The following is a 64117-nucleotide window of genomic DNA, read 5'->3' as shown; positions in this document are numbered from 1 at the left end:
TACCCTTCTCACCTTGATTGGGTAGATTGAAGCATATGTGGCCCGCAATTAGCTTTCTTGAAGAAAAATGTTTTTTTAAAGATTTTTTTTTTTTTTTGTTCCTTAAATTTGGAGTTTGATTTTGGTCCTTCAAATTTTAAAAGTTCAATTTCAATCTATATTAAAAAAAAAAAAAAAAAAAAAAAAAAAAGAGTCAAAATTTCAACTTTGTCTCTAGGGGAATTTGATTATAGTCCCCGAAATATGGGGTTGATTTGATTTTGGTCTCTTAAATATACGATTGGTTTGATTTGCAGTCCGTTTTGATATAACTTATTTTTGTTGAAAATTGAAAATTAGAAACACTGTAGCAAAATAATTTTTAAATGTATGAATAATGTTATGGGACCAATTTTTAATGAAAAAGTTGCTGAAAAGTGAAGTTTGTGAGTTCCATAAACAATGCATGGGTACACTATTCATGGGAGAATAGTCAACAACTGCGGCTAAAAAAAAAAAAAGAGAGAGAAAACGCACAAGAAGAAAATGCGCTGTGGATCCAAACACTCACTTGGTCCCTAAAATAATGTGTTGCAACATCCCCGTGACACATGTGAAGGTAAAATTTTGGTTGTGAGAAACTTTGGGCTCTTTGATAGCTCCTTGCTTTACTCCTTTGCAAAACCCTGGTTGCTTGTTGATGACGTTGAAAATTGTCACCAATAGGTCACACCGTACTCGCGACTCAAAGCGAACCTGCACAACAAGAACGATCGAAAGAAAACCTTTAGAGAGCACTGGTGTGGTGCCGGCCAAACACTCTCCGAAGGTCAAGTCAGAATTTGTCTCTTCACTCTAGAGCGCTAGAGAGGGTCAATTAATCGTACCTTGATTTGCGAAAGTGTTAGTCCTTTTATAGTGGTGGAGAGTTGGCTTTTCTTCTTGATCTCCAAATCTTTCCAATGTGGGACTCTAATACAAATTCTCCAAAGCGTGGTGAGCAAGGATTTCCCTTTTTTGATCTTAGGGCTTTTCTAGGCGATAGAGATTTCGGATCATGGGCCCTCACTATGTCTGTCAGCGATGGGCCTTCAAAGCGCGTGGGACTATCTTTACACAGGCCCAACAGTTCCAATCCGTCACACCCATTAAGGTAGGCCCATCAGGCTCTATATTTTATCATCTTCAGTTGCCCCCTTCACCCCAATGGTCCGTCCGCTTTTGGGTCAAAGGATCAATGGGGTGACGATCCTAACGTAGGGGTATGACAGGTATTTTTATGACGGAATGGGATCCGTGAGACAAAAAGAAGGTTTAAACTGATTAACGGATTCATGCAAGATAGGATGACGGTTCCAGATGGATCAACCGTCAGGAGAAGATTCATCAAGTTGACGGTTACATGAAGGGTACAATCTGTTGATGCGTACTGACAGGTTGTCAACATTTATTGAGCATGCCACGTGTCAATCTCTGAATGGCCGTTGTATAGGATCGAAGCGTCGCTTCATCTTCCGTGCATCTCCTATATATATATAAGGCGCCTCACTCTCCCATTTTCACAATTTTCAACCAGAAATCGTCTATCAGAGCGAAGCCGTCAACCTTGTCAGAGCACTCCGTCGAGGACGAGGATCTACCGATTACAACAACCGTCACCCATCCTCCACTAAGTGTGGTAAGTATTTACTTTAATACCATAACCAAGTTACATTTCCGTCCTTGCATTGTTGTTAGGCTTACTATACCCGTCAATGCTTTCAAACCCGTCAGTCTTAGGTTTCATCATCAATTGTAGGAAATGTCTAGTGCGTCAAGTAACCAGTCGGTGGTTCGTGACGGGACGGAATACGAGAATGTATACCCGTCCGGTCATAAAGACCAAGAGAGTCCTGGCGAAGATAGGAATCCGTCTGCATCCTCTTCGTCCTCAACAAATGAGGATGTGGAGATAGTTGAGATAGAGGGTCCTGCTGACGACGGGAATCAAGCACTGGAGCCCGTTGTAGGTGTTGATGGACTAAGGCAGTTCATCATGTTACCAGAGTGGACAGTGCATAGGTTCACATCCGTCATCAGGGAGAGACATTTCAGTACTTTTAGAACCAACTTCCAGATTCCGGATTACATTCCCATCCGTCTACCCTATGTGACGGAGAAGTGTTACTATGAAGGGGTAGAAGGCGTTGGAGTATACGAGCAGGTGTTGAAGGCAGGACTTCGGTTCCCGCTCTCTACACTTCATAGGGAACTCTTGCACTATCTGGGGCTGTCCGTCACCCAGATTTCTCCGAACGCCTGGAAGGTCTTCATAGCAATGGAGATTCTTTATGGTGCAATGTCAAACGGAGAAAGGAGATTGACGATCCGTGAGTTTCTTCACTGTTACCGTCCTAACAAGATTGATAAATCAAGGGGGATGTATCGTTTTGCTAGTCGAAGTCCCTTGTTGAAGATTATCTTTAAGACCTCAGACTTAAATAGAGACTGGAAGAGTCGCTACTTCTTCCTGGAGGGTGACAGATGGATGAATCGTCCAGGAGAGACAGAGTACATGCCTGTTGATACAACCTAGGGAGTAATAAACCAATCGTGTATGCACCCGTCCCGTTTTTTTTTTTTTTTAATACTTTTTCATACCCGTCCACTTTTATGTGCATATTTTGATCGTCTTTCTCTGTAGGTAGACGGCGCCCGCAAGTTAGCCTTGAGGAATTCAGTTTCCTTGAAAAGATTTGCAGAAAAACTAAGCCGGAAGAAAGGACCTGGGCCAAGTTAGTGAATCCAAAAACAATACACTGGTATTGTGACGGTCCAGAACCTACCCGCGAGGCCATTGTATACGACGATAGAATACAAAAACGTGAGTCCGTCAACTTTTACTCTTGAAATTAGCCTTCAATTTGAGAAAACATCTTCATCCGTCCTGTATTGCAGAAATGGACAACGCAAAGAGAAGGGCAATGATAAAATCGCTAGCCGTCGAGCAAAAGAAGACGGGTGAGATTGTGGTTCCCAAGGTGCCGGGGTCATCGGCTAAGAGGAAGCAGCCGCCAAAGTCTGACCGTCCACACAAGCAGCCGAAGGTTTCATTGGAACCCATTGTGGGCTTGATGGCTGAGGGTGCTAAGACCATCACTCCAGCTAAACATGGATCCGGTAAGGGCTTAATGCATGCCCCACCCGTCAGCGAGGAGAAGCCCCCTCCCCTTCTCCGTGACGACTCGAAGTTTGCTTTGGAGAAGCTTTCGTCGATAATTTCCGCAGAGGATTACGAGGATCTGGGGAATCATTCGACGGAGGCAATGGGGGAGACGGGGTTATTCGCCGTTGCACAGGTAACCTTTTTTATCCGTCATTGTATGTCCATCCACTCTTCTTAGTTTTCTATTTAACACCCTTTTAATTTTGTTTATTTCAGTCCTTGGTTATGATGAAGGGCTTGATGGACCGCTGCCTCAACCGTGAAGCGGCTCTGGAACGTGTACGGTCAAAAACTGAGCAGACGGAGGAGGAGCTTAGCCAACTGCATAAGTGGAAGTCCACAATGGAGAAGAAGTTTGAACTGTCTGAGAAGACCAGGAAAGAGTTTGAACAGATGACGGAGAAAGCTGGGAAGGCCTTGAAGGGTAAAGAAGACGAGGTAAAGGATTTGAAGAAGAAACTTCGTCAGGCCAGGGAGGATGCCGTCAATGAGTATCGCGACTCTGAGGCTTTGTTGAAGGAGTTGGGGGGATCGTTCCTTCAAGGCTTTGACGACGCACTCCGTGAGATAAAAAAGGTCTACCCAGATCTGGACGTGTCCATGATAACCGTTAGTGATCAAGATCAGACATCTGCTCTGCCCGTCGCTTCAGAAAATACGGACGACCTTTTTGGTGAAGATGCTGTTCAGGGCGACGGAGAGTCTGTTCCGTCGAAGGATGTCCAAGTTGCTGAGCCAAAGAAAGTAGATTAATTTTCATGTAACTTACATTTAGGATGATCCGTCCCCTTTTGGCTTATTTATTTATTTTGAGAACAATCCGTCCTCTTTTTATTGTATTAAACGTTTGCCTTCTCAGCTTTTTGTTAGCTTATTAATGCTATGCTTTCTATTGTCATATGGAACCCGTCCACATTGCAGATTTATTATTTTTAGTGTTTGATTGATCTGTTCAATTGGATGATATATTATCCGACCACGTGGATGGTCCGTCAACATTTAAACATCCCGTTATCTGCCCATTTTTTGGACTTACGATCTTTGTTTGCCATTTTGGGAGATCCGTCCATTTTATGGATAGATTTCCTATCAGCTTTATCGACCCGTCACCTTTGAGGCACGTTTTTACTAACTTAATGATCCGTCTATTTTGTGGACTTTGGATTTCGTTTACTTCTTTTTTGATCCGTCTACTGTGTGGACAGGTTCATATCTTGTCAATGATCCGTCCACTTTGTGGACGGCTAATCGCGTTCCTCTTTTTGATGGTTCGTTCACTTTGCTAAGGAAATTTTAACATCGTTTAAGTGATCCGTCCACTTTGTGGACTGTTCTTTCACGCTGTTGGTGATCCGTCCACTTTGTGGACTGTTCTTTCACGATGTTGGTGATCCGTCCATTTTGGATTTCAAATTGTCATCCGTGTGGGATGGCTCGTCTGATCGGACTATATTCGTCACCCCTGGGGGGCGATTCGTCCAACCTACGGACTTATTTCATCCGTCCATTTTGGACTGCATTCGTCACCTTTGTAGGGCGAGCTGTCCACTTTGTGGACTTACTTTTGTTTGTCCCGTGGGACTTCGAGTGGTCAGCCTTGTAGGATAACCATCCACCTAGTGGACTTTAAGCCGTCACCCTTTGGGTGATCCATCCACCTTGTGGACTTAAAGATGATCGTCCATTTCGTGGACTTTAAGCCATCACCCTTTGGGTGATCCGTCCACCTTATGGACTCCACTTTGTATCCGTCCATGTTGTGGACTTAAAGATGATCGTCCACCTCGTGGACTTTAAGCCGTCACACTTTGTGGGTGATCCGTCCATTTTGTGGACTTTATTTTGTATTCGCCCATCTTGTGGACTTTAAAGTGAACATCCTTGTAGGATAACCGTCCACCTCGAGGACTTTAAGCCGTCACCCTTTGTGGGTGATCTTAAGCCGTCACCTTTTGGGTGATCCGTCCACCTTGTGGACTCCACTTTGTGGACTTAAAGTGAACATCCTTGTAGGAGGTTATCATCCCTGTGGGATGCTCCGTCCATCTTGTGGACTTCATTTTGTATTCGTCCGTCTCGTGGACTTTTATCTAGCTTTCGTTAACTTTGTGGACAATTGTAATGACATCCAAGTAGAAGATCATAATTGTATCTGATTATAGAGATGCGTAAAGGAAAAGTGCCTGCCCCCTTGGGCTTAAAAAAAGGCACGACAAGATTGTAGCAAAAGAAAAACAGTTAAAAGAAAAACTTATAAAAAACTTAAAAAGCCAAAAAGAAAATTGGTTGCCGTTCGCCGCGTTACTATCACTGGTAGTATTTTCTCAAATGCTCGGCATTCCATGGATGCAGTAGCTTCTCTCCATCTGTTGTCTCCAGGTGGTATGTTCCTTTCCTTTTCCATGCCGTGACTCTATAAGGTCCTTCCCAGTTGGGGCCGAGTTTTCCCTGTGTAGGGTCTCTAGTTGCACCTATGACCCTTCTGAGTACGAGGTCTCCTACTTGGAAGTTTCTGTGTCGGACCCGGGAGTTGTAATGTCTGGCCATGCGATCCTGGTATCTAGCGATCCTTTGCTCCGCCACCGACCTTACCTCATCTATCAGGTCCAGCTGTAGCCTCATAGATTCGTCGTTCCTGCTTTCGTCATGGTTGTGAACCCTATAACTTGTGAGCCCAACTTCTGCTGGAATGACCGTCTCGCTCCCGTATGTCAGTCGGAATGGCGTCTTTCCTGTTGGAGTCCTCGCCGTTGTCCTGTATGCCCACAGTATGCTCGGCAATTCTTCGGGCCATATGCTCTTTGCCCCCTCGAGCCGAGTCTTGATAATCTTTAACAGGGATCGGTTCGTGACTTCAACCTGGCCATTAGCCTGAGGATGGGCGGGTGATGAGTAGTGATTTTTTATTCCTAGCTGTGTGCAGAAATCTCGGAAGTGGCCGTTGTCGAACTGCCTCCCGTTATCTGAGACAAGGACTCTAGGAATACCAAACCTGCATACGATGCACCGCCAGACAAAACTTCTAATGTTCTTTTCTGTAATGGTGGCCAAGGCTTCCGCTTCTACCCATTTTGTGAAGTAGTCAATACCCACTACCAAGAACTTTAGCTGCCTTACCGCCGTTGGGAAAGGTCCCATGATATCTAGTCCCCACTAAGCGAACGGCCATGGAGCCATTATAGGGGTCAGCTCCTCAGCTGGCTGTCCGATAAAATTGCTGAACCTCTGGCATTTGTCGCAGCTTTTAACGTAAGATTCGGCATCCTTCTGCATAGTTGGCCAGTAATACCCAGCTCGTACCAGTTTGTGCACCAACGACCGCGATCCAGAATGGTTCCCGCATATCCCTTCGTGTACTTCCCTCATTACGTAGTCTGCCTCTTCAACCCCGAGGCATCTTAGATAAGGGCGGGAGAAACCTCTCTTGTAAAGAATGTCTTTTATCAAGATGAACCTTGCCGCTTAGACTTTTAGCTTTCTCACTGCCTCCTTCTCTTCTGGCAGTAACCCGTCCTTTAAGTATGAAGTTATCTGTGTAGTCCAGTTTCTTTCAGAGCGTATCTCCTGCATGTTGTCGGGGTCTATTAGTGGAAAGAGTTGAACAAAGGAAAGTACATTACCCGGTGTCATCATATGTTCTGCTGAAGCGGCTTTGGCTAGCCGATCGGCGAGCTCATTTTCTCCCCTGGGGATTTGGACGACCATCGCTTTTAGCCCGTTGGCTCTCGCCCTTACTTGATCAAGATATCTCTTCAACCTTTCCCCCTTGCATTCATAATCTCCTTTTACTTGATTGGTCACGACTTGAGAGTCGCAATAAACGACCACACTTTCAGCTCCGGCGGCTTTGACTAGGTCTAGTCTTGCCGCCACCACTTCGTATTCTGCCTCATTGTTGGTAATGGGGAAGTCGAGACGGACTATACATTCGATCTTGTCTCCTTCAGGTGACAGCAATACTATGCCGGCCCCTCCAATTCGCCGATTGGATGATCCGTCGGTGTAGATGCTCCACTGGGGGGGTTCTTCTGCCCCCTTGTCCTCGTCACGCGTAAACTCTGCTATAAAGTCGGCTACAGCTTGTCCTTTAATGGCCACACGTGGACGGTACTTGATATCAAACTCACTCAACTCTATTGCCCACAGCGTCAGTCGACCTGCGGCTTCAGGATTACTCAGTGCCCTTCGCAAGGGCTTGTCAGTCATTACGTTCACGGTATAGGCTTGAAAGTAGGGTTTGAGCTTGCGAGCCGTCGTGACCAATGCGAAAGCGAGTTTCTCCATAGGTTGGTATCTTTCTTCGGCACCGCAGAGCGCCCGGCTGGCGTAGTATACAGGCTTCTGTGCATTATCCTCTTCTCTAATTAAGGCCGCGCTGACGGCGACAGAGGAGACAGCCAAGTAGAGGAAAAGTTCTTCACCAGGTTGCAAGGGACTCAGTAGGGGTGGTGAAGATAGGTATGCCTTTAATTCCTCGAACGCTCGCTGACACTCGTCCGTCCACTCGAAGGATTTCTTTAATGTGCGAAAGAAGGGCAAGCACTTGTCCGTGGCTCTCGACACGAATCTATTTAATGCCGCTATCTTGCTGTTAAGGCTTTGTATCTCCTTCACATTTCGCGGGGGGGCCATCTCCACTATGGCTCGGATTTTGTCTGGGTTAGCCTCAATCCCCCTCTAGGATACCATGAACCCTAGGAATTTGCCTGCCGTTACACCGAATGCGCACTTTCCCGAATCGAGTTTCATGTTGTAGGATCGAAGCGTACCGAATGTTTCCTTAAGATCTTCCAGGTGGTCTTCCTCCTTCCGGCTCTTCACCAACATGTCGTCGACATAGACTTGGACATTCCTCCCGATTTGCTGCGCGAACATCTTGTTCATTAGCCTTTGGTATGTTGCCCCCGCGTTCTTCAGGCCGAATGGCATTACTTTGTAACAGAATAGTCCTTGGCTGGTTACGAACGAAGTCTTCTCCTGATTGGCCTCGTGCATCCGGATCTGGTTATAACCCGAGAAAGCGTCCATGAAACTTAGTAATTGGTGTTGAGCCATCGAGTCTACTAGGACGTCGACCTTTGGAAGGGGATAGCTATCTTTAGGGCACGCTTTGTTAAGATCGGTGAAATCCACGCACATCCGCCACTTGCCACTCGCTTTCTTCACCATTACTACATTCGCCAGCCAATCGGGATAGTAGACTTCCCTGATGAAGCTTGCCTCTTGGAGTTTGCGGACCTCTTCCGCTATTGCTTCGTCTCGTTCCGGTGCGAACACTCTCTTCTTTTGTCGGACGGGTGGAAATGAGGGCAATACATTCAATTTGTGTACCATGACCGACGAATCGATTCCCGGCATATCGTCATGGCTCCAGGCGAACACATCCTTATTACTCCTCAAGAAAGCTACGAGCTCTTGACGGATTGCGGGTTTGGCAAGCGTTCCGATCTTGGTTGTTCTGTCCGAATTGGAACTGTTAAGAGTTATCTCCTCCAGCTTCTCTATGGGTTCTGCCATCGTTCGGTGCTCTTTTATGTTCAAGGCCTGGATTTGGTCTTGCATCTCCATCATAGCTACGTAGCATTCTCGTGCGGCAACTTGACTTCCGCGTAGCTCTCCTACCCCATACTCCGTTGGGAACTTGATCATTAGGTGGTAACTTGATGTTACCGCCTTCCACGAGTTGAGCGTAGGTCGTCCAAGAATAGCATTGTAGGCAGACGAACAATCGACCACCAAGAATGTCACGTCTGGTGATTTGTTGGGGGTAATCTCCTACTGTCACCGGTAACGTTACCGCGCCCAAAGGGAATACCCTACTCCCTCCGAAACCAACGAGCGGGGTGTTTGTCGGTATTAGCTGCTCCCTGTCAATCCTCATTTGCTGGAATGCCGGATAGTACAAGATATCGGCCGAGCTGCCGTTGTCGATCAACACTCGGTGCATGTTGTAGTCTCCTGTCCGCATGCTGACGATGAGGGCATCGTCGTGTGGATGGTGTAGGCGCCGTGCATCCTCTTCCGAGAACCCAACAACAGGGCTTTCTCTTTTTGCTATCTTTGGCACTGTGCCCGCCAACTGGACATTCTGTACCATCCGAAGGTATGTTTTGCGAGCCTTTTTTGACGATCCGGCCGCAGCAGTTCCTCCGATTATCATTCTTATGTCCCCTAATGGGGGTCTTGGTCGCTCGTTTTCTCAGCGGGGGTGTTGTTCTTGTGGGGGTTGATCCGTTCTCCCCTTGTTGACGAACTTCTGCAGCTTCCCTTGTCGGATAAGGGCTTCGATTTGTTGCTTCAAGTCGTGGCCGTGGTCACGATGGAAGCGGCAATATTTGTCTCTGGACCTTTTGCTGGGATCACTCTTCAGCTTTCCTGGGAACGTCAGGGACCCTTCGTCCTTAATCTGCATTAGGACTTGGTCTATCGGCGCGGTTAATGGGGTGAAACTTGTGAACCTTCCGCCCGTGGGTTTTGGACGTCTGTCCTCCCTTCGGTCTCCCATCCTTCCTTTCTTCTGCCCCTGGTCCTGTCGGGGATCCTCTTGTCTGTCTCTTTTCTTGGGTCTATCTTCTCGGGCTAATAGCGCGTCTTCAGCGTTCATATATTTGGTGGCCCTGTAAACCACCTCCGACATGGTCTTGGGGTCGTTTTTGTATAAGGAGAACAAAAACTTACCCCCCTTCAGCCCATTCGTGAATGCTGCTACCAATATCTTGTCGTCGGCTTCATCGATCGAGAGCGCTTCCTTATTGAAGCGTGATATGTAGGCCCGCAACGTCTCCTCCTTTCGCTGCTTAATATTCATTAAACAAGCCGTGGATTTTCTATACCGATGTCCTCCGATGAAGTGCGTAGTAAATTGAGCACTTAGTTCCTTGAAAGTGCTGATAGAGTTGGGTGCTAGCTGGCTGAACCAAATCCTTGCTGCGCCTTTTAGGGTTGTAGGAAAGGCCCTGCACATAATCGCGTCTGCCACTCCCTGAAGGTGCATCAGGGTCTTGAAGGTCTCTAGGTGATCTAGAGGGTCCTTGACTCCGTCATAACTATCCATATTTGGCATGCAGAACTTATTCGGCAGGGGGAAGGAGTTGACGGTTGTCGTGAATGGCGAGTCCGCCCGGTTGACAAGGTCGTCAAGATCACTTGACACTCGCCCCTTGAGAGCGTTCATCATTACTTCCATCTGTTCCTTAATCGCCTGCATGTCCGCGATGATGGATTGTGGAGCCGTATCCGTCAGGGAAGGGATGTTAATGTCCCGTCGCATTGGTCTGCTCGGGGCGTTACTCTCCTGTGATCCGTCCTGATTTCTCCTTTCAGCGCTGGTCCCTTCTTGATCCGCTCCTTGGTTATTGACCGCCGCATTCTTTTGGTTCAGCTGCTCTTCTAGGTCGTGGTTTTGTTTGGTGAGGCGCTCCACAGCTGTGGCGAGCGTCCTGACCTGTTTCTCAAGGGCAGTCGTAGGGGCTTCTTCTTCTTGAACGTCATACGTGGTTGCCATTAAGCGAGTGAGTACCATGTAACTCTTTTGTCTAGGAAGCGATGAAGTGCTACACGTTTCCCACAGACGGCGCCAATTGATGACATTGAAAATTGTCACCAATAGGTCACACCGTACTCGCGACTCAAAGCGAACCTGCACAACAAGAACGATCGAAAGAAAACCTTTAGAGAGTACCGGTGTGGTGCCGGCCAAACACTCTCCGAAGGTCAAGTCAGAATTTGTCTCTTCACTCTAGAGCGCTAGAGAAGGTCAATTAATCGTACCTTGATTTGCGAAAGTGTTAGTCCTTTTATAGTGGTGGAGAGTTGGCTTTTCTTCTTGATCTCCAAATCTTTCCAATGTGGGACTCTAATACAAATTCTCCAAAGCGTGGTGAGCAAGGATTTCCCTTTTTTGATCTTAGGGCTTTTCTAGGCGATAGAGATTTCGGATCATGGGCCCTCACTATGTCTGTCAGCGATGGGCCTTCAAAGCGCGTGGGACTATCTTTACACAGGCCCAACAGTTCCAATCCGTCAGGCCCACTAAGGTAGGCCCATCAGGCTCTATATTTTATCATCTTCACTTGTCACCTAGATTTTTTTTTTTTTTTTTTTAAATGAACTTTGTCATCTAGTTATTATCTATATATATCAGGTGAAAGAATATTATCTAGTGTATTCATGCATGCCGTTATAGGGTTGGAGAACCTTAGGACTTGGGTTGCCACTAATGCAAGAGTAGTCTGCGAATGCTTTTTTTTTTTTTTTTAAGGGTTCTCTACGTTGCGCAGATAGATAGATCGAACCTCATAGTGGAAGTACAAATTAATAAAGCCCTCTTGCATTAAAAAAATAAAAAAATAAAACTTAATCCCTCCAATGTTCTATCTTAAGTTTGGATGTTCTCTCGGTTCTAACATAATCTTCTATGAGAGAGTCTGTCTATGGAGGCTATACTATATGAGACATGGTCATAGACTAGTTTTCCAATTAATCTATGTTAATCCGATCATGTGCCAACTAAGAATTCATGTGACCTCAAATAAAATCCAGGGACCGTGGTTAGCATTATCGAGGGTGATTATGCAGTGACGTGTGTTTGTCTGCAGTGACTGACATGTGTTTGTGTTACTTTGCTAATGGTGTGCGTGTGTATATATATATATATATATATATATATATATATATTCTTTTGATAGGCTAATCAGGAGCTGTATTAATTGGTATACCATCGAGTCTATTTAAGTAGGTTTTTATTGTAGCTTTCCAATTATATATATATATATATATATATCGACTGTGACTCAGCACGATTTGTTTTGTAGATGCAATGGCTGTTAAAGTAGGTAGCTTTAATAGTTTAATTATCGTCCCTTTCACTGGCTAATGCAAAAAGTTTACATGCTCATGAAAGCATCTTGCATTTGCATACTGCAATAATGAAGAGGAGGATATTAGTTTTTTTTTTTTTTCCCAATATGGCAACTAACTTGTCTAGCTATCCATAAAACGTGTGAAGCATGATGCATTTGACTTTGAGTGACGCCAAATTAATGCCTTTAGCTGGCTAGTACAACAAATTCAGTGCAAAATCAGTTAGAAGGTTTTAGATTCATAATTGGAGAAAGCAGCAAATTATTACGCATATCCGCTAGTTCAAAACACTTCATATCAATTAGTTTCCAAGTGCACAAAACATATATGATTCTTTTCTCCTTCATCACACTAATCCCATTATCCTTTATTCCAAAACTAATACTACAATTTATCTAAGTTTTGTGAGCTAACCGTAGTATTCGCTCTTATTTCACTCAATTGGGAGCCTCTGTCTGTATTTTTAGGTCCAAATTTTATGACTACGTAAGATAACACACAAGATTTGTGTATTTGTACCTTTTAGATGTGTTAGAGTAATGATTAAGTCACATTGAGTTGACATAGAGCCGAGTACAAGCTTTGCTTTGAGATGGTGTGAGCAGAGAATTACGAGTCCAATCAAAGCAACTTTGATACCATGTAAGAATAGCCAATAATACCACGTAAGAAAAGCCCAAATACATAGAAAATTTAAAATAAAATAACATAAAATACAAGTTTTTAATGGTTCGGCGCTAGGCCTACCTACATCCACTGTTTTACATTTCTCCCTAATTTGTAGTATAATGCTATGTTACATAGCTTTGTTTATATACAAATCTGTGGGGAACATAATCCCTACGTTTGTTCAATTTGAATTTATTAAAATATATATATATATATATATATATTGCCTTTCTTTTCCCTTTTCTCTTCCTCGTCACATGGGTTAGAATTTTTATTTGAGAAGTGTTACCATGTTATGTATAACATTTTCATAAAAAATCATAAGTAGTAAATTGTTATTAATTCTAATTTAAAATTACCATTAAAATTACTTTATTGTCTACTAATTACAATCTATAACAATTTGCCATTTATGATTTGTTATAAAATTATTGTGAAAATATTGTAGATATAGCATTTCTCCCTTCCTTTAATTTGGTCTGTGCAGTTTTTAATTTAAAAAGGAAAAAAGAATTTGATCAGATCTAGAACTTATCTATAATGTTGGTAAAGTTAAATCTAATGAACAGAATTATATTATATTTGAAAAAAATACTCTTAGCAATTAAAATAGCAATAAAAAGTTTTCATATTTATGTTGCAGTGGAAGACTATATTATTAGAAACATAAAATAAAACTGTCAAAATATTATTTGACAAATGAAAGAAATATCATTGAAGAAAGAAGACTGAAATGGTAAGCCATCATTGAAAATTATACTTTTGAAGAGAAGTTGCGACAACAATTTATTGCCCTTCGTCTATGCGCAGACTCATTCTAATAGTTTGCACAATCAAGTTTTTTCCAAAATCTAATTTCCAATTAGTTAGGCTAATTACCTTTCAAATGGTGAAATTTAGGAATGTTTTTCAAAATTAACAAGGTACCATTTTAGCATAAAAGTTGTAGCTGAGTTGCTGAAAAATTGATGGAAAATGAAAGACTGTAGTGTTTTTGATAGTTAAGGGATTTAGAGTAGCTGGTTGACTCTCTTTGTTGGAAAGCGAAATGTGTGTTGGGTGAAGTGTTTATGTTCAACAGGTTTTTTGTTCTTCCATGAGTGTTTATGAGCTGCACATCGCATCTAGTATGGATTCATTATTCTCACCAGTGTTCCAAGCTTAATGGGTAACTGTTTAGGGAGCCCATATCAATGCAAAATAACTCTTTTTCCCTTCAATCCACATCTTTTAATTATCATTTTGTTGGGTTCTTCTTTCCACATGCGAGCTTAGTCGGCATAGCTAATAGGAATACAAACAATAAGTTGGACTGAAAATTCATTATTAATTGGTGTTAGACTTTTTTTTTTTTAAGGAACAAAATAAGGGATTCGTGTGTGTAATCATCACCCCACATCCCAAAGTACAGGTTAGGTAAACCCAAGGATATCAACAGTGCACAACAAGGCATATCACTATTGACGTCCATGTTTTATTCCGCCGAGTCAACTTGGGCCAAATGTTGAAGCAGCCCACAACATAAAGTTGCAAGAGCTGAGACTCAAACCTTTGAGCCAATGGAGCTTTTGAGGGTTTCCTGCCATTAAACCACACTCGCTGATGATTGGTGTTGGACCTTATGAGCTTGGTCTATAAGTATTTTTATAAGCTCTAGTTGTGGAAAAAATGCCCTCGACAAATTACAAACAACTTAAAAGTATTTTGATCATTCAAATACACAACACGCTTTTATTAATCAAATACATATTACATAAGACTTACAAATCAGTGTTCAAACTAAACTGCATAGCAAACAATTTTTAACAAACAGCATACTCGGATGAGGATGACATATTCTGAAATAGATCAGGTCATTTTCTTACCCAACTAAATAAACAAATTAAGATATAAGAAATTCTGACCATCTGGCCCATCCTAAAGTTCGTTCTCATTAGGAATTGCCACTAAAAGGTTCACTCCATTAGTAGCCTTATTAGGAGGTGGCATTGCCATGACAAGACCATCAAGAACTGACCTGATCCAATATGAAACATTTATAGGCTTATTCCCTTCACGAAATGCTACCTCTTTGGCCCCTAAACATTCATCCCAACCTGCACAAGTGATTGAGTCTTGAAACTCAATTGTGGCTTAACATGTTTATGTTTGGGATACTTTTCTATCTCAATAATATCCTTAGAGTTTTCTTTCACAAACAAATAAAACTCTGAATCCATTTTGCTACCAAGTTGGCTCTCTATCTCCTCAACACGATGCAATGCAAGTGACTTGCATGTTTCACCATCCAAATTTGCATTTTCAGCAGTGACCTTGAAATGCATGGTTTTGACACAATCTTTTCTTAGAGTTGAGCTAGTTATGCTAGGAGGAGAAGAACCATTCCTTTTAAGATTAGGGAGGTAAAATAAGGGTTTTTGGAGTTCATTATTACTAGAAAGTATATTATTGTGTATGTTTGCCCAAATAGTGAGGAATTTCTCTTTCACCAAAAGGTCTGCTAGAAGAATGCTGCAGCTAATCCCAATCGAGTATCCACCACACTGGAAGTTTGTCACCTGTAGGAATATTTGGAAAGTTAGACAAATAAATGGGAAAAAAAATGCCCCAATTTAATTCACACCTCTATTCTCTAGCTCGCTTTGGAATTTGTATAATACCATATCATATAACATAAAATAACTTCAAGAATAGTTAAGAAATTTATACTTTTTTTTTCCTGGATATGTAAGCTTAGTTACCTGAACATAAAATAATGGAGAGAACTGAGGATTATGTTCGTCAATATCATTCCAAAAAACAAGTTGAGCTTCTGCTTCTTCCTTTTCTTTCATTTCAAGAAACCCAGATAAAGTTACAGCGACCTGTGTCTCGATGAGTCTAACACCACTATCATTGGAGACAATTTCTAACTCTCCATCACCATCCTTGCCACGCCACAACCTTCCACTTAGCATTGGCTGTTCGGAAATTGCTTTTCCTAGTGTCTCCTTAGCCCAACCTGCAAAAATCCACCCTGAATCCTCCTCACTGACATTCTTGTAGTAAAGAACTAGTGAAGACACCTTTTGAATATCCCCGAAGCAATAGGATCCATGGCCAATACCCGGCATGATCGTCACTGATCAGTCACCTTATAGGGTGCGACTGTCTGCACAGCTTCCATGGTTAACTTAGGGACGTTGGTGATACCAAAGGGACTTGCCATTTTTAGAGAACTGGTGGATAACTTCATGCTTGGTAAGGCATTTATAGGGCATATTTTAAAAGGTATACAATTAGGAGCCATTGTTAGTTACATTAATCTTGGTCTAGACGCTTCCTAATCTATTAACCAATTGGGTTACTTTCCTTTTCCTCTTTCATTTTTTACTTGCTTTGTTACTTCACTAATTGCATGTAGTTTATCAGGGCCTGTACACTGTACAGGATTGGATTAGTATACCAGCAAGTCTGTTTTAATTATTAAGGCCTTTGTAGTTTTCCAATCAAGTAAACACTGATTGTGACTCAACACATTTTGGGAATGTCGTGGCTATTAAATTAAAGTAGGTAGTTTAGTTATTGTCCCTTTCAAATGGATCAAGGGTACTTGGAAATCACTCATTCTTCTGTTGGAACTGTTGGAAGACAAAAACAGATCAAATCTATATTGGGTCATGCTAACAGATCCCTAATGGTTAACAATCTATCTTATGAAAGTTTTGACACCACTTTTATAAAAAACAAAAAAAACTGTCAAAACATTAATTGATTTTTTTTTTCTTATAAAAACTTCATTTAAATGAATTATTAACTATTCATCTAAGGGAATCCATTAACATTTCTTATCTATAATAAGATCTGCAAAAAAGACAATGCAAAAAATAGTCACATATTCCTTATTACACACTGTTACACATGAACTATTCGTGTGTTTAAAATTACACTGTACAGGATTAGTATACCAACAGGTCTATTTTAATTATTAAGGCCTTTGTAGTTTTCCAATCAATTAAACACTGATTGTGACTCAACATGTTTTGGGGATGCCGTGGCTGTTAAAGTAGGTAGCTTTAATTATCGTCCCTTTCAAATGGATCAAGGGTACTTGGAAATCACTCATTCTTCTGTTGGAACTATTGGAAGACAAAAACAGATCAAATCTATAATGGGTCATGCTAACAGTTCCCTAATGGTTAACAATCTATCTTATAAAAGTTTTGACACCACTTTTATAACAATTAGAAAAAGCTTGTCAAAACATTAATTGTTTTTCTTTTTCTTTTCCTATAAAAGTTTCCTTTAAATGAATTATTAACTACTCATCTAAAGGAATCCGTTAACATTTCTCATCTATAATAAGATCTGTAAAAAAGACAATGCAAAAAATAGTCACATATTCCTTATTACACACTGTTACACATGAACTATTCGTGCGTTTAAAACACAATTTTAAAGAGAGCATGTGTACAATAACAAATGCGTAGTAAGAATTTCGATCCGCTGTTTTTTACATTGCTTAAGAGGAGGATATTGATTGGTTTTTGCAATGTGACATGCAACTAACTTATTGTCCGGCTAACCAGAGAAAATAGCATTTGAGGCTTGTTGCAATTAATTGAGTGAGACCAAATTAATGCCTTTAGTTAGTAGAGAAATTAATTCAATGCTAAATCATTTAACAAGGTTCTTGATTCATAATTGTAGAAGGCAGCAAATTGTTACGCATACACGCTTTATTGTAGCGGATCGATGAGGTCGGACTGAAGCGTGTGAAATGAAAATTTAATCCTTGAAGAACTTAAAAACTTTGGTGCATGATAGTCATAGATGACTGACATACCACTGGTATTGTTCAAGGCGAAAGATATTGTGGTAGATGGTTTTGCACTCTTTCGTATCAATACGTTTCTTATTAAAAACTGTCAATTAGTGCAATCCCAATCTCAAGGTCTGTTAATTATTAGATTTAGGACCCTTTGTAATGTTTTTTGTTCGTGGTCATGTATCAGCCTAGTATGGAGGGTTAATCTTGCTAGAGCCACATGTTTGTTTTGTAAATTCAAGCTCCCACCGAACCAAAGTAGATTGATGGCTACTGGTGCATTTTCTATTCCTACAAAAGAATTAGTAAGCTCAAAATGTAAGAAAGAGACAACACAAGTACAATAAAGGAACATTGACTTATATCTATCAAATTTTCTCATTAAAAAAATAATAAATAAAAACTCTTATACCTAAGGATAAAGTAAATAGCAGAATAGCATAGTTCCGGCACTATGCACTAAAATGAAAATAGAACAAAGATTGACTGTTGGTAAGTTAAAACTTAAAACAGAATAATGTACGTCCAAGGGTGAGATAAAATAAAATAATATGTTTAGTAGTAAAATATCAATAAAGTGCATGGACCCTGTATATTAGCTTAAATAACAGGTTTTATAGTATTTTTTTAAACTTTTTTTTATTGCATGGCCAAAACACTTTTTTAAACTTTTAGTTGATACGTACATTTCAAATTTTCAAAGGAGTACTGGTACCTATTTAATAGCCACTACGTCTAGTATGGTACAATATTGACTCTTGTGCCAGGGGTGGCGCTACACTATTCTCAGGGGGTTCAAATGAACCCTCTGACTTAAAAATATATATATATATATATATAATATTTTTTTTGTTAGTTTAATACTATAATTTTTTCTTAAAAATATTTTTACACCCCTTGAATTAAATTTTGCACATCTTTATTATAAGTATTTCCAACTCTAAGAATAAAGAGTAAGTGTTTGTGAATTGTAAATGTCACTATTTTTTATAAATTTATATTATGTGTGTGAGTGTATCTAATATTGATTGTGTGCATTACTTTTTATTATAATGTTATTTGTGTGAATTATGATGTGTACAATATAAATATAATATATATTTATATAATTTAATAATTAGGAAATAGAGATGGTTTGTTACATGTGTGTGTATTGTTATCATGTTATAATAACTTTTTGTTATAAAGTTAATAAAATTCAAGAAAAAAAGCATAAAGTTAGTGATTGTCCAAGAATTTAACTTATTAAGTAGACACTAGTGTATAATTTTATGTATGAATGAGTGTAGTTGTGTGCGTCAATAATTAATACAAAACCAATGAGTTTAGTTTAGTAATTTAGTTTAAAATATTTTTATAAAAAAATAACAAATAGACAATAAAAATGTTAGATAAACTTAACAAAATAAAATGATTGTAGGCTCATACCTACCCACATTGGCAATAGATACTCATAATTCAAATTTTGAATACTTGTAGAAAGAAATTGTAAAATTTCATGTATTAATTTTTTTTTTTTTTTGTCAATAACTCGATATATTCAAATTCTTTTTTATTAAAATTTTTTGATAACCCCTCTAAACATAATTCCTAGAGCCACCACTGTCCTGTGTGTACGCCACCTTGGACAAAATATCCAGTCTCTTTTATTCTTTATTTTTTTCTTGTAGAACTATTCTTTTGTTAGTTTTCAATTCCTTTTCTTAAAAAAAAATAAAATAATAAAAAAAATAAAATAAAATAAAATAAAAAAAATTCAATTCCTATTTTGAAGTAGCATTTCTCCCTAATATCATTATGCCTCTACAATGTTACTTGGTTTAATTCTATTTGTGTCATTTTCTCATATGTGAGACTTGATATTCTTAGATACCATCCAATGTATATTTTGGTGACCTGTTATAGTAGGTTAACTACTTAGAGGCATCATACCTACAAAAAATTGGAGTATCGTAGAATTCTCCTTGAATTCAAATATTAAAACTAATGTAGTAATAGATTTAGGAATTAATGAAAACATTCATTAAAATCTCCTAAAAAAAGTTAAATTTGAAATTTTTTTTTTTTTTTTTAAAGTGAGATTTCATTAATGCTCACATACCATTGAAATTACTTGGTTGCCTACTAATAACAATCTATAACAACCTGCCACTTATGATTTGTTATAAAATTATTGTAAAAATATTGTGGATATAACATTTCTCCCTTCCTTTAATTTGGTTTGTGCAATTTTTAATTCAAAAAGAAAAAAAAAAAAAAAAAAGAATTTGTTCAGATCTAGAACTGATCTATAATTTTGGTAAATTTAAATCTAATGAACAGAATTATATTATATTTGAAAAAAAAAATACTCTTAGCAATTAAAATAGCAATAAAAAGTTTTCATATTTATGTTGCAGTGGAAGACTATATTATTAGAAACAAATAAAATTGTCAAACATTTTTTGACAAATGAAAGAAATATCATTGAAGAAAGAATACTGAAATGGTAAGCCATCATTGAAAATTATACTTTTGAAGAAAAGTTGCGACAACAATTATTGCCCTTCGTCTATGCGCAGACTCATTCTAATAGTTTGCACAATCAAGTTTTTTCCAAAATCTAATATCCAATAGTGAAATTCAGGAATGTTTCCCAAAATTAACAAGGTACCATTTTAGCATAAGCGTTATAGCTAAGTTGCTGAAAAATTGATGGAAAATGCATGATTGTTTTTGATAGTGTAAGGGGCACTGAATGCAAATACAATCTATGTTGCTGTCCCCCAACCCCCCCCCCCCCCCCTCTCTCAAATTAAGGTTCTCCTCTATTTTATTCATTTTTAAAGTCACTAAAAAGCCTCTGGTGAACAGAAGGAAAACTTGCTGAATATTAGTATATTCACTAACTTTGAGCAGTGAAATCTCCTATATACATTAGCTTGATATGACTTTTCTTTGAAAGGGGGAACATGGCTGACTAAAGGCCACAAATTTTTGCCTCCCTAAAGGGAATGCTCCCTTCCAGACTTGCTAGATGTTAAGGGATTTAGAGTAACTGGTTGACTCTCTTTGTTGGGAAGAGAAATGTGTGTTGGGTGAAGTGTTTATGTTCAACAGGTTTTTGGTTCTTCCATGAGCGTTTATGTGCTGCACATTGCATCTAGTATGGATTCATTATTCTCACCAATGTTCCAAGCTTAATGGAGAACCGTTTAGGGAGCCCATATCGATGCAAAATGACTCTTTTTTCCTTTCAATCCACATCTTTTAATTATCATTTTTTTTTGGTTCTTCTTTTCATCATATGTGAGCTTAGTCGGCATGGCAAATAGGAATACAAACAATAAGTTGGACTGAAAATTCATTATTAATTGGTGTTGGACCTTTTTTTTTTGGAATAAAATAAGGGGCTTGCATGTGTAATCATCACCCCACGCCCCAAGGTACAAGTTAGGTAAAGCCAAAGGTATCATCAGTGCACAACAGGACATACCACTACTCGCACCCACATTTTATACCACCAAGCCAATTTGGGCAGAACAAATTACAAACAACTCAAAAGTATTTTGATCATTCAAATACACAACGCGCTTTTATTAATCAAATACATATTACATAAGACTTACAAATCAATGTTAAAACTAAACCGCATAGCAAACAATTTTTAATGGATAGCATACTTGGATGAGGATGACATATTATGAAATAGATCAAGTCATTTTCTTACCCAACTAAATAAACAAATTAAGATATAAGAAATTCTGACCATCTGGCCCATCCTAATTAAAGTTCGTTCTCGTTAGGAATTGCCACTAAAATGTTCACTCCATGAGTAGCCTGATTAGGAGGTGGCATTGCCATGACAAGACCATCATGAACTGACCCGATCCAATATGAAACATTTATAGGCTTATTCCCTTCACGAAATGCTACCTCTTTGGCCCCTAAATATTCATCCCAACCTGCACAAGTGACTTGAGTCTTAATACTCAATTGTGGCTTAACATGTTTATGTTTGGAATACTTTTCTATCTCAATAATATCCTTAGAGTTTTCTTTCACAAACAAATAAAACTCTGAATCCATTTTGCTACCAAGTCTGCTCTCTGTCTCCTCAACACAATGCAATGCAAGTGACTTGCACATTGCACCATCCAAATTTGCATTTTCAACAATGGCCTTGAAATGCATGGTTTTGACACAATCTTTTCTTCGAGTTGAGCTAGTTATGCTGGGAGGAGAAGAACCATTCCTTTCAAGATTAGGGAGGTAAAATAAGGGTTTTTTGAGTTCATTATTACTAGAAAGTATATTATTGTGTATGTTTGCCCAACTATTGAGGAATTTCTCTTTCACCAAAAGGTCTGCTAGAAGAATGCTGCAGCTAATCCCAATCGAGTATCCACCACACTGGAAGTTTGTCACCTGTGGGAATAGTTGGAAAGTTATGGGCAAAAAAATACCCCATTTTAATTCACACCTCTATTCTCTAGCTCACTTTGGAATCTATATAATACCATATCATATAACATATGCTTTCTAACATAACTTCAAAAATAGTTAAGAAATTTATACTTTTTTTTTCTTGGATATGTAAGCTTAGTTACCTGAACATAAAATAATGGAGAGAACTGAGGATTATGTTCGTCAATATCATTCCAAAAAACAAGTTGAGCTTCTGCTTCTTCCTTTTCTTTCAATTCAAGAAACTCAAACAAAGTTACAGCAACCTGTGTCTCGATGAGTCTAACACCACTATCATTGGAGACAATTTCTAACTCTCCATCACCATCCTCGCCACGCCACAGCCTTCCACTAAGCATTGGCTGTTCGGAAATTGCTTTTCCTAGTGTCTCCTTAGCCCAACCTGCAAAAATCCACCCTGAATCCTCCTCACTCACGTTCTCGTAGTAAAGAACTAAGAGATAAGACAACTTTAAATACATAAGTTGTTACAAATATATGTGTCATTAATAACAAAATGTAATTCAAGTAGAAAAATGCTAGAAATACTATAAATTTTACTTCATAATCTTTACAAATTAATGTGATAATTAATATGATTTGTAAACTTCAACAACCTATTAAATGCGTTTTTGAATTGCTTTTGTTGATTGGTGATACATCTTTGTAAGCCTAGGTTGTAAAATTTATAATACTCTCATTATTCATTAAAATAGCTGTTTATTATATTAGCTTGAAGTGTCACTGATCACATTCGTTACTACTTCATGTATAAGTTTTTTGCAGTAAAATTTGTTATAATTTTAGCATTTTTTTTTCCACACAAAAAAATATATATATATTAAAAAATAAAAAGAATAAATTTAAAAATATATATAATATTAAATACTAGTTTAATATTATTTAAGTGATAACAAAAATGTCTCATTGGAAAGGAGATATGGAACAAGGAGATGTGTAACATAAAATTTATGGGGAAAACGATATGATAATGGTGGCTCAACCTTTGTCAGCTTCATTGCATAACGATCATTAGATTCTTTTTGAGAACCAACGATCATTAGATTCTAAGCAAAAAAAAATTTGCAGAGGTACTATTAAGAGTTGCCCGTAAATATTGTGACACGACATAGACATACCCTCAAATCATTCAACGCCCTTTTCCAAAGAACTTGACTTGACATGAAACTAGCTGTGTTGAAGAAACGAGTGCAGAGTGCTGGGTCTTCTTTTTGGACATAAGTAATTGTTTAAGATTCCCACATGGAAAATAAATAGACCATACAATTTTATTTTTTATTGTTTTGCTTGGTAAATAATGAGGGAGAAGTGAGGTGGGATTGTAACCACACTAGGCATCATAGAGGGTGTCAACACTCAATATTACTATACTATCACTCAAACCCTAAAAACCCTACCATTATAGTACTATAGTATATAACCGAAACCTTAGAAACTCCCACAATTTTCCACATCATCATTTTAATTTATAAAAAAATATATATATAAAACCGAAACCTTAGAAGTTCCCACAATTTTCCACATCATCATTTTAATTTATAAAAAAAATTAATTTTTTAAACTAAATAGTAAATACTACACGAAACCTTTGACAAACCCGACTATAGCCTATAGGTTTTCTGTGAAACATGAAAACAAATCTCTTCCGGAAAAATATTGAAAACCCCAAACACCCTCCCCAATTTTCTTCTCTCTTTCCCACCCATGACATAGCCACCGTTGTTCGTTGCCGTCACTATCAGCCACCATAGCCATCAAGTTTGTATCTTTGCCACTCTCTCTGTTTAACTTCAACCCGATAGTTTTAGAAAAACCCCAATATATTTGGTAAATCCTTCAATCCATGGCCCTCTACATCTAAATACTAACACACAAAAAACCCTAGATAATACATTCTAAATCATCCTAGATCATTATTTAAAAAATAAATAAACAAATAAACAAATTAAACTATATTACTGTGTCTGTGCTGTGCACTCGCACCGCCAGTTGCTCACCGCATGTCATCCTCTCAACTCCAGCTCCAGTCCAAGCCAGCACCATCGGCATATATCTCTCTCGTGCTTTGTTTAATTACTATTAAGTGGTTTACTGCTTTTGTTGTCTTTCTTTTGACTTTTGAGAAACTATGTGCTATATAAACTTACTGCTCTACTGCAACAATTTAAGTTCCTTGACTTCTAAACGTGTGGCTGTCTATTGATTTCATTAAAAAAATAAAAATAAAACTTGTGGCTATCAAGTTTAAAGTTTTACTGTGTTTTTTTTTTTGAAAACTTCAGACTATGTACTAACTGAATGCAAGGAACTTGCTAATATGATAGCAAGACAAACTCCAAATTTTGTGTTGTAAGCTCTTTGTCTGGTATAAAAATAAAAAATAAAAAAAAGTTTAAAGTTTTACCTTTTTTTTTTTTTGAAAAGTTTTACCGTGTTGTTGAGAGAAAGAATGTTATATATAATCTATATAGTACATAATAGGCTATAATATATATGTATATATAAAATAGTTAATGTATTTATGCAAGGGTATGACTTTTGAGATAAATACAAACAATTACTTAATAATAATTTGATTGTTCACACTTTTTTTTTCCTTTTTAAATTAGCTATATACATGAAAACCAATCACAATTTGTGCATATTCTTTATAAAAGCTCACCGCATGTCATCCTCTCAACTCCAGCTCCAGTCCAAGCCAACACCATCGGTATATATCTCTCTCGTGCTTTGTTTAGTTACTGTTAAGTGGTTTACTGCTTTTGTTGTCTTTCTTTTGACTTTTGAGAAACTGTGTGCTATATAAACTTACTGCTCTACTGTAGCAATTTAAGTTCCTTGACTTCTAAATGTGTGGCTGTCTATTGATTTCATTAAAAAAATAAAAATAAAACTTGTGGCTATCAAGTTTAAAGTTTTACTGTGTTTTTTTTGAAAACTTCAGACTATGTACTAACTGAATGCAAGGAACTTGCTAATATGATAGCAAGAGAAACTCCAAATTTTGTGTTGTAAGCTCTTTGTCTGGTATAAAAATAAAAATAAAATAAAAAGTTTAAAGTTTTACCCTCTTTTTTTTTTTTTTTTTTGAAAAGTTTTACCGTGTTGTTGAGAGAAAGAATGTTATATATAATCTATATAGTATATAATAGGCTATAATATATATGTATATATAAAATAGTTAATGTATTTATACAAGGGTATGACTTTTGAGATAAATACAAACAATTACTTAATAATAATTTGATTGTTCACACTTTTTTTTTTCTTTTTAAATTAGCTATATACATGAAAACCAATCACAATTTGTGCATATTCTTTAGAAAAACAAATGTTCAAGTTTCAAAAGCTATTGTCAATCATCTTTTCAAAATGCTAAAAATGTATTTGTTGAACCCCTAGAAAGCCTAATGTTTGGCATTACATCAAGCTTTACATCAAGTTTGTTTCAGTAAACAGCAGATTTAGCAATAGTGTTTATTCTGATCCAAACACTCACTTGGTCCCTAAAAAAATGTGTTGCAACATCCCCGTGACACATGTGAAGGTAAAATTTTGGTTGTGAGAAACTTTGGGCTCTTTGATAGCTCCTTGCTTTACTCCTTTGCAAAACCCCGGTTGCTTGTCACCTAGATTTTTTTTTTTTTTTATATGAACTTTGTCATCTAGTTATTATCTATATCTATCAGGTGAAAGAATATTATCTAGTGTATTCATGCATGCCGTTATAGGGTTGGAGAACCTTTAGGACTTGGGTTGTCACTAATGCAAGACTAGTCTGTGAATGCTTTTTTTTTTTTTTAAGGGTTTTCTACGTTGCGCAGATAGATAGATCGAACCTCATAGTGGAAGTACAAATTAACAAAGCCCCCTTGCATTAAAAAAATAAAATAAATAAATAAATAAAACTTAACCCCTCCAATGTTCTATCTTAAGTTTGGATGTTCTCTCGGTTCTAACATAATCTTCTATGGGAGAGTCTGTCTATATATGCAGGCTATACTATATGAGACATGGTCATAGACTAGTTTTCCAATTAATCTATGCTAATCCGATCATGTGCCAACTAAGAATTGATGTGACCTCAAATAAAATCCAGGGACCGTGGTTAGCATTATCGAGGGTGATTATGCAGTGACGTGTGTTTGTCTGCAGTAATTGACATGTGTTTGCGTTACTTTGCTAATGGTGTGTGTGCATATATATATATATATATATATATATATTCTTTTGATGGGCTAATCAGGAGCTGTATTGGTATACCATCAAGTCTATTTAAGTAGGTTTTTATTGTAGCTTTCCAATTATATATATATCGAAAAGCAAACAACCTGACTGTGACTGAGCACGATTTGTTTTGTAGATGCAATGGCTGTTAAAGTAGGTAGCTTTAATTGTCGTCCCTTTCACTGGCTAATGCAAAAAGTTTACATGCTCATGGAAGCATCTTGCATTTGCATACTGCAATAATGCAGAGGAGGATATTAGTTTTTTTTTTTTTTCCGCAATATGGTAACTAACTTGTCTAGCTATCCCTAAAACATGTGAAGCATGATGCATTTGACTTTGAGTGACGCCAAATTAATGCCTTTAGCTGGCTAGTACAACAAATTCAGTGCAAAATCAGTTAGAAGGTTTTGGATTCATAATTGGAGAAAGCAGCAAATTATTACGCATATCCGCTAGTTCAAAACACTTCCATTAGTTTCCAAGTGCACAAAACATGTATGATTCTTTTCTCCTTCATCACACTAATCCCATCATCCTTTATTCCAAAACTAATACTACAATTTATCTAAGTTTTGTGAGCTAACCGTAGTATTTGCTCTTATTTCACTCAATTGGGAGCCTCTGTCTGTATTTTTAGGTCCAAATTTTATGACTACGTAAGATAACACACAAGATTTGTGTATTTGTACCTTTTAGATGTGTTTGAGTAATGATTAAGTAATTAAATTAATTATTATTTTTATATAATTTGGATTTTGAGATAAACGATAGTTTATCATAGTATCCCAACCACCACATGATATGTCTCACTATTATCACGAGGAATTGACATGAACTAAAATAATAATAATAATAATAAGAATTTTTCTTTTCTAAACTTGAATTTGCTAAATAATTCTCTATTCCATTTATGGCTGAAAAAAAAAAAACAAAACAAAACAAAACAAAAAAACAACCTTATTTGCCTTCTTCACATGCTTATGCAAATCATGATTTTGTAACCTAGATCACCCTAAAAATGCTTTTTTGCCTTTTAGGCACCATGGAGAACATTAGGATAAAAGAAAAGCTTTGTAAAGTCACATTGAGTTGAGATAGAGCCGAGTAAAAGCTTTGCTTTGAGATGGTGTGAGCAGAGAATTACGAGTCCAATCAAAGCAACTTTGATACCATGTAAGAATAGCCAAAAATACCACGTAAGAAAAGCCCAAATACATAGAAAATTTAAAATAAAATAACATAAAATACAAGTTTTTAATGGTTCGGCGCTAGGCCTACCTACATCCACTGTTTTACATTTCTCCCTAATTTGTAGTATAATGCTATGTTACATAGCTTTGTTTATATACAAATCTGTGGGGAACATAATCCCTACGTTTGTTCAATTTGAATTTATTAAAAATATATATATATATATATATATATATATTGCCTTTCTTTTCCTTTTTCTCTTCCTCGTCACATGGGTTAGAATTTTTATTTGAGAAGTGTTACCATGTTATGTATAACATTTTCATAAAAAATCATAAGTAGTAAATTGTTATTAATTCTAATTTAAAATTACCATTGAAATTACTTTATTGTCTACTAATAACAATCTATAACAATCTGCCACTTATAATTTGTTATAAAATTATTGTAAAAATATTGTAGATATAGCATTTCTCCCTTCCTTTAATTTGGTCTGTGCAGTTTTTAATTTAAAAAGGAAAAAAGAATTTGATCAGATCTAGAACTTATCTATAATGTTGGTAAAGTTAAATCTAATGAACAGAATTATATTATATTTGAAAAAAATACTCTTAGCAATTAAAATAGCAATAAAAAGTTTTCATATTTATGTTGCAGTGGAAGACTATTATTAGAAACATAAAATAAAACTGTCAAAATATTATTTGACAAATGAAAGAAATACCATTGAAGAAAGAAGACTGAAATGGTAAGCCATCATTGAAAATTATACTATTGAAGAGAAGTTGCGACAACAATTTATTGCCCTTCGTCTATGCGCAGACTCATTCTAATAGTTTGCACAATCAAGTTTTTTCCAAAATCTAATTTCCAATTAGTTAAGCTAATTACCTTTCAAATGGTGAAATTTAGGAATGTTTTTCAAAATTAACAAGGTACCATTTTAGCATAAAAGTTGTAGCTAAGTTGCTGAAAAATTGATGGAAAATGAAAGACTGTAGTGTTTTTGATAGTTAAGGGATTTAGAGTAGCTGGTTGACTCTCTTTGTTGGAAAGAGAAATGTGTGTTGGGTGAAGTGTTTATGTTCAACAGGTTTTTGGTTCTTCCATGAGTGTTTATGAGCTGCACATCGCATCTAGTATGGATTCATTATTCTCACCAGTGTTCCAAGCTTAATGGGGAGCTGTTTAGGGAGCCCATATCAATGCAAAATGACTCTTTTTCCCTTCAATCCACATCTTTTAATTATCATTTTGTTGGGTTCTTCTTTCCACGTGAGCTTAGTCGGCATAGCTAATAGGAATACAAACAATAAGTTAGACTGAAAATTCATTATTAATTGGTGTTGGACCATTTTTTTTTTTTTTTTAAGGAACAAAATAAGGGATTCATGTGTGTAATCATCACCCCACGTCCCAAAGTACAGATTAGGTAAACCCAAGGATATCACCAGTGCACAACAAGGCATATCACTATCGACGTCCATGTTTTATTCCGCCGAGTCAACTTGGGCCAAATGTTGAAGCAGCCCACAACATAAAGTTGCAAGAGCTGAGACTCAAACCTTTGAGCCAATGGAGCTTTTGAGGGTTCCCTGCCATTAAACCACACTCGCTGATGATTGGTGTTGGACCTTATGAGCTTGGTCTATAAGTATTTTTATAAGCTCTAGTTGTGGAAAAAATGCCCTCGACAAATTACAAACAACTTAAAGTATTTTGATCATTCAAATACACAACACGCTTTTATTAATCAAATACATATTACATAAGATTTACAAATCAGTGTTCAAACTAAACTGCATAGCAAACAATTTTTAACAAATAGCATACTGAGGATGACATATTATGAAATAGATCAGGTCATTTTCTTACCCAACTAAATAAACAAATTAAGATATAAGAAATTCTGACCATCTGGCCCATCCTAAAGTTCGTTCTCGTTAGGAATTGCCACTAAAATGTTCACTCCATGAGTAGCCTGATTAGGAGGTGGCATTGCCATGACAAGACCATCAAGAACTGACCCGATCCAATATGAAACATTTATAGGCTTATTCCCTTCACGAAATGCTACCTCTTTGGCCCCTAAATATTCATCCCAACCTGCACAAGTGACTTGAGTCTTGATACTCAATTGTGGCTTAACATGTTTATGTTTGGGATACTTTTCTATCTCAATAATATCCATAGAGTTTTCTTTCACAAACAAATAAAACTCTGAATCCATTTTGCTACCAAGTTGGCTCTCTGTCTCCTCAACATGATGCAATGCAAGTGACTTGCATGTTTCACCATCCAAATTTGCATTTTCAGCAGTGACTTTGAAATGCATGGTTTTGACACAATCTTTTCTTAGAGTTGAGCTAGTTATGCTAGGAGGAGAAGAACCATTCCTTTTAAGATTAGGGAGGTAAAATAAGGGTTTTTGGAGTTCATTATTACTAGAAAGTATATTATTGTGTATGTTTGCCCAAATAGTGAGGAATTTCTCTTTCACCAAAAGGTCTGCTAGAAGAATGCTGCAGCTAATCCCAATTGAGTATCCACCACACTGGAAGTTTGTCACCTGTAGGAATATTTGGAAAGTTAGACAAATAAATGGGAAAAAAAATGCCCCAATTTAATTCACGCCTCTATTCTCTAGCTCCCTTTGGAATTTGTATAATACCATATCATATAACATATGCTTTCTAACATAACTTCAAGAATAGTTAAGAAATTTATACTTTTTTTTTCCTGGATATGTAAGCTTAGTTACCTGAACATAAAATAATGGAGAGAACTGAGGATTATGTTCATCAATATCATTCCAAAAAACAAGTTGAGCTTCTGCTTCTTCCTTTTCTTTCAATTCAAGAAACTTAGATAAAGTTACAGCGACCTGTGTCTCGATGAGTCTAACACCACTATCATTAGAGACAATTTCTAACTCTCCATCACCATCCTTGCCACGCCACAGCCTTCCACTTAGCATTGGCTGTTCGGAAATTGCTTTTCCTAGTGTCTCCTTAGCCCAACCTGCAAAAATCCACCCTGAATCCTCCTCACTGACATTCCTGTAGTAAAGAACTACGTGAAGACACCTTTTGAATATCCCCGAAGCAATAGGGTCAGTGGCCAATACCCGGCATGATCGTCGCTGATCAGTCACCTTATAGGGTGTGACTGTCTGCACAGCTTCCATGGTTAACTTAGGGACATTGGTGATACCAAAGGGACTTGCCATTTTTAGAGAACTGGTGGATAACTTCATGCTTGGTAAGGCATTTATAGGGCAGATTTTAAAAGGTATACAATTAGGAGCCATTGTTAGTTACATTAATCTTAGTCTAGACGCTTCCTAATCAATTAATCAATTCTGTTTTAATTATTAAGGCCTTTGTAGTTTTCCAATCAAGTAAACACTGATTGTGACTCAACACGTTTTGGGGATGCAGTGGCTGTTAAAGTAGGTAGCTTTAATTATCGTCCCTTTCAAATGGATCAATTCAAGGGTACTTGAAAATCACTCATTCTTCTGTTGTAACTGTTGGAAGACAAAAACATATCAAATCTATAATGGGTCATGCTAACGGTTCCCTTCCCTTAGGGTAATGGTTAACAATCTATCTTATAAAAGTTTTGACACCACTTTTATAACAATTAGAAAAAACTGTTAAAATATTAATTGTTTTTTTTTTCCTATAAAAACTTCCTTTAAATGAATTATTAACTATTCATCTAAGGGAATCCGTTAACATTTCTCATCTATAATAAGATCTGTAAAAAAGACAATGCAAAACATAGTCACATATTCCTTATTACACACTGTTATACATGAACTATTCGTGCGTTTAAAACACAATTTTAAAGAGAGCATGTGTACAATAACAAATGCGTAGTAAGAATTTCGATCCGCTGTTTTTTACATTGCCTAAGAGGAGGATATTGATTGGTTTTTGCAATGTGACATGCAACTAACTTATTGTCCGGCTAACCAGAGAAAATAGCATGTGAGGCTTGTTGCAATTAATAGAGTGAGACCAAATTAATGCCTTTAGTTAGTAGAGAAATTAATTCAATGCTAAATCATTTAACAAGGTTCTTGATTCATAATTGTAGAAGGCAGCAAATTGTTACGCATACACGCTTTATTGTAGCGGATCGATGAGGTCGGACTGAAGCGTGTGAAATGAAAATTTAATCCTTGAAGAACTTAAAAACTCTGGTGCATGATAGTCATAGATGACTGACATACCACTGGTATTGTTCAAGGCGAAAGATATTGTGGTAGATGGTTTTGCACTCTTTCGTATCAACACGTTTCTTATTAAAAACTGTCAATTAGTGCAATTCTAATCTCAAGGTCTGTTAATTATTAGATTTAGGACCCTTTGTTTTTTGTTCGTGGTCATGTATCAGCCTAGTATGGAGGGTTAATCTTGCTAGAGCCACATGTTTGTTTTGTAAAGTCGAGCTCCCACCGAACCAAAGTAGATTGATGGCTACTGGTGCATTTTCTATTCCTACAAAAGAATCAGTAAGCTCAAAATGTAAGAAAGAGACAACACACGTACAATAAAGGAACATTGACTTATATCTATCAAATTTTCTCATTAAAAAAATAAAAAATAAAAACTCTTATATCTAAGGATAAAGTAAATAGCAGAATAGCATAGTTCCGGCACTATGCACTAAAATGAAAATAGAACAAAGATTGACTGTTGGTAAGTTAAAACTTAAAACAGAATAATGTACGTCCAAGGGTGAGATAAAATAAAATAATATGTTTAGTAGCAAAATATCAATAAAGTGCATGGACCCTGTATATTAGCTTAAATAACAGGTTTTATAGTATTTTTTTTAACTTTTTTTTATTGTATTGGCCAAAACACTTGAAAAATATTCGATATAACCAATTTGACCTAGTATTTTAGTTGATACGTACATTTCAAATTTTCAAAGGAGTACTGGTACCTATTTAATAGCCACTATGTCTAGTATGGTACAATATTGACTCTTCTGCCAGGGGCGGTGCTACACTATTCTCAGGGGGTTCAAATAAACTCTCTGACTTAAAATATATATATATATATATATATAATTTTTTTTTTTTTTGTTAGTTTAATACTATAATTTTTTCTTAAAAATATTTTTACACACGTTGAATTAAATTTTGCACATCTTTATTATAAGTATTTCCAACTCTAAGAATAAAGAATACGTGTTTGTGAATTGTAAATGTCACTATTTTTTATAAATTTATATTATGTGTGTGAGTGTATCTAATATTGATTGTATGGATTACTTTTTATTATAATGTTATTTGTGTGAATTATGATGTGTACAATATAAATATAATATATATTTATATAATTTAATAATTAGGAAATAGAGATGGTTTGTTACATGTGTGTGTATTGTTATCATGTTATAATAACTTTTTGTTATAAAGTTAATAAAATTCAAGAAAAAAAGCATAAAGTTAGTGATTGTCCAAGAATTTAACTTATTAAGTAGACACTAGTGTATAATTTTATGTATGAATGAGTGTAGTTGTGTGCGTCAATAATTAATACAAAACCAATGAGTTTAGTTTAGTAATTTAGTTTAAAATATTTTTATAAAAAAATAACAAATAGACAATAAAAATGTTAGATAAACTTAACAAAATAAAATGATTGTAGGCTCATACCTACCCACATTGGCAATAGATACTCATAATTCAAATTTTGAATACTTGTAGAAAGAAATTGTAAAATTTCATGTATTAATTTTTTTTTTTTTTTGTCAATAACTCGATATATTCAAATTCTTTTTTATTAAAATTTTTTGATAACCCCTCTAAACATAATTCCTAGAGCCACCACTGTCCTGTGTGTACGCCACCTTGGACAAAATATCCAGTCTCTTTTATTCTTTATTTTTTTCTTGTAGAACTATTCTTTTGTTAGTTTTCAATTCCTTTTCTTAAAAAAAAATAAAATAATAAAAAAAATAAAATAAAATAAAATAAAAAAAATTCAATTCCTATTTTGAAGTAGCATTTCTCCCTAATATCATTATGCCTCTACAATGTTACTTGGTTTAATTCTATTTGTGTCATTTTCTCATATGTGAGACTTGATATTCTTAGATACCATCCAATGTATATTTTGGTGACCTGTTATAGTAGGTTAACTACTTAGAGGCATCATACCTACAAAAAATTGGAGTATCGTAGAATTCTCCTTGAATTCAAATATTAAAACTAATGTAGTAATAGATTTAGGAATTAATGAAAACATTCATTAAAATCTCCTAAAAAAAGTTAAATTTGAAATTTTTTTTTTTTTTAAAGTGAGATTTCATTAATGCTCACATACCATTGAAATTACTTGGTTGCCTACTAATAACAATCTATAACAACCTGCCACTTATGATTTGTTATAAAATTATTGTAAAAATATTGTGGATATAACATTTCTCCCTTCCTTTAATTTGGTTTGTGCAATTTTTAATTCAAAAAGAAAAAAAAAAAAAGAATTTGTTCAGATCTAGAACTGATCTATAATTTTGGTAAATTAGATCTAATGAACAGAATTATATTATATTTGAAAAAAAAAATACTCTTAGCAATTAAAATAGCAATAAAAAGTTTTCATATTTATGTTGCAGTGGAAGACTATATTATTAGAAACAAATAAAATTGTCAAACATTTTTTGACAAATGAAAGAAATATCATTGAAGAAAGAATACTAAAATGGTAAGCCATCATTGAAAATTATACTTTTGAAGAAAAGTTGCGACAACAATTATTGCCCTTCGTCTATGCGCAGACTCATTCTAATAGTTTGCACAATCAAGTTTTTTCCAAAATCTAATATCCAATTAGTTAGGTTACCTTTCAAATAGTGAAATTTAGGAATGTTTCCCAAAATTAACAAGGTACCATTTTAGCATAAGCGTTATAGCTAAGTTGCTGAAAAATTGATGGAAAATGCAAGATTGTTTTTGATAGTGTAAGGGGCACTGAATGCAAATACAATCTATGTTGCTGTCCCTCAACCACCCCCCCCCCCCTCTCTCAAATTAAGGTTCTCCTCTATTTTATTCATTTTTAAAGTCACTAAAAAGCCTCTGGTGAACAGAAGGAAAACTTGCTGAATATTAGTATATTCACTAACTTTGAGCAGTGAAATCTCCTATATACATTAGCTTGATATGACTTTTCTTTGAAAGGGGGAACATGGCTGACTAAAGGCCACAAATTTTTGCCTCCCTAAAGGGAATGCTCCCTTCCAGACTTGCTAGATGTTAAGGGATTTAGAGTAACTGGTTGACTCTCTTTGTTGGGAAGAGAAATGTGTGTTGGGTGAAGTGTTTATGTTCAACAGGTTTTTGGTTCTTCCATGAGCGTTTATGTGCTGCACATTGCATCTAGTATGGATTCATTATTCTCACCAATGTTCCAAGCTTAATGGAGAACCGTTTAGGGAGCCCATATCGATGCAAAATGACTCTTTTTTCCTTTCAATCCACATCTTTTAATTATCATTTTTTTTGGTTCTTCTTTTCATCATATGTGAGCTTAGTCGGCATGGCAAAGAGGAATACAAACAATAAGTTGGACTGAAAATTCATTATTAATTGGTGTTGGACCTTTTTTTTTTGGAATAAAATAAGGGGCTTGCGTGTGTAATCATCACCCCACGCCCCAAGGTACAAGTTAGGTAAACCCAAAGGTATCATCAGTGCACAACAGGACATACCACTACTCGCACCCACATTTTATACCACCAAGCCAATTTGGGCCGAACAAATTACAAACAACTCAAAAGTATTTTGATCATTCAAATACACAACGCGCTTTTATTAATCAAATACATATTACATAAGACTTACAAATCAATGTTAAAACTAAACCGCATAGCAAACAATTTTTAATGGATAGCATACTTGGATGAGGATGACATATTATGAAATAGATCAAGTCATTTTCTTACCCAACTAAATAAACAAATTAAGATATAAGAAATTCTGACCATTTGGCCCATCCAAATTAAAGTTCGTTCTCGTTAGGAATTGCCACTAAAATGTTCACTCCATGAGTAGCCTGATTAGGAGGTGGCATTGCCATGACAAGACCACCAAGAACTGACCCGATCCAATATGAAACATTTATAGGCTTATTCCCTTCACGAAATGCTACCTCTTTGGCCCCTAAATATTCATCCCAACCTGCACAAGTGACTTGAGTCTTAATACTCAATTGTGGCTTAACATGTTTATGTTTGGAATACTTTTCTATCTCAATAATATCCTTAGAGTTTTCTTTCACAAACAAATAAAACTCTGAATCCATTTTGCTACCAAGTCTGCTCTCTGTCTCCTCAACACAATGCAATGCAAGTGACTTGCACATTGCACCATCCAAATTTGCATTTTCAGCAATGGCCTTGAAATGCATGGTTTTGACACAATCTTTTCTTCGAGTTGAGCTGGTTATGCTGGGAGGAGAAGAACCATTCCTTTCAAGATTAGGGAGGTAAAATAAGGGTTTTTTAAGTTCATTATTACTAGAAAGTATATTATTGTGTATGGTTGCCCAACTATTGAGGAATTTCTCTTTCACCAAAAGGTCTGCTAGAAGAATGTTGTAGCTAATCCCAATGGAGTATCCACCACACTGGAAGTTTGTCACCTGTGGGAATATTTGGAAAGTTATGGGCAAAAAAATACCCCATTTTAATTCACACCTCTATTCTCTAGCTCACTTTGGAATCTATATAATACCATATCATATAACATATGCTTTCTAACATAACTTCAAGAATAGTTAAGAAATTTATACTTTTTTTTTTCTTCAATATGTAAGCTTAGTTACCTGAACATAAAATAATGGAGAGAACTGAGGATTATGTTCGTCAATATCATTCCAAAAAACAAGTTGAGCTTCTGCTTCTTCCTTTTCTTTCAATTCAAGAAACTCAGACAAAGTTACAGCGACCTGTGTCTCGATGAGTCTAACACCACTATCATTGGAGACAATTTCTAACTCTCCATCACCATCCTCGCCACGCCACATCCTTCCACTAAGCATTGGCTGTTCGGAAATTGCTTTTCCTAGTGTCTCCTTAGCCCAACCTGCAAAAATCCACCCTGAATCCTCCTCACTCACGTTCTTGTAGTAAAGAACTACGTGAAGACACCTTTTGAATATCCCCGAAGCAATAGGGTCCGTGGCCAATACATGGCATGACCGTTGCTGATCAGTCACCTTATAGGGTCCGACTGTCTGCACAGCTTCAATGGTTAACTTAGGGACATTGGTGATGCCATGGGGACTAGCCATTTTTAGAGAACTGTTGGATAACTTCATGCTTGGTAAGGCATTTATAGAGCATATTTTAAAAGGTATACAATTAGGAGCCATTGTTTGTTACATAAATCTTGATCTAGACGCTTCCTGATCAATTAACCAATTGGGTTACTTTCCTTTTCCACTTTCTTTGTTTACTTGTTTTGTTACTTCACTAATGACATGTAGTTAATCAGCACGTCTGTTTTAATTATTAAGGCCTTTGAAGCTAGCTTTCCAATCAAGTAAACACTGATTGTGACTCAACACGTTTTGTTTTTTTAAAGATAATTTTTTTTTTTTTTTTGTCCCTGAAATTTGGAGTTTGATTTTGGTCCTTCAATTTTTAAAAGTTCAATTTCAATCTATATTAAAAAAAAAAAAAAAAAAAAAAAAAAAAAAAAAAAACAAAGAGACAAAATTTCATCTTTGTCTCTAGGGGAATTTGATTATAGTCCCCGAAATATGGGGTTGATTTGATTTTGGTCTCTTAAATATACAATTGGTTTGATTTGCAGTCTGTTTGGATATAACTTATTTTTGTTAAAAACTGAAAACTGGAAACATCGTAGCAAAATAATTTTTAAATGTGTGAATAGTACTATGAGACCCATTTTTAATGAAAAAGTTGCTGAAAAGTGAAGTTTGTGGATTCCATAAACAATGCACAGGTGCACTGTTCATGGGAGAATAGTCAACAACTGCGACTTAAAAAAAAAAAAAAAAGAGAGAGAGAAAACGCACAAGAAGAAAATGTGCTCTGAATCCAAACACTCACTTGGTCCCTAAAAAAATGTGTTGCAACATCCCCGTGACACATGTGAAGGTAAAATTTTGGTTGTGAGAAACTTTGGGCTCTTTGATAGCTCCTTGCTTTACTCCTTTGCAAAACCCCGGTTGCTTGTCACCTAGATTTTTTTTTTTTTTTATATGAACTTTGTCATCTAGTTATTATCTATATCTATCAGGTGAAAGAATATTATCTAGTGTATTCATGCATGCCGTTATAGGGTTGGAGAACCTTTAGGACTTGGGTTGTCACTAATGCAAGACTAGTCTGTGAATGCTTTTTTTTTTTTTTAAGGGTTTTCTACGTTGCGCAGATAGATAGATCGAACCTCATAGTGGAAGTACAAATTAACAAAGCCCCCTTGCATTAAAAAAATAAAATAAATAAATAAATAAAACTTAACCCCTCCAATGTTCTATCTTAAGTTTGGATGTTCTCTCGGTTCTAACATAATCTTCTATGGGAGAGTCTGTCTATATATGCAGGCTATACTACATGAGACATGGTCATAGACTAGTTTTCCAATTAATCTATGCTAATCCGATCATGTGCCAACTAAGAATTGATGTGACCTCAAATAAAATCCAGGGACCGTGGTTAGCATTATCGAGGGTGATTATGCAGTGACGTGTGTTTGTCTGCAGTAATTGACATGTGTTTGCGTTACTTTGCTAATGGTGTGTGTGCATATATATATATATATATATATATATATATTCTTTTGATGGGCTAATCAGGAGCTGTATTGGTATACCATCAAGTCTATTTAAGTAGGTTTTTATTGTAGCTTTCCAATTATATATATATCGAAAAGCAAACAACCTGACTGTGACTGAGCACGATTTGTTTTGTAGATGCAATGGCTGTTAAAGTAGGTAGCTTTAATTGTCGTCCCTTTCACTGGCTAATGCAAAAAGTTTACATGCTCATGGAAGCATCTTGCATTTGCATACTGCAATAATGCAGAGGAGGATATTAGTTTTTTTTTTTTTTCCGCAATATGGTAACTAACTTGTCTAGCTATCCCTAAAACATGTGAAGCATGATGCATTTGACTTTGAGTGACGCCAAATTAATGCCTTTAGCTGGCTAGTACAACAAATTCAGTGCAAAATCAGTTAGAAGGTTTTGGATTCATAATTGGAGAAAGCAGCAAATTATTACGCATATCCGCTAGTTCAAAACACTTCCATTAGTTTCCAAGTGCACAAAACATGTATGATTCTTTTCTCCTTCATCACACTAATCCCATCATCCTTTATTCCAAAACTAATACTACAATTTATCTAAGTTTTGTGAGCTAACCGTAGTATTTGCTCTTATTTCACTCAATTGGGAGCCTCTGTCTGTATTTTTAGGTCCAAATTTTATGACTACGTAAGATAACACACAAGATTTGTGTATTTGTACCTTTTAGATGTGTTTGAGTAATGATTAAGTAATTAAATTAATTATTATTTTTATATAATTTGGATTTTGAGATAAACGATAGTTTATCATAGTATCCCAACCACCACATGATATGTCTCACTATTATCACGAGGAATTGACATGAACTAAAATAATAATAATAATAATAAGAATTTTTCTTTTCTAAACTTGAATTTGCTAAATAATTCTCTATTCCATTTATGGCTGGAAAAAAAAAAACAAAACAAAACAAAACAAAAAAACAACCTTATTTGCCTTCTTCACATGCTTATGCAAATCATGATTTTGTAACCTAGATCACCCTAAAAATGCTTTTTTGCCTTTTAGGCACCATGGAGAACATTAGGATAAAAGAAAAGCTTTGTAAAGTCACATTGAGTTGAGATAGAGCCGAGTAAAAGCTTTGCTTTGAGATGGTGTGAGCAGAGAATTACGAGTCCAATCAAAGCAACTTTGATACCATGTAAGAATAGCCAAAAATACCACGTAAGAAAAGCCCAAATACATAGAAAATTTAAAATAAAATAACATAAAATACAAGTTTTTAATGGTTCGGCGCGAGGCCTACCTACATCCACTGTTTTACATTTCTCCCTAATTTGTAGTATAATGCTATGTTACATAGCTTTGTTTATATACAAATCTGTGGGGAACATAATCCCTACGTTTGTTCAATTTGAATTTATTAAAATATATATATATATATATATATATTGCCTTTCTTTTCCTTTTTCTCTTCCTCGTCACATGGGTTAGAATTTTTATTTGAGAAGTGTTACCATGTTATGTATAACATTTTCATAAAAAATCATAAGTAGTAAATTGTTATTAATTCTAATTTAAAATTACCATTGAAATTACTTTATTGTCTACTAATAACAATCTATAACAATCTGCCACTTATAATTTGTTATAAAATTATTGTAAAAATATTATAGATATAGCATTTCTCCCTTCCTTTAATTTGGTCTGTGCAGTTTTTAATTTAAAAAGGAAAAAAGAATTTGATCAGATCTAGAACTTATCTATAATGTTGGTAAAGTTAAATCTAATGAACAGAATTATATTATATTTGAAAAAAATACTCTTAGCAATTAAAATAGCAATAAAAAGTTTTCATATTTATGTTGCAGTGGAAGACTATTATTAGAAACATAAAATAAAACTGTCAAAATATTATTTGACAAATGAAAGAAATACCATTGAAGAAAGAAGACTGAAATGGTAAGCCATCATTGAAAATTATACTATTGAAGAGAAGTCGCGACAACAATTTATTGCCCTTCGTCTATGCGCAGACTCATTCTAATAGTTTGCACAATCAAGTTTTTTCCAAAATCTAATTTCCAATTAGTTAAGCTAATTACCTTTCAAATGGTGAAATTTAGGAATGTTTTTCAAAATTAACAAGGTACCATTTTAGCATAAAAGTTGTAGCTAAGTTGCTGAAAAATTGATGGAAAATGAAAGACTGTAGTGTTTTTGATAGTTAAGGGATTTAGAGTAGCTGGTTGACTCTCTTTGTTGGAAAGAGAAATGTGTGTTGGGTGAAGTGTTTATGTTCAACAGGTTTTTGGTTCTTCCATGAGTGTTTATGAGCTGCACATCGCATCTAGTATGGATTCATTATTCTCACCAGTGTTCCAAGCTTAATGGGGAGCTGTTTAGGGAGCCCATATCAATGCAAAATGACTCTTTTTCCCTTCAATCCACATCTTTTAATTATCATTTTGTTGGGTTCTTCTTTCCACGTGAGCTTAGTCGGCATAGCTAATAGGAATACAAACAATAAGTTAGACTGAAAATTCATTATTAATTGGTGTTGGACCATTTTTTTTTTTTTTTAAGGAACAAAATAAGGGATTCATGTGTGTAATCATCACCCCACGTCCTAAAGTACAGATTAGGTAAACCCAAGGATATCACCAGTGCACAACAAGGCATATCACTATCGACGTCCATGTTTTATTCCGCCGAGTCAACTTGGGCCAAATGTTGAAGCAGCCCACAACATAAAGTTGCAAGAGCTGAGACTCAAACCTTTGAGCCAATGGAGCTTTTGAGGGTTTCCTGCCATTAAACCACACTCGCTGATGATTGGTGTTGGACCTTATGAGCTTGGTCTATAAGTATTTTTATAAGCTCTAGTTGTGGAAAAAATGCCCTCGACAAATTACAAACAACTTAAAGTATTTTGATCATTCAAATACACAACACGCTTTTATTAATCAAATACATATTACATAAGACTTACAAATCAGTGTTCAAACTAAACTGCATAGCAAACAATTTTTAACAAATAGCATACTCGGATGAGGATGACATATTATGAAATAGATCAGGTCATTTTCTTACCCAACTAAATAAACAAATTAAGATATAAGAAATTCTGACCATCTGGCCCATCCTAAAGTTTGTTCTCATTAAGAATTGCCACTAAAATGTTCACTCCATGAGTAGCCTGATTAGGAGGTGGCATTGCCATGACAAGACCATCAAGAACTGACCTGATCCAATATGAAACATTTATAGGCTTATTCCCTTCACGAAATGCTACCTCTTTGGCCCCTAAATATTCATCCCAACCTGCACAAGTGACTTTAGTCTTGATACTCAATTGTGGCTTAACATGTTTATGTTTGGGATACTTTTCTATCTCAATAATATCCTTAGAGTTTTCTTTCACAAACAAATAAAACTCTGAATCCATTTTGCTACCAAGTTGGCTCTCTATCTCCTCAACACACGATGCAATGCAAGTGACTTGCATGTTTCACCATCCAAATTTGCATTTTCAGCAGTGACCTTGAAATGCATGGTTTTGACACAATCTTTTCTTAGAGTTGAGCTAGTTATGCTAGGAGGAGAAGAACCATTCCTTTTAAGATTAGGGAGGTAAAATAAGGGTTTTTGGAGTTCATTATTACTAGAAAGTATATTATTGTGTATGTTTGCCCAAATAGTGAGGAATTTCTCTTTCACCAAAAGGTCTGCTAGAAGAATGCTGCAGCTAATCCCAATCGCGTATCCACCACACTGGAAGTTTGTCACCTATAGGAATATTTGGAAAGTTAGACAAATAAATGGAAAAAAAAATGCCCCAATTTAATTCACACCTCTATTCTCTAGCTCACTTTGGAATTTGTATAATACCATATCATATAACATATGCTTTCTAACATAACTTCAAGAATAGTTAAGAAATTTATACTTTTTTTTTCCTGGATATGTAAGCTTAGTTACCTGAACATAAAATAATGGAGAGAACCGAGGATTATGTTCGTCAATATCATTCCAAAAAACAAGTTGAGCTTCTGCTTCTTCCTTTTCTTTCAATTCAAGAAACTCAGATAAAGTTACAGTGACCTGTGTCTCGATGAGTCTAACACCACTATCATTGCAGACAATTTCTAACTCTCCATCACCATCCTTGCCACGCCATAGCCTTCCACTTAGCATTGGTTGTTCGGAAATTGCTTTTCCTAGTGTCTCCTTAGCCCAACCTGCAAAAATCCACCCTGAATCCTCCTCACTGACATTCTTGTAGTAAAGAACTACGTGAAGACACCTTTTGAATATCCCCGAAGCAATAGGGTCCGTGGCCAATACCCGACATGATCGTCGCTGATCAGTCACCTTATAGGGTGCGACTGTCTGCACAGCTTCCATGGTTAACTTAGGGACATTGGTGATACCAAAGGGACTTGCCATTTTTAGAGAACTGGTGGATAACTTCATGCTTGGTAAGGCATTTATAGGGCATATTTTAAAAGGTATACAATTAGGAGCCATTGTTAGTTACATTAATCTTGGTCTAGACGCTTCCTAATCTATTAACCAATTGGGTTACTTTCCTTTTCCTCTTTCGTTTTTTACTTGCTTTGTTACTTCACTAATTGCATGTAGTTTATCAGGGCCTGTACACTGTACAGGATTGGATTAGTATACCAGCAAGTCTGTTTTAATTATTAAGGCCTTTGTAGTTTTCCAATCAAGTAAACACTGATTGTGACTCAACACATTTTGGGAATGCCGTGGCTGTTAAAGTAGGTAGTTTTAATTATTGTCCCTTTCAAATGGATCAAGGGTACTTGGAAATCACTCATTCTTCTGTTGGAACTGTTGGAAGACAAAAACAGATCAAATCTATATTTGGTCATGCTAACAGGTCCCTAATGGTTAACAATCTATCTTATGAAAGTTTTGACACCACTTTTATAAAAAATAAAAAAAACTGTCAAAACATTAATTGTTTTTTTTTTTCTTATAAAAACTTCCTTTAAATGAATTATTAACTATTCATCTAAGGGAATCCGTTAACATTTCTTATCTATAATAAGATCTGTAAAAAAGACAATGCAAAAAATAGTCACATATTCCTTATTACACACTGTTACACATGAACTATTCGTATGTTTAAAATTACACTGTACAAGATTAGTATACCAGCAAGTCTATTTTAATTATTAAGGCCTTTGTAGTTTTCCAATCAAGTAAACACTGATTGTGACTCAACACGTTTTGGGGATGCCGTGGCTGTTAAAGTAGGTAGCTTTAATTATCGTACCTTTCAAATGGATCAAGGGTACTTGGAAATCACTCATTCTTCTGTTGGAACTATTGGAAGACAAAAACAGATCAAATCTATAATGGGTCACGCTAACAGTTCCCTAATGGTTAACAATCTATCTTATAAAAGTTTTGACACCACTTTTATAACAAATAGAAAAAGCTGTTAAAACATTAATTGTTTTTCTTTTTCTTTTCCTATAAAAGCTTCCTTTAAATGAATTATTAACTATTCATCTAAAGGAATCCGTTAACATTTCTCATCTATAATAAGATCTGTAAAAAAGACAATGCAAAAAATAGTCACATATTCCTTATTACACACTGTTATACATGAACTATTCGTGCATTTAAAACACAATTTTAAAGAGAGCATGTGTACAATAACAAATGCGTAGTAAGAATTTCAATCCGCTGTTTTTTACATTGCTTAAGAGGAGGATATTGATTGGTTTTTGCAATGTGACATGCAACTAACTTATTGTCCGGCTAACCAGAGAAAATAGCATGTGAGGCTTGTTGCAATTAATAGAGTGAGACCAAATTAATGCCTTTAGTTAGTAGAGAAATTAATTCAATGCTAAATCATTTAACAAGATTCTTGATTCATAATTGTAGAAGGCAGTAAATTGTTACGCATACACGCTTTATTGTAGCGGATCGATGAGGTCGGACTGAAGCGTGTGAAATGAAAATTTAATCCTTGAAGAACTTAAAAACTTTGGTGCATGATAGTCATAGATGACTGACATACCACTGGCATTGTTCAAGGCGAAAGATATTGTGGTAGATGGTTTTGCATTCTTTCGTATCAATACGTTTCTTATTAAAAACTGTCAATTAGTGCAATCCTAATCTCAAGGTCTGTTAATTATTAGATTTAGGACCCTTTGTTTTTTGTTCGTGGTCATGTATCAGCCTAGTATGGAGGGTTAATCTTGCTAGAGCCACATGTTTGTTTTGTAAAGTCGAGCTCCCACCGAACCAAAGTAGATTGATGGCTACTGGTGCATTTTCTATTCCTACAAAAGAATCAGTAAGCTCAAAATGTAAGAAAGAGACAACACACGTACAATAAAGGAACATTGACTTATATCTATCAAATTTTCTCATTAAAAAAATAAAAAATAAAAACTCTTATATCTAAGGATAAAGTAAATAGCAGAATAGCATAGTTCCGGCACTATGCACTAAAATGAAAATAGAACAAAGATTGACTGTTGGTAAGTTAAAACTTAAAACAGAATAATGTACGTCCAAGGGTGAGATAAAATAAAATAATATGTTTAGTAGCAAAATATCAATAAAGTGCATGGACCCTGTATATTAGCTTAAATAACAGGTTTTATAGTATTTTTTTTAACTTTTTTTTATTGTATTGGCCAAAACACTTGAAAAATATTCGATATAACCAATTTTTTTTTTTTTTTGAGAAAGATCGATATAACCAATTCGACCTAGTATTTTAGTTGATATGTACATTTCAAATTTTCAAAGGAGTACTGGTACCTATTTAATAGCCACTGTCTAGTATAGTACAATATTGACTCTTGTGCCAGGGCGGCGCTACACTATTCTCAGGGGTTCAAATGAACCCCTGACTTATAATATATATATATATATATATATATATATATAATATTTCTTTTTGTTAGTTTAATACTATAATTTTTTCTTAAAAATATTTTTACACACCTTGAATTAAATTTTGCACACCTTTATTATAAGTATTTACAACTCTAAGAATAAAGAGTAAGGGTCCGTTTGGTACATGTGTTTAAAAATTGAAAATTGTTGTTCAAAAATATTTGTGGAAATACGTGTGGGTGAAAAAGTGTGTGAAAATATATGAAATGTTGTTTAAAAACTAAAAATGGTTGTTTGAAAACACAAACCAAACACCCCTTAAGTGTTTGTGAATTGTAAATGTCACTATTTTTTATGAATTTATATTATGTGCATGAGTATATCTAATATTGATTGCGTGCATTACTTTTTGTTATAATGTTATTTGTGTGAATTATGATGTGTACAATATAAATATAATATATATTTATATTTTTTAATAATTAGGAAATAGAGATGGTTTGTTACATGTGTGTGTATTGTTATCATGTTATAATAATTTTTTGTTATAAAGTTAATAAAATTCAAGAAAAAAAGCATAAAGTTAGTGATTGTCCAAGAATTTAACTTGTTAAGTAGACACTAGTGTATAATTTTCACTAGTGTATAATTTTATGTATAAATGAGTGTAGTTGTGTGCGTCAATAATTAATACAAAGCCAATGAGTTTAGTTTAGTAATTTAGTTTAAAATATTTTTATAAAAAAATAACAAATAGACAATAAAAATGTTAGATAAACTTAACAAAATAAAATGATTGTAGGCTCATACCTGCCCACATTGGCAATAGATACTCATAATTCAAATTTTAAATACTTGTAGAAAGAAATTGTAAAATTTCATGTATTAAATTTTATTTTTTTTGATCGATAACTCGATATATTCAAATTCTTTTTTATTAAAATTTTTTAATGACCCCTCTAAACAAAATTCCTAGAGCCCCCACTGTCCTGTGCGTATGCCACCTTGGACAAAATGTCCAAGTCTCTTTTATTCTTTATTTTTTTTTCTTGTAGAACTATTCTTTTGTCAGTTTTCAATTCCTTTTCTCAAAAAAAAAAAAAAAAAAAAAACAATTCCTATTGTAATTTTAATTTTAGTTAGCTAAAATGTAATGAAATATAAAATTTCAAAAATAAAAACATGAGTTTTCTTCTTCTTCTTCTTCCTCTTTTTTTCTTTTTGAAGTAGCATTTCTCCCTACTATCATTATGCCTCTACAATGTTACTTGGTTTAATTCTATTTGTGTCATTTTCTCATATGTGAGACTTGATATTCTTTGATACCATCCAATGTATATTTTGGTGACCTGTTATAATAGGTTCACTACTTAGAGGCATCATACCTACAAAAAACTAGAGTATCGTAGAATTCTCCTTGAATTCAAATATTAAAACTAATATAGTAATAGATTTAGGAATTAATGAAAACATTCATTAAAATCTCCTAAAAATAGTTAAATTTGAATTTGAATTTTTTTTAAGTGAGATTTCATTAATGCTCACATACCATTGAAATTACTTTGTTGCCTACTAATAACAATCTATAACAACTAGCCACTTATGATCTGTTATAAAATTGTTGTAAAAATATTATGGATATAGCATTTCTCCCTTCCTTTAATTTGGTTTGTGCAATTTTTAATTCAAAAAGAAAAAAAAAGAATTTGTTTAGATCTAGAACTGATCTATAATTTTGGTAAATTTAAATCTAATGAACAGAATTATATTATATTTGAAAAAAAAAATACTCTTAGCAATTAAAATAGCAATAAAAAGTTTTCATATTTATGTTGCAGTGGAAGACTATATTATTAGAAACAAATAAAATTGTCAAACATTTTTTGACAAATGAAAGAAATATCATTGAAGAAAGAATACTGAAATGGTAAGCCATCATTGAAAATTATACTTTTGAAGAAAAGTTGCGACAACAATTATTGCCCTTCGTCTATGCGCAGACTCATTTTAATAGTTTGCACAATCAAGTTTTTTCCAAAATCTAATATCCAATTAGTTAGGTTACCTTTCAAATAGTGAAATTTAGGAATGTTTCCCAAAATTAACAAGGTACCATTTTAGCATAAGCGTTATAGCTAAGTTGCTGAAAAATTGATGGAAAATGCAAGATTGTTTTTGATAGTGTAAGGGGCACTGAATGCAAATACAATCTATGTTGCTGTCCCCCAACACCCCCCCCCCCCCCCCTTCTCAAATTAAGGTTCTCCTCTATTTTATTCATTTTTAAAGTCACTAAAAAGCCTCTGGTGAACAGAAGGAAAACTTGCTGAATATTAGTATATTCACTAACTTTGAGCAGTGAAATCTCCTATATACATTAGCTTGATATGACTTTTCTTCGAAAGGGGGAACATGGCTGACTAAAGGCCACAAATTTTTGCCTCCCTAAAGGGAATGCTCCCTTCCAGACTTGCTAGATGTTAAGGGATTTAGAGTAACTGGTTGACTCTCTTTGTTGGGAAGAGAAATGTGTGTTGGGTGAAGTGTTTATGTTCAACAGGTTTTTGGTTCTTCCATGAGCGTTTATGTGCTGCACATTGCATCTAGTATGGATTCATTATTCTCACCAATGTTCCAAGCTTAATGGGGAACCGTTTAGGGAGCCCATATCGATGCAAAATGACTCTTTTTTCCTTTCAATCCACGTCTTTTAATTATCATTTTTTTGGGTCCTTCTTTTCATCATATGTGAGCTTAGTCGGCATGGCAAATAGGAATACAAACAATAAGTTAGACTGAAAATTCATTATTAATTGGTGTTGAACCTTTTTTTTTGGAATAAAATAAGGGGCTTGCGTGTGTAATCATCACCCCACACCCCAAGGTACAAGTTAGGTAAACCCAAAGGTATTATCAGTGCACAACAAGACATACCACTACTCGCACCCACATTTTATACCACCAAGCCAATTTAGGCCAAACAAATTACAAACAACTCAAAAGTATTTTGATCATTCAAATACACAACGCGCTTTTATTAATCAAATACATATTACATAAGACTTACAAATCAATGTTAAAACTAAACCGCATAGCAAACAATTTTTAATGGATAGCATACTTGGATGAGGATGACATATTATGAAATAGATCAAGTCATTTTCTTACCCAACTAAATAAACAAATTAAGATATAAGAAATTCTGACCATCTGACCCATCCTAATTAAAGTTCGTTCTCGTTAGGAATTGCCACTAAAACGTTCACTCCATGAGTAGCCTGATTAGGAGGTGGCATTGCCATGACAAGACCATCAAGAACTGACCCAATCCAATATGAAACATTTATAGGCTTATTCCCTTCACGAAATGCTACCTCTTTGGCCCCTAAATATTCATCCCAACCTGCACAAGTGACTTGAGTCTTAATACTCAATTGTGGCTTAACATGTTTATGTTTGGAATACTTTTCTATCTCAATAATATCCTTAGAGTTTTCTTTCACAAACAAATAAAACTCTGAATCCATTTTGCTACCAAATTTGCTCTCTGTCTCCTCAACACAATGCAATGCAAGTGACTTGCACATTTCACCATCCAAATTTGCATTTTTGGCAATGGCCTTGAAATGCATGGTTTTGACACAATCTTTTCTTAGAGTTGAGCTAGTTATGCTGGGAGGAGAAGAACCATTCCTTTCAAGATTAGGGAGGTAAAATAAGGGTCTTTTGAGTTCATTATTACTAGAAAGTATATTATTGTGTATGTTTGCCCAACTATTGAGGAATTTCTCTTTCACCAAAAGGTCTACTAGAAGAATGCTGCAACTAATCCCAATCGAGTATCCACCACACTGGAAGTTTGTCACCTGTGGGAATATTTGGAAAGTTATGGGCAAAAAAATACCCCATTTTAATTCACACCTCTATTCTCTAGCTCACTTCGGAATCTATAACATACGCTTTCTAACATAACTTCAAGAATAGTTAAGAAATTTATACTTTTTTTTATCCTGGATATGTAAGCTTAGTTACCTGAACATAAAATAATGGAGAGAGAACTGAGGATTATGTTCGTCAATATCATTCCAAAAAACAAGTTGTGCTTCTGCTTCTTCCTTTTCTTTCAATTCAAGAAACTCAGACAAAGTTACAGCGACCTGTGTCTCGATGAGTCTAACAACACTATCATTGGAGACAATTTCTAACTCTCCATCACCATCCTCGCCATGCCACAGCCTTCCACTAAGCATTGGCTGTTCGAAAATTGCTTTTCCTAGTGTCTCCTTAGCCCAACCTACAAAAATCCACCCTGAATCCTACTCACTCACGTTCTTGTAGTAAAGAACTACATGAACAGGGGTGTAGCCAGGAATTTTTACATGGGAAGGCCGATACAAACCATGAAGGTTGAAATCGACGACGATGAATATCATCATTGTATGGATTGTCTATATTTTTAGGTTGATATGGACCTTCTTTGAAATAAGCTCATCAGATTTCATATTGTTTGTTGATAGGGAATTCACATATTTGTTTACGTGATCCTGGATCACGATCTATCTCTTCAGATTGAATTCTTGAACATTTGGAGGGGTCAAGGTGTTCATCAGGCATCGAAGTATTAACATTTGTTTCTACAGTCACAGGTGTCCTAATTTCTGAATTTCTAACATCTTTTTTCTTAACGAATGCATCAATTGTTTTTGGTTTGCTCATAATTCTTTTAGCTTTAAGAATATGACTCAAAAATTAACCTGAAAAGAAGTCTAAGAAATAAAATTTTAATTAAAAATTTTTACTTAGTTATATGGATGTTATTCATACCCAAGAAAAAACAAAATTTCCACTATAATTTAAACATACAACCCATTTTTAATACGACTTTAATTAATAATAACCCCTCAAATAAAAACAAAAATTAAACACACAAGTATTGGTACACAAAACCAAACAATTTAACAACACCCACGGCCACATCCACAGCCACATGATATATAATTAATCAAAAATAGGTAATAAATCAAAACAATTTTACCTTAGAAACTTTGTCTTCACAAAGTGCAAAGATGGGTCACCCATGTGGCAATGCCTATTGCCTCTGCCTGACTGCCTCCAACTTTAGATCTTCCCTTCAAGACCCATCACAAACAATCTCCCCATGCCTTCAATCATGTATTTCTCTAAAATCTATGAAAATATAAAGAGCATGTGAATATTTAGATGTAGATAGTTGAGAAAATAAAAAAAAAGACACTAAAAAGAGATGAATGTCTAATGCTTAAGAAAGAGAAGAAAACTCACCAATCACCAAGTTCCAAAACTAAAGCTGATGAAGAAAGAAAAAATTGGTCAAGATTTTTTTTTTTTTTTTTTTTGTTTCGGACTGTGAGTACAGAGAACTGGAGTTTTGGGGGCTGGTAGGTGGGCAACGGTACCAGTGCAAATGAAAGTGTATCAAAGAAGACAAAACAAAAGAATAAGAAGTAAAGAAAGGGATTCCGTGGGTCAGTGGATGGATTTTTTGAGATGAAGAAAAAGTGAAGTTTTACTTTTAGTGTTTGGACTTGAGCGAGCCAGCTTGTTTTATTTGAAGTACATAAGGTGATAAAGCCTAAAACTAAAGCTGGGTTTGGGAGAATATTTGAGGTGGGTTTGGGAGAATAGTTGAAAATTGAGCATGGGAGGGCCGGCTGTCCAATATTGGGGGGGCCCAATTTTTTTTTCTACCTACTCTAATGAAAAAAAAAATTGCAGGGGCCGGAGCCCCACCAAGCCACTACGTGGCTCCGCCCCTGTACGTGAAGACACCTTTTGAATATCCCCGAAGCAATAGGGTCCGTGGCCAATACACGGCATGACCGTCGCTAATCAGTCACCTTATAGGGTCCGACTGTCTGCATAGCTTCAATGGTTAACTTAGGGACATTGGTGATGCCATGGGGACTAGCCATTTTTAGAGAACTGGTGGATAACTTCATGCTTGGTAAGGCATTTATAGAGCATATTTTAAAAGGTATACAATTAGGAGCCATTGTTTGTTACATAAATCTTGATCTAGACGCTTCCTGATCAATTAACCAATTGGGTTACTTTCCTTTTCCTCTTTCTTTGTTTACTTGTTTTGTTACTTCACTAATGACAGGTAGTTAATCAGCACGTCTGTTTTAATTATTAAGGCCTTTGAAGCTAGCTTTCCAATCAAGTAAACACTGATTGTGACTCAACACGTTTTGGAGATTCCATGGCTGTTAGGTAGCTTTAATTATCGTCCCTTTCAAATGGATCAAGGGTTCTTGGAAATCACTCATTCTTCTGTTGAAAGACAAGAAAAATCAAATCTATAATAAGATCTGTAAGAAAAACACTGCAAAAATAATCGCACATTCCTTATTACACACTGTCACATGAATTATTCATGTGTTTGAAACACAATTTCAAACAAAGCATGTGTACAATAACAAATGTATAACAAGAATTTTGATCCGTTATTTTTTACATTGCTTAAGAGAAGGATATTGATTGGTTTTTGCAATATGGCATGCAACTAACTTATTGTCCGGCTAACCAAAGAAAATAGCATGCATGTGAGGCCTGTTGCAATTAGTAGAGTGAGACCAAATTAATGCCTTTAGTTAGTAGAGCAATTAATTCAATGCTAAATCATTTAACAAGGTTCTTGATTCATAATTGTAGAAGGCAGCAAATTATTACGCATACACGCTTTACTGTAGCAGATTGATGAGGTCAGACTGAAGCGTGTGACCTGAAAATTTAATCCATGAAGAACTTAAAAACTTTGGCGCATGATAGTCATAGATGACATACCACTGGTGTTGTTCAGGCGAAAGACGTTATGGTAGATGGTTTTGCACTCTTTCTTGACAATACGTTTCTTATTAAAAACTATCAAGTTCTGTTAATTATTAGCTTTTTTTGTTCGTGGTCATGTCAGCCTATGAAGGGTTAGGGGTTGTTTGGTTTAGGCTATTTTCATCATTCATTACTCAATTTTCATATGAAAGGTTAGGGGTTGTTTGGTTTAGGCTATTTTCATCACTCATTACTTAATTTTCATGACTCGTCACTTACTTTTCATGAGCCCCACACCAATTTAAGTTGTTTGGATCTCATTTTCAATTTTCATAACTTATAACTCAAAAAACTAAGTTAGAGTTATGGAAAATGAAAAAAAAAATTTCTTGTTTTCAAGTCATGAGTTATGAGTTATCATGGCATTTTTGTAAATATTTTCACATTGTAGGACCCACCTAATGCCTTGTCTAATCAAGTCACAACAATCATTACTCACCAGTCACCACCAACAGACACCCATCTCTTTTTCTTTCTTCCTTCTTCTTCTTTTTTTTTCCCCCATCTTCTATCAAATTTTCTCATTTAAAAAAAAAAAAAGACTAAGTGCGTGTTTGCTCCAAATTAAAAAGTTAGCTTGCTTTACTATTCAATTTATTTTTGCTACTATTCATAAATCTCATTGCACTTTTTGGTACTATTTATAAATCACACTATACTATTTCAACTAATTTTTACCTTTATCTATAATACTTTCAGCAAAAAGTTTTCAGTATTAGCAAAATAAGCGGATCCCAAACTAACCCTGATTGTTGGTAAGTTAAAACAAAATAATGTATGTCCAAGGGTGAGATAAAACAAAATAACATGTTTAGTAGTAAAATATCAATAAAGTACATTCACCCGGTATATTAGCTTAAATAATTAACAGGTTTTATAGTATTTTTTTTACATTTTCTTTTTTGTTGTATTGGCCAAAACACCTAAAAAATCTTCGATATAACCGATACGACTTGTATTTTAGCTAGTAAATTTTTAAAAAGTACTGATACCAATTTAATAGCCGTTATGGCCGGTATGGGACAATATTGACTCACTTGTGTACGCCACTTTGGACAAAATATCTAGTCTCTTTTATTCTTTATTTTTTGGATAAAATTTAGTTACAAGATTGGTTGTAGCTTAAGGCTATAATCTTACTCAATAAAATAAATATTACAATATATTTTGAAAATCTAATTGTTGAATTACATGTCCTTTACGCTTTTAATACACATGTCAAATTTTGTATCAATCAGATATTATTTGCTATATGATCTATAAACTTATATTTTATGCATAATTTTAAACTAACAAAAACTTGCAATTCAAACAATTTATTGATGACATAACTATTGATCTTTAATTTTCTTGAAATTTTGCAAGTATGGAGGATATAAAAAAAAGATGTAATTCAATGGTAGGTTTGTCAAAAATTACCTTCAATAAAAAGATATTAAGTAAGGTTATAGTTTAAGATTACAATCAATTTTGTAGCTAAATTTTGTCCTTATTTTTTCTTGCAAAACTATTCTTTTGTTAGTTTTCAATTCCTATCGTAATTTTAATTTTAGTTAGCTAAAATGTCATGATATAAAATTTCAAAAATAAAAAACATGAGTTTTCTTCTTCTTCGTGTTTTTTTTTTTTTTTGGAAGTTGCATTTCTCCCTACTATCATTATGCCTCTGCAATGTTACTTGGTTCAATTCTCTGTGTCATTTTTTCATATGTGGGACTCTATCTTCTTAGGTATCATCCAATGTATATTTTGGTGACATGTTATAGCAGATTAACTGCAGGAGACATCATACCTACAAAAAATTGGGGTATAGTAAATTTTCCTTGAATTCAAATATTAAAACTAATATAGTAATAGATTTAGGAATTAATGAAAATATTCATTAAGATCTCCTAAAAAAAGTTGAATTTGAATTTGAATTTTTTAAAAATAAGATTTCATTAATGCTCACATGCTTCATTAGCGAGTGTAATTCATATTAAAGTATCATTAGATGTAGATGTAGATGTTTTCTTTTCTGATTAAGAATAATTCATTACTAAAAAGGAGGGGGGAGGGCACCGACCTATTTCTATCATTTTGAACAAAAACCCAAAAAGGAAGAGAGGATATGGTGAAAGGCCCATCCCACTTAGAGCATTCACAATGGGAACTGTAAATGCCATATGTTAGCAATATTTAGCATCAAGTTTCAAAAGTACTCAACAGTTAGCCTGCTAAACTTGTAAAATTGTAAATTTTTTTGGCATTGTGCTACAGTACCATCGTAAATGTATGGTGGTACTATAGCACAATGCCAAAAGATTATACTAATATTTTATTCCTAAATATCATGCTTTTCTCTCTCATTCACACGGTGTCTCATCTCTCTTTGTCTTTCTCTATCTCTCACTCACTTTCCTCTCTTTCTCCCTCTTCTCTATCATCTCTCCGTTTCTCCCTCATACCATTGCCATAGTCCAGACTCCAGATTCACTCTACAATCAACAAAGCTCCACCGTGATCACCAACCTAGTCTCAAACCCATATCAAAACTCTAGTCCACAAATCTACCATACCATTGCTAAAGTGGTATTGTTCTTTACAATCACTAATACCCAACAAAATTGCAAAGAATAGCCACCGTCTTTGCCACATAGAACCTAGATTTGTTCTGCAATTCCACCGGTGGAGATCGGCATGGTGGTGCGGTTGAGTTGGAGATCGGCGTGGTGGGTTTCTAGATCAACGAGATCGACAGTGATTGGTTTCTGGGTTCAGCGTTGTGGTTGTGGTTGTTGTCGACAAGATCAGCGATGGTGGTTGTTTCTTGTGGTTGTTGTTGGTGGTTTTTGGTGGCTTCTTTGTGTTTTTTTTTTTTTTTCTCTTGGTGTTTCTTGTAGTGGTCTTGTGGTTGTTGGTTGTGATTTTTGGCGGTTTCTTTGTATTTTTTTTTCTCTTGGTGGTTTTTGTGGTGACTATTTCTTGTGGTGGTTGTTGTTGGTGGTGGGTTTGGTGGTTTTTTTAATGGGTTTTGGTGGTTGGCATGGCGGTGGCGTGGTGGTGGCTATTATGGTTGTGGTGGTGGTTGCTAGCTAGTGGCGTGGTGGGTTTGCTGGGATGTGAGTGACAGTGGTTGTTAGTTTTTTTTCTTGGTGGTGGCTGGATTTTTAAAATATATTTTACAGTGGTGGTGATCTTTTAGACCCAGAAAAATGAAGAGGAAGAGAGACTAAGGGAAAAGACAGAGAGAGGAGAGGAAGAGAGAGAAAGAGGTTATGAAATTAATATTTTAATGAATAGATGATGTAAATAAGAAATGGGATGTTGAGTGGATTGTAAAATGGTATGGTATAATTAATAAAGTAGTTTTTTGAGATAGTAAAATAGGATAAAATGACATTTTCCATTGTGAATGCTCTTACAAGAAGAAGCCCAACACACAAAGTTATAAGCAAGAAAATTTACATTCCTAGGAACAAAAACAAAATCCCAACAAAAATTAAGAACAAGTTTGAACTCAACAAGAATAGCAATCAAAGCTGGATCCGAAACTAGGGAGAGGTTACAACATTAACAACTCTCTTGGAATCACCTTCAAACATCACATAATTAAGATTATATTCAGCTGCCAATGAAATAGCCAAACTTGCAGCATAGGCCTCACCAAGATGAGAATATCAAGAGAGAGGGCAACAATCTTGAAGAGGCAAAGATAACATCTTCATTTTCATCCTTACACACAGCAGCACATGGGGATCTATTTGCCCTTACAGCAACATCCAAATGTCATTTTGATTTTAAGTCTCATAATACTTATTTGGGAGGGCTATTGCACCATGCAATACATTCTTAATAATTCAGATTAAAAGTTAAGAAGTTAACTTTTAATACCAATCAATTGATCAAGAAAGTTAAAAAGGTAAAAAAATTGAGAGTTTCAAAAAAAGTTAAAAATTTTGAAAATAGAAATTGATGTGAAAGATATTACATGATGCAATAGCTGCACCGAATCCCAATCCCAATATACTACTCCCTCCGTCCCACTTTGTTTGTCCTCTATTCCATTTTGAGATGTCCCAAAATATTGTCCTATTTCTAAAAATAAAAGTTATTAGTTTACTAATATTCCTATTATAACCCTAAGCCTCATTAAGAATAACTCTTTTTTAAAAAAGCTAATAAATTTATTTAAGGGTAGTTTTGTAAACTTATACATTTTTATAAAGCAGACAAGATAATAAATAATGTTCCCTTAAAATATTTGACTTTTCAAACAGGACAAACAAAGTGGGACGGAGGGACATTTATTAAATATTTACCTATGACAAATAAAGATTGATTTTTTTTTTTTTTTTTTTTTTTTATAAAAGGACTTGCCCAAATTTTAGTAGGCCCTAATCACCAAAACCCAGCCCAAAAAAAAACCAGCCCAACTCAACTTACCATATCTAATAATTAACTTAAAAAAAAAAAAAAAAAAAAAAAAAAAAAAAAAAAAATACCAGGTCAATGGTCCACCCCAAATTTGACATTTTGTTGGGTACCTCGCTACTTAGGTACAACCTCTCCTCAAAGACCATAAGGTAGCACCAATATCGCTGTCATTCTAATTCAACTTAAGGTTATCTCAGTCGTTTAAATCTTTCAAAACATTGAACATTCTCATACTTGGTTGACGTGGCAAATCCTATATTGAACACCTGTACAGTTGTAACCAGCTCTATTTATCGGTTAACACAGAACCTCAACCCTGTCCCCCTACTTGCGTTTTTTTTTTTCTTTTTTTCTTTTTTTGACAAAACCCAACGTTTCAGAGCAAGAGGGAAATCAAATTTCAGAGACGAAAAACAAAATTGAGAGAAAAGAGTGTGGCTTTAGGCTTTTGCTTTTAGAAGGAGAAAAGGTGACAAAGAAAGAGAGAAGCTTGTTGAAGAATGGAGGCTAGTAGTAGCAGTAGTAGCGGTAGCAGTAATGATACTAGTATTAGCAGTAGTATTGATGGGAATAGTGGCATAGTGACGAATCAGAGGAAGGCAAATGAGTTTCAGGGAATCCAAATAGGGAATCCGTTTACTTTGAAAGTGGGTCAAGTATTTACTGGCTTTGGCCTCGGCTGTGGTATTGGTATCGGTGTTGGCAGGCCCATAAATCTAGGTACCCTTCTTTTTCACTTTCACTTTCATATTCTTGGCTCTGAAAAAAACACTAATTATTTGGGGAATATGGACTTGGGAAAGCTCTTCAAGCCCAATAATTTAAAACCCCATTTACAATCAGTGCTTAAGAACCCATGTAATGTTTCAGTTACTGTTGCTTTTGTGTGTGTGTGTATGTGTTTGAAATGGCAGGAGATTGTTTCCTTTGAATTTATGTTTTGGTCTTTTGCTATCTGGGTTTAGTGGGAAAGTGAATGTTCATATAGTGTTAACAGCTACCATATGGAAAAGAAGGTGATAGAGTTTATGTTTGTTGAGAGTATTCATTTAATTAATCTCAAATTGGTGTTTTGCTAAATGCTTGGTTTTATGTGGGCTAATGAAGATAATTGATGAATGTTGTTTAGCATTGCCCATCATTATATCAGTGAATGCATTATCATGGCTAATGTTGTATTAAAGTTTGTTTCTGAGGAGGCATGTTTGAATGTCTCACTCCAAAGTCTATTGCTTTCTATTGTGGCTGCAAATGTCCCCCCCCACCCCCCCCCCTCCTTTTTTCCTGCTAATTTATTGTTGAAACTAATGAATTAGTTTATCAAAATGTTGTTATGTCATGTAAGTTTTTTGAAAGTGGTCATGTGCTATCATTTTGGTAATGGCTCCCATTTCAGGCTGCGGACTCTTGTCTGGGATGATTATCTAGCTTCAAGTACCATGTAGAACACAATAGAATCACATGAGACATCCTTATAGCCTCTAGGTCTTATTTTGTAATCAATTTCAATGCACTTGTTTAATCAGCCTTCCATTAGTAGATGATTCAACCACATGTAGATACATCTGTAGCATGTATAACCATCATGTTAAGTATTGGTTGTCTATTATAAGATTATATGTAAGCAAATATGCACAGGATTTTCTCATATGAAAAGTAAAATAAAAATCAGCGTCATATACTGCTTGACTGTTAAAAAATTGTTTATGAGCAAGATGTTCTTGGGATTTATTCATGTTAACCGAAAAAACAAAAATGGTATGCTTGGCTTATGACGTTGTTTTAGTGTGATGTACAATGAGTGTAGATTTCACTGACAGGGTTTTGGTTCATGAAAAAAATATTTGTCATTGTGATTTTATATTGGACCAAAGTATTTGTTGAACCTATGATGATAATAGGTCTTTGATTGGAAGAGTTGTGGTTTTGGTGATAAGAGATAATAAAGCTGCCTTCGCTCAATTGGAACAGTTACAGTAGTTGTAATGAGAAAAATAAGAACTTTTATTTTATTTGTAAGTGATTCCTTTTAGTGGTTAATGAAAGTGCTTATTCTCCCAAAAATAAATAAATAAATAAATTGTGAGCACCATCTAGACTCTCCCATTTCTCTTTGCATCTAATTTCCATTTAGTTAATCGGACTCTATAGTTGAGTGACAATTTTATGTACAAATTTCACTTAATTCACAATATAACTGTTTATCAGGTGCAATACCAATGCTAAATCAAGTTATGAGTGCTACCAGAGGGGCAACTGATGCTTTATCTGGTGTTAGCAGACATGTGAATGACACTGTAAGTCAAACTCCATCTTCTTACATTTTTACTGCTAAATTTGGCGTGGTTAAATGACAACTTAGACTCTTAATTAAATATTTTCTCTCATCTCTCCTTATTTAGATGAGAAAGTTGGGAGCTAAGAATATTGAAGCAGGCGTTGGATGTGGTGTTGGCTTCGGCCATGGTTTTGGAGTTGGTATGTCATGTTATACTCTAATGGGAGATAATCTATTGTATATTATTTCTGTTATACATATGGGTAGCACTAAGATCATAAAGCCCAAGGAACACAGTCCACAGGCTGTTTCCATTGTAAGGGAAGATATACAATACATGGTGCAAATGTGCTTTATATCAGCATATACAAATTATTGCAATCTACATAAATACAAGGTTCAAGAGTTGATGCATCTCAAGCTTGTAAATGTTCAATCAAGCCTGACTTATACACATAATTATGTATATTACTAAATATAATCAAGTATAAAATATATGTTAAAATTTAAAAATATTTCATACATTTATACTTATTTTATTTAATATTTGTTACTAAACTAGTTCAATTTTTCTTGATGAGGCCATCATGACTTGCCAATCATTCCAAGCATGAAGATCATTGGTATATCAAGAATTGTATTACAATAAGGTTATAGATTCTTAAGGTCCCTATATGATTAGACAACACATTAAAGTTAAAAATAAAGTGTGCTGATTAATTGTTTTCAGATGTTTCCTATATGTAAGTGGCTAATAATACAAGTTTGTCCTCTTGAAATGGCTATGCTTATTTTGTACATAATTTGACTTTAATGCCCTTTCACCCCCTTACAATAAGGGAATTATACATGCATGCTCCCTTATTCATACATTATAACTATAATTGTGTATGATATCTGAAACATTGATCATAAATTTCAGGTCTTGCTGTGAAGCCTGGGGTGTTGCATCAAATTCAATCTTGTCTTATGGTATGTATTTTTCTCTCTTACTAGTTACCAACCTGTTATGGTTTGCTACTCGTGCATCTGAAATTTAAATTCTTAATTTCCTAGCAAACAATGACAAAGATGATGCTGAAGTTTGGCATTGCTCCCAATTTACCCATTGGACAAGGTGCTCTTCCAGCGTCTTTGCAAAGTGGCATGAGCATGATGAATCAATCGTTAAACCAAAATCCAATGGGAAGTATCATGCAGTTGGGAACCAAGTTACCTGAAGACACATCTCAAATCCTGCCTGGATATGGAAATATTGGTTCAGGTTCAACTTATGAGAATATGCCATCAAAAGGCACTGCTATTGACTCACCTTTTGGCAGTCGAACAGAAAAGGTTCTCAGTAGCTTTTTGCAGAATCCAGCTTTGAAAGGGGAGGACACCGAATTGAATGACATGGTAAGAAACTGGTGGACCACATCTGTTTGTCACTATCAGGTTCGCTTGAAGTGCAAATTTTTTTCTTCTCCTTTTTTAATTACTGCAGATCAAGCTTATTCTACAAACTACTTTACAGTCTATTTTTTATTTTTTATTTTTATAAAATTTTATTTGACTTGAAATATATTTTTCTAAGAGTATAATATTAGTGCCTTGAATTCATTTATTTGATGGACTAGTCATGGAGTACCACCTGTAAAATCTTTATACAATTCCTTGTGTTAGGTTACTCCTGAAAAATATCATTACCCTGTAACCTTTCGCAACATTGTCTCATAAATGCATGTAACTTGATCTTAGATATATTTAGAACTTATATATACATATTCATGTTATTTGAGTTGCTGGTTTTATGTGGTAGTGAAGCTAATTTGTGGAATTGACCTTTGTAGGCTGGACGCTTGCGGTCAGAAAACAACATGCTTCACGTGGTAATTTTAAAATGACCATTGATTTTTAACTGATTTCAATTTATCTTTTTTTTTTTCTGTTGGAAAATACTGATCATGTAATATAAGAGAAAAAGAGAGAGAGAGTAGGTTTGGCCATAGTGAGAAGAAGGTGAGAAAAAGAAGAGTGGAGCAAGAGAGAGACCTGGTGTAGAGGAAAAGAAAGAAAATTGAGAACCAAAAAAAGAGGAAAAATAAATAAAAATAAAAGAGAGGCCATCAACAGAGGTGGCAGCAGCAGTGGTGAATGGAGGCAGGGGGCAGATCAAGAAAGCATCCATGAAGGTCTGGTCTTGAAAAAAGAGAGAGAGAGAGGGAGAGAGAAAGAGATCTGTTGGAGTTGGTATGAAATAAAAAATGAGTAGGAAATTTTTTAGCAAAGCTACAGTACTCAACAATGTTGTTGAGTTTCTGTAGCTTTGCAATAATTAGTCTAGTGGCTGGCTAGTTGGTTGGAGACCAAAAAAGGGATTTGGCTCACCAAAATTTGGAAAAATAATGATTTATTGAGCTAATTATGAATGCTCCTAGAAAGAACTTTTTACAAGAAATCACACATCTCATACATGTTGGATTATTACATTTCCAGGGTAGTGAATTCATCCAATATAGTAACGAATTGTGTTATGAGCAATTGAGCAGCTAAGTTGTGTTGATGGATTTGTTTGTGACATCCATACAAGGCTTTTGAACCTCCATGCATGCTTGGGATCTGTTTTGAAGTTGTTGCTTGAATTACACATTCTTAGAAATGAATTAAATGGTTACAAGTTTAGTTGTCAATAAAACATTTGCCTTTTCTTTCCCTCTAAGCTTCTAGTTGTGTTATCCACTGGCTTGAAGAACTTGTTTAAAATGGTCCAGTTAAATAAATTGCTTATGCATTCAGGTACTAAAACACCAGCAAGTCATTCAGGAGCTTTTGGAGGAAAATGAAAAGCTTCGCCAAGTACTAGTTGAAGACCTGAAAATACCATCCAGCAAGCTTCAAGCTAATTATTCAAGTAGAGATAAGTCCCCATGTACTGATTGTTTTGAGTGCCGAAGAAAACAAAGAAGAAGGTAGATGAAGATAACTATGATAATTTCAGTTCACTCTATTTAAGTGTTTTTTACCACAAATTTTAACTGAGACTCTTTCGCCAAGGGGTGTGGACTTTGGTTTGGCTTTGCAACCCTCTACACAGAATTATTCTTGGGGGTCAAAGCGATCACAATAGTAGAAATATAGATTAGCTCACAAAGAAATGTATTAAACACTTTAAACATTACAGGAGAGTGGAAAAACTACCAGTCATAGAAGCTTTTTTTTTTCTTTCTTTCTCCTTTTCTAGTTAAGAACCAAGCTAATCAAAACTTCCTGTTTCAAGGTTGTTTTTGCTACATCCCTTTATAAATTTACATATTCTTTGAAGTTGCAACTGTGCCAAAGTAAAGCAGAGGGAAAAATCTGTTGATTGTCTGAGGCGTTTTCGTTTGAACACAAAAATTTCACAAATTCTGTTGGGGTCCTTTGACAAACTCATGAAGCTTCAACCATGTAGACGCAGAGTGCTGAATAAAATAAACTTTTCCTCAGTAATACTACTGTTTTGTCCTTTCCTTTCTTTCGGGTTTGTTTTTGCTAATGCTTTTTGCATTCTACCAATTTGAGTGAGATCAAATTCTGCAACTGTAAAACCTGCATAACTGTTGTGTGTGCAATGTAAGATATAATGTTAATGTTATGAATGATTTTTTTTTTTTTTTTTTGTACATGGACTAGCCAGAAGAACTATGATTGCATCATGTTTGATTAATGTTTTGAGTTACAGCTTAATGATAATAGGGAAGCAATATCTAACATCATCAACTTAAGGGCTTGCCAAGATTCTCTTAGTTAAACCACCATTTGATGTAAAAATGATTTACTTTGAACTCCTTTGTATTTAGTTTTTAGCTCACTACTATTTGGAGCAAGACTATTTAATCTTTTCTTTTTTTTCCCCCTTTTCCTTTGGTCATTGAAATTTTTTTTTTTAAAAAGTTTCAACTTATGGCATTCGCTCTTGATGATAGCTCTTTATCATCAGATCAAGACACCAATCAGTTTTTGGTGTAGGCAAGGAGGATTGAACTCCAGATCTCTTATTCAACTATTAAAAACTTTACTAGTTGAACTAATTGAAACTTATTTTGGTCAATGAAATTTAATAATTATTCTTCAAGTTTTTCAGTATTAAATTTAAAACCTAAATTATAGATTTTTTTTTTTAATTTTTTTCCCTTGCTAAGATTTGCTGAAATGCTATTGTTGATATTATTATAGCTAGTGCATTCGTAGCATCATCGAATGGGGCAGATATGGGCAAGGCCTACAACTTTGAATTGGTGGGCCCACTGCTTGTCATAGTAGGTCACTGATGAAATGGTCCAAACTAGCTGAAAATAGTGGTTTACTCTTACCTCGACAACTTCAAGTAATGGTATAATGGAATCCAAAGAGAAAAAATCTTCCGACTAATGTTCATTGTCTTGTCACCTGTTTGGTGGGCTAGAGCCCAACTGAAGGCCTACCTATGCATTATCCGACCTGACTATGAGTCCGTTTGGGCCCTTATAGTTTTCAGTAGTTTATTCAGAAAGTATTTATTAAAATATACAGTTTTGTGTAACTTTTATGTTAAATTTGTGGAAAAAAAATAAAATAAAAGCTAACTTATTTCCAAAAATGACGAAAATTTATATTATTTGCCAAAACATAAATAAATAAATAAAAACAAAATTTGTTTTTGCCTTAAACCAAATACAGTATGTGACATTTGAAGTGAGGATCCAAAAAGATCAATAACTTGAAAGTTGTGCCCAAATTCCCTTCGGTGGTAATTCTAATTCGAACACACTCTCAAACACCTACACAGAGAGCCAAAATCCTCATTCACAATATCAATAAGTCAAGAGACACTAAAAAAATTCATAATTACCGATATGACGACTTATTATTGATAAATAAAAATAATAATATTATTAGTAGGTAAAAGAGTAAATATTTGTCAACTCAATTATTGTAAAAATTGTTATTTTTCTAGTATTACTCTACTCCTTGCGATAAAGATTAAAGAGATTTATCCTTTATATATATATATATATATATATATATATTTAGAGAACTTATCCTTTATATTTTAAGCGTAGGTAAGACGACAATATCAGGAAAACTACGGCAACAAACAGCTAACATGTGGGTTTTGTCGCTATTAAAGGCTTGAGTGACATTTGGGCCCCCAAGTGAAAAGAGATAGAAACCAATCATGATCAAAATAATGTCCTAAATAAACTAGGAGAGGGAGGCAGTGTCATTTTGTGATTTGCCAATGTTATCTCAACAGTGGTTCTCAGAATGCAAAAGCCACCATGACTATTTGCTTTGACTGGGTAAAGTTTTATAAGGAGTAGGCAATATTTCTAAGGTTTTAGATTTTTTACAAACATTGTTGTGGTTGTGGATGGTATCATGTCTTTCTGAATAAAGGCAAAGATATAAGAGGACAATGATTCTTATAGTTTCTTATTCA

The 64117-nt window shown here is 35.1% G+C and overlaps 7 protein-coding genes across 7 annotated transcripts; 1 reads left to right on the top strand and 6 right to left on the bottom strand.

Moving 5' to 3' along the window:
* Positions 1 to 14429: 14429 nt before the first annotated feature.
* On the bottom strand, positions 14430 to 16019 carry LOC115972476 (anthranilate N-benzoyltransferase protein 1-like). Its single transcript, XM_031092781.1, has 2 exons — positions 15457 to 16019; positions 14430 to 15273 (listed from the first exon to the last, which is right to left on the bottom strand). Exons 1-2 carry the CDS (start codon positions 15826 to 15828, stop codon positions 14794 to 14796), a joined length of 852 nt encoding a protein of 283 aa, XP_030948641.1. The 5' UTR covers positions 15829 to 16019; the 3' UTR covers positions 14430 to 14793.
* Positions 16020 to 21096: 5077 nt separating this feature from the next.
* LOC115970192 (anthranilate N-benzoyltransferase protein 1-like) lies at positions 21097 to 24032 on the bottom strand. The gene is made up of 3 exons (XM_031089853.1): positions 23987 to 24032; positions 22112 to 22422; positions 21097 to 21929 (listed from the first exon to the last, which is right to left on the bottom strand). The coding sequence occupies exons 1-3, from the start codon at positions 24030 to 24032 to the stop codon at positions 21288 to 21290; spliced, it is 999 nt and encodes a 332-aa protein (XP_030945713.1). The 3' UTR covers positions 21097 to 21287.
* A 5057-nt stretch (positions 24033 to 29089) lies between these two features.
* Positions 29090 to 30690, bottom strand: LOC115970935 (anthranilate N-benzoyltransferase protein 1-like). Its single transcript, XM_031090573.1, has 2 exons — positions 30172 to 30690; positions 29090 to 29979 (listed from the first exon to the last, which is right to left on the bottom strand). Exons 1-2 carry the CDS (start codon positions 30664 to 30666, stop codon positions 29338 to 29340), a joined length of 1137 nt encoding a protein of 378 aa, XP_030946433.1. The 5' UTR covers positions 30667 to 30690; the 3' UTR covers positions 29090 to 29337.
* A 4744-nt stretch (positions 30691 to 35434) lies between these two features.
* Positions 35435 to 36865, bottom strand: LOC115970191 (anthranilate N-benzoyltransferase protein 1-like). The gene is made up of 2 exons (XM_031089852.1): positions 36260 to 36865; positions 35435 to 36076 (listed from the first exon to the last, which is right to left on the bottom strand). Exons 1-2 carry the CDS (start codon positions 36806 to 36808, stop codon positions 35435 to 35437), a joined length of 1191 nt encoding a protein of 396 aa, XP_030945712.1. The 5' UTR covers positions 36809 to 36865.
* Positions 36866 to 41158: 4293 nt separating this feature from the next.
* LOC115972283 (brassinosteroid-related acyltransferase 1-like) lies at positions 41159 to 43113 on the bottom strand. Its single transcript, XM_031092504.1, has 2 exons — positions 42198 to 43113; positions 41159 to 42005 (listed from the first exon to the last, which is right to left on the bottom strand). Exons 1-2 carry the CDS (start codon positions 42744 to 42746, stop codon positions 41685 to 41687), a joined length of 870 nt encoding a protein of 289 aa, XP_030948364.1. The 5' UTR covers positions 42747 to 43113; the 3' UTR covers positions 41159 to 41684.
* Positions 43114 to 48050: 4937 nt separating this feature from the next.
* Positions 48051 to 49173, bottom strand: LOC115971000. Its single transcript, XM_031090665.1, has 2 exons — positions 49143 to 49173; positions 48051 to 48976 (listed from the first exon to the last, which is right to left on the bottom strand). Exon 2 carries the CDS (start codon positions 48740 to 48742, stop codon positions 48335 to 48337), a length of 408 nt encoding a protein of 135 aa, XP_030946525.1. The 5' UTR covers positions 48743 to 48976; positions 49143 to 49173; the 3' UTR covers positions 48051 to 48334.
* A 7592-nt stretch (positions 49174 to 56765) lies between these two features.
* LOC115972229 lies at positions 56766 to 62145 on the top strand. The gene is made up of 7 exons (XM_031092441.1): positions 56766 to 57116; positions 58605 to 58693; positions 58799 to 58874; positions 59597 to 59646; positions 59731 to 60072; positions 60507 to 60545; positions 61453 to 62145. Exons 1-7 carry the CDS (start codon positions 56897 to 56899, stop codon positions 61627 to 61629), a joined length of 993 nt encoding a protein of 330 aa, XP_030948301.1. The 5' UTR covers positions 56766 to 56896; the 3' UTR covers positions 61630 to 62145.
* The last annotated feature ends 1972 nt before the right edge of the window (positions 62146 to 64117 follow it).

This window comes from Quercus lobata, chromosome 12 (genome assembly GCF_001633185.2).
Source record: "Quercus lobata isolate SW786 chromosome 12, ValleyOak3.0 Primary Assembly, whole genome shotgun sequence".
Lineage (NCBI taxonomy): Eukaryota > Viridiplantae > Streptophyta > Magnoliopsida > Fagales > Fagaceae > Quercus > Quercus lobata.
This window is presented reverse-complemented; position numbering and strand designations above follow the sequence as displayed.

Excerpts from the sequence above, each read along its gene's own strand:
- LOC115970192 (XM_031089853.1), bottom strand. The coding sequence starts at position 24,032 with ATGGTGCTGGCTTGGACTGGAGCTGGAGTTGAGAGGATGACATGCG. Across the intron at positions 22,423-23,986 it reads AGTTGAGAGGATGACATGCG|TTCTTTACTACGAGAACGTG; the intron begins GTGAGCAACTGG and ends CTTATCTCTTAG. Across the intron at positions 21,930-22,111 it reads CTCCATTATTTTATGTTCAG|GTGACAAACTTCCAGTGTGG; the intron begins GTAACTAAGCTT and ends CTATTCCCACAG.
- LOC115971000 (XM_031090665.1), bottom strand. The coding sequence starts at position 48,742 with ATGCATTTCAAGGCCATTGCCAAAAATGCAAATTTGGATGGTGAAATG.
- LOC115970191 (XM_031089852.1), bottom strand. The coding sequence starts at position 36,808 with ATGGCTCCTAATTGTATACCTTTTAAAATATGCTCTATAAATGCCTTA. Across the intron at positions 36,077-36,259 it reads CTCCATTATTTTATGTTCAG|GTGACAAACTTCCAGTGTGG; the intron begins GTAACTAAGCTT and ends ATATTCCCACAG.
- LOC115972476 (XM_031092781.1), bottom strand. The coding sequence starts at position 15,828 with ATGCCGGGTATTGGCCATGGATCCTATTGCTTCGGGGATATTCAAAAG. Across the intron at positions 15,274-15,456 it reads CTCCATTATTTTATGTTCAG|GTGACAAACTTCCAGTGTGG; the intron begins GTAACTAAGCTT and ends ATATTCCTACAG.
- LOC115972229 (XM_031092441.1), top strand. The coding sequence starts at position 56,897 with ATGGAGGCTAGTAGTAGCAGTAGTAGCGGTAGCAGTAATGATACTAGT. Across the intron at positions 57,117-58,604 it reads TGGCAGGCCCATAAATCTAG|GTGCAATACCAATGCTAAAT; the intron begins GTACCCTTCTTT and ends ACTGTTTATCAG. Across the intron at positions 59,647-59,730 it reads AAATTCAATCTTGTCTTATG|CAAACAATGACAAAGATGAT; the intron begins GTATGTATTTTT and ends TTAATTTCCTAG.
- LOC115970935 (XM_031090573.1), bottom strand. The coding sequence starts at position 30,666 with ATGAAGTTATCCACCAGTTCTCTAAAAATGGCAAGTCCCTTTGGTATC. Across the intron at positions 29,980-30,171 it reads CTCCATTATTTTATGTTCAG|GTGACAAACTTCCAGTGTGG; the intron begins GTAACTAAGCTT and ends ATATTCCTACAG.
- LOC115972283 (XM_031092504.1), bottom strand. The coding sequence starts at position 42,746 with ATGGCTCCTAATTGTATACCTTTTAAAATATGCCCTATAAATGCCTTA. Across the intron at positions 42,006-42,197 it reads CTCCATTATTTTATGTTCAG|GTGACAAACTTCCAGTGTGG; the intron begins GTAACTAAGCTT and ends ATATTCCTATAG.